This window comes from Juglans regia, chromosome 6 (assembly GCF_001411555.2).
Source record: "Juglans regia cultivar Chandler chromosome 6, Walnut 2.0, whole genome shotgun sequence".
Classification (NCBI taxonomy): domain Eukaryota; kingdom Viridiplantae; phylum Streptophyta; class Magnoliopsida; order Fagales; family Juglandaceae; genus Juglans; species Juglans regia.
Window position 1 is genome coordinate 17,616,642 of NC_049906.1, and position 72,089 is coordinate 17,688,730.

The following is a 72,089-nucleotide window of genomic DNA, read 5'->3' on the forward strand; positions in this document are numbered from 1 at the left end:
TACGAACTCATGCTTTAAGTGACGCGAATAAAGTGTTTTAAAACGTCCCTATGAACTGACGCTTTAAATGACGTGAAGGAAACATTTTAAGATGTCCCTCTAAACTCATGTTAAATTGTCTCTATGAACTGACGCTTTATGGATGCCATGAAAAATAATGTTAAGCTCATGCTTTTAAAATGACTTTTTTTCATGAATGCACTGTTAAATGAAAAGATGATATTCATAAACATGCCGATTGCATGTTACTAGAGAGAGAAAAGAGAAAAGAAAAAAAAAAAGAAAAAGAAAGTAAAAGGACAGGCACGTATGTCGCGATCCCGACCTTCACGGAGCCGGGTTGTGACAATGTTCAATACCCGAGAATGGTCTATAAAGTAAAGATGGAGAAAACAAACGGATCCACCAGAACATTGAAGACCTCACGACGCACCACTGTCTCTGGCCATAAACATCTTCGAGCCCAGAGGCCATACACAACGGCTTCGAAGACGAGGTCCTACCAGGTACGCTTGCATTGTCTCCCTGCTACTCATATTTTTAACACATGTCGTGGTTTGGGTATTTCCATTATGATTTTTAATTTTCTATGTTAGAATCTATGGGGCTGTTTGTGCACACAAAAATGCTATGGGATGTATTGTAGTGGTTTTGAGTAGCTTTCATTTGGTAATGAATTTTGAGTTTGAGTGACTATTACAATTGGAAAAACAGAGGAAAATGAAGAGTTTGATATTCTTTTTTCTGAGAAAAATTATTTTGGTTTTAGAAGAAGTGGTGGGGTCTCCTAAAATTATGTTTGAGGAAGCTTCCTTTTTCAGTCATGGAAACTGTGGCAAAATACAGAGAAAAAAAGAGAGATTTTTTATGGTTCTTTTTCTCCATAAGTAACAACACCATGTATTACCTAAAAAACCAATTTTGGAATCTATAAATACAAACCACATTCTATATTGTTTTATCATTTCGTTCATGTTCATCTTCTTTGACTGTCGTTGGATTTTCAGACTATGTAACCTGATGAAAATTTAGTTTGAACTTAAATTGTATACAATGCCAGTTCTAAACTTGTTTGTTGTTTTCCTACCGGTACCACCTACACTCGTGTCGTCTAACTAACTATCAATAGGTATGGCTGACATTATTTGTTTATAAATTCATTTTTGTTCATGTTTTCATGTACATAATTAATATTAGTTGCTGCAATTAATCACTAGCCTACTATATTTATCATTCATCTACATCCACCCATCCTTTCACATTGCTATGTATTATACTTTATTGATATGCGGTTTTAGCTATTTCACATGGATGATCCAGAGAATACACATGTTGATCGTGAGATATGGGCGAATGGGATGGATGATGTTTTCGTTGAGATGATGTATGGGGACTCCATTAGTGGTGCACTACGAGCAGGCAAGATCATAAGTAGGGACCACGCTTTGTACGCTTAACGCCTTTCTGCTCTGGGTACAAAGATGTTGGATGCGGACCAAGTCAATGGCAAAATACAAAGGTTGAAGAAGAGGCAGCAGTAGTTCACCGATCTCATGGGCTAAACAAATATGGGATGGGACCCTGACACCAAAACGGTAATAGCCAGTGACGAGTACTGGGCAAATACCATTAGGGTAAGCTAATATTATTTACATGAATTTAATATTATTTGTGTGTTGCAGTTCAATACATGTTTCCTTCAATTTATTTCACTGTCTTGGTAACCAATATCTAAGAAGCAACTTGATATATTTGAATTAGGTGAAATCAGACTGGAAGTATTTTCAGAACGCAGGGTGCCCAAAGTATGTGGAGTTTTGCACCATTTTTGGCACGTTTGTCGCCATTGGAACACTTCACCACTCTTCAGCCCAACTAGTGCCAACTAGTGATGAGGAGCGTTTGCTTGATGTAGAGATGCGAAGTCAGGGCCTAGCATTGGGCACGCAGTCAAGAGTGGAGGTTGATATTGATGACATAGATGTTTCCATGGGGATACCTTCTACAGGACCATACACACACTCGTCACGTTGGCGTCAAAATAAGGGGGAGCGAATAAGGAAGGTTGAGGAGGAGTTATTGGACTTCCTCGGTGTGATGAAGGAAACAAATTTAGCACGACAGAAGTGCTATGAGGAGAGAGGTTTGGCTTCCTTAGCAAAGCATAGCAAGGGCTCGACGCCGACCATGGACATCAATGACGGATGGGATCCATTTGCGCATTGTGTGGAATTGTTGCATTCAATGCAGCCGAAGTTGCCGTATGAGAATTTTTTTTGTGCATTCAACCAACTACGTGATCCCATAATCCAGCAGGGCTTTTTAGCCATGAATGATGAGCATAGTCATGCATGGGCCATGCAATGTTGATCTGGTGCAGTTGTTTTTACTGCTTTTATGTCATTTTCTTTATATCATTCTGTATTAAGACTTTTTACTGCTTCATGTCATTTTCTTTAATTACTTCTATGTGAACGTACTTGCATGTATGCTACTTGGTATTAGTATTGTTTGGAATATTTGTTTGATATGGAAATCTATGGATGGCACTAATTTGGAAATCTATGTTTATTGAATTTTTGGATCACTTTATTGGTAGCAGGTGGAGTAAAAAAACTTAAATTATGACAATATTTGTTATTATCTTAGGCTTTTATTTCATTCAAAAGTCAGTTCATCTGAGCATTTTTGCACCATATTGTTCACAGCACGATGGCATTTATTGGTTGATGAATATTATTTTATTTCTGGACGACACTAAGTTGATAGCAGCTTTTATTACTCAAGATAGTGTGAATCGTTGGCACTATCTTGACATTGGGTTTTATTGCTCAAGATTGATAGTAGGTTTTATTGCACCAAATTCACGTTGGGAAGGTTTTATTGCACCAGGCTACTTTAGTCAAAGATTAGTAGGTATATAGCTGCTATGCAGCATTTATTGTACTATATATACTAATTAATTGACCAAATCTTGTTTTTGTTAATAATTTCTAGTTTATTATACGTACAATATATATTATGTGTAGTTTTTATTTGATTGGTAATCACATACATGATGCATGGCTAATCAGGTTGAGGTACCGTATCATGCAATCAAGCCCCTCGATCACATGCACGCACCTGATCATTTCACATCTATTATAGTGAGTTGATATGCAGTATTATTGCTCGAGCTTGTTCATAGCACGTTGGATTTATTATGTGTAGTTTAAGATTAATTTATTTCATGAAGTTAGCTGATAGCAGGTTTTATTGCACCAGATTGACGTTGGGCTATAAAAGGCTTTTATTTCATGATTCAGTGAGTAGAGATGAAATTATTGCAGGGATGAGTAGTAGGTTGGTATTGAAGAGGCTTTTAATTCATATTCAGTGAGTAGAGATGAGAGGCTTTAATTTCATGATTCAGTAAGTAGAGATGAAATTATTGCAGGGGTGAGTACGTTGTATAGTTTATTAGGTATTAAGGAGGCTTTTAATTCATGATTCAGTATGAAATTATTGCATGGGGTGAGTACGTTGGGCATTTATTGGGTATTGAAGAGGCTTTTATTTCATGATTCAATGAGTAGAAATGAATCAGAAACAGATCAAGTACATTGGACATTTATTGGGTATTTATTTGATTGGTAAGTACGTTGGGTATTTATTGGTGGATGACTTTTACATCATTCACCCATCTGCCCTTTTATATTTTCCAGTATTGGTCGTTGGTTCAATATCACACAAAGCACTGCATAAATAATTGTTCACAGCTGGTTCAATGCACAGACAATAAAGAACCAACACCAATTTTTGGGAGTAAAGGCCTTAGACACGACTCTTTTTGTGTGAAGCCATCAGGTTTAAAATTTCTATGCTTATACTGTTTTAATTTTTAGAACAATAAACTAAAATTATATTCTCAACGCTTGCACATATCCACATCCATACTGTTTTATTTCTTGGGTATCTTCTAATTTAAACAATGGTTCTTGTAGTTTGATTGCACCTATCCACATCCATTGCAAAATTGAGACAAAATTTTATACTTGTTTCAACCGACAAATATTGCAGGCTTGGAGGACAGTTGCTTGAAGTTTGAACTATTATTTATATAGAGATAATGGATGATGAACCTGATTGGTCATCATTTGAAGGTGAAGAAGATGTAAGTAGTGACCATGAAGGGAGTTCTAGTGATGATGAGCATGAAGTGGTTGAGCTAGTTGTTGTTATTAGGATTATATTATGTCTAATATGATGGGAAAGTCGAATGCCACAACACAATATAGGCATTTAAGGAAATGAGTACATTATACAAATTTTGAATGGACATCCGGGTAATTGTAAGAACATGTTTTGGATGGAGGTTTCAACATTTCGCGCATTATGCTTGTTGTTACGTAACAATCACTTTTTGCGTGATTCTAGACGATCGGTGATCGTGGAGGAATATGTCGCGATGTTTTGCCTGATTATTAGCTACGCACAGGCCCAACGAATTGTGGTGACCGATTTCAACATTCGAGCTAAACAATTAATAAATATGTGAGAAAGGTGATGAAGGCCTTAAATGAGATTGGGAAACATATTATCAAGCCAAATTTCACATACGAGGTGTATCCATATATTGCAAAGAACAACCAAAATCTACCTTGGTTTGGGGTAAGGAACTCTCAGTTATTTACAACCAAGCCTTTATTTTTCAAACTTCTGGATTTGAAACCATAATTAAATATATCCATCATAATTTTTTTACCATGTGATTTTATTTCTGAGTTGACAACAATGCTTTGGAGCGATGGATGACACTATGATAGACGCAGTAGTACCAGCCTCAGTACGTGAGGCATATAGAAACTTGTATGGGCGAGTTGCCCAAAATGTTTTGTGTATATATGACTTATATAAGAAGTTCACATTTATATATAACGGATGGGAGGGAACAGCGCATAACGCTCATGTCTTTCTCCATGCAGCGAGTCAAGGAGTCGCCCAATTTCCATGGTCACCTGAAGGTATATTTCACATTTTATTTAATGGGTAATATGTTTGGTTTTTTTCTCATGTTTTTTTCCCTTTCAAGTCATTATTGTGCAACTGTAGGAATCTATGTTATCAGGTAAATATTATTTGGCCGATTCTGCTTTCCCGTGCACTAGGGAGATTTTGCCCCCGTATCCCTGAGATCGCTACCATAGAAGTGAGCGCCATAATCAACGTCAATTTAGAGGGTACAAAGACTATTTTAATTACCATCATTCCTCGCTTTTTAATATCATCGAACGCACTTTTGGGGTTCTTAAAGAATGGTTTAAAATTTTAAGAATAATGTCTCGTTATTCTGTTGGGCAGCAACGACTGATCGTGACAGTATGTTGTGTGCTACATAATTTCATTAGAATGGTCACTCCTGACGACTAGATATTTTGGTATTGGAGGAGGGTTCAACTCCCTGTTATTGATAACATGGTTCATGACGAGGCTGGGCTATTTGGTCTTTTTGAAATGACGACTAAAGCAGCAGAAGCTATGGTGGCAATAAGAGATGGGATTGCCATACCTATGTGGCAAAATAGGAGTGGTCATTGAACGTGTAATTAAAAGTAATTGTGTATGTATCATTTTGTGCACACTTTTTAATGGTGTATATGTTCTAATATAATTAATTAATAACCTTGAAAAGTAGTAGCATTCGTGCGTATTAGGAGTGTAAATTCAAATCGGTAAACCGGAAAACCGGTCCGGACCGGACCGGTTCTTAAAATGTGAAAACCGGCCAATTCCGGTCCGGTTCCAATTTAGAGATTTTTTGGACCGGACCGGTTGATAAAAAAATATAAAAAAAAAATATTTTTATATATAAGTTTTATATATAATGTATAATTATAAATTTATACATTAAATGTTAATTTATAATTTCATATATATATATATATATATTCATATATGAAATAATTTCATATTATAATTTATAAATTATTACATTAAATGTTAATACAATATATAAGTTTATAAATAATACTAATAGTCTAATATAGACTATAGACTATAGTTATACTTATAATTAATACTAAAAGTTTTTACTAAAAGTTTATAACTAATATTAATATTAAATAAATAATTTATAACTAATACTAATATATAACTTATAACTATACCAATAGTCTTAAAAAAACCGGAAAACCGGACCGGATCGGACCGGATCGAAAACCTGTAAAATCGAAAGTACCGGTTTAGGAGGGTAATCGGTGCGTAATCGATTTTGAAAAATACAAAACCGGTACATACCGGTTCGGTCTTAGATTTTGTCTAAAACCAGACCGGACCGGACCGGTTACACTCCTAGTGCGTATGCATTATTTTAAATGGATATTGCTAATTTACTCAATATATTACTGACTTGTGTGTAAGATGTTAATGTTATATTACTCAACATATTACCGTATTACTTTAAAATAGGAAGCTTATTTTATTAGTGACATTGTTTGGCACTATGCTACAAGCAATTTTGTTATATTAATTGCACGTCGTCTACCTTCTCCTTGTTAATGCATGTTTGACATGTTATCATATTTAACATATTTATCTTTTTTTCCTCTTCTCGATCTCGACTTGCCTTCTCCATTACTTACATCACCCATAAATTTGCTTTCTTCGTTGCTCGTCATGCACACCCATTGCTCAGATTCTTTGTTGGACTTGTGTATGTATGGTGTCTGACCTTATTCCAAACACATTTCATTACGAGTCTTTTACTTACATGCTGATATGAGGGTTTGAGGGATGTATCCTCCACACTGCTAATGTGATATGCAAGATGAGCTTGAAATTAAAGTCTTTTATAAAGTTATGTCATATCAATGATATGTACGATGTATAATTCATATCGAAGTATAATTTTTTTAGAGAAATGTTTAATCTACAAAGAAATCACATAAAAGCAAATTGATAAACTGATGTGGGTTGATATGATTGGTCCTACTATTACTTTTACTTTGAAGTAGATCTGATGTATCAGATAAACTCACATTAGTTTATGAATTGTTTTTATGTAACCTCTTTGTGGATGTAATACTTTTCTTATTTTTTCATTGCAACACTTCCTTAAGAGATAACAAGATACATAGGAGAGGGTGCAGACAATATAAGGTTTCTCAACAAACATTTATTACAATTGATACAATGATTAGAAAAATTAATAAAAAAATAATTTTGGAATCAATAAAACAAACTACATTCTATATTGTTATTGACTTTATTGTATTTAATTTACAAAAAATAAAATCGTGGAAATATGGAAAGAAGATGAATATGTGTGGAGTAATAGCTTGATTCTTCTTCACATTTGTTTATTTATTTGATGTGTTTTGAGAGGTAAAAGCATTTATGAAAGGAAGAAAGAATTTTCAGTTGATAGTTTGGTGGCACAGTTGCACATCTTTGTACGTAAGACCATAAGGTTCATGGGAAAAGCGAAAAGAAATTTCACAATCAACCTTTATGTCTTCTTATCAGGGTACTGAATTGGTCGTGGGTCCCACTCAAGTCATGTCAAGTATCCTAAAAAAATTCAAAGTAAAAAAATTTCATCTCATCTCTATAAACAAACACACATATTTTTAAAACAGTTCTGCTACAGGTACCCGAGGATGGGTACCTTTTGCGAAATCGGCTGACGTGGTTAAAGCCACGTCAGCCGATATTATTATTAAAAAAAAACAACGATTTCAGAAAAGGATAATTACTGAGTTTATTTTTTTAGTTTATTTTCTCAACTCTGCACGCTAGTCCAGGACTTCAGAAGTCCATCTCTGCTATCTAATCACGTTCTGCCATATTTGACTTACTTCAAAACTTCAAGATCAAACCTCTCCTCCTCTCAAGACCTGGGCTCTTTCCTCTCAAGTTCACACTCTTAGATCTGGACTCTCTCCTCTCAAGATCAAACCTTTCCTTCTCTCAAGATTTGGGCTCTCTCCCCTCAAGGGTATCATTATACGTGTGCCAAAGAAAGGGGTATGGGAATTGAAAAACTTTCAAATTCTTCAACTACCTTAGCTAGAGGGGACTACTCGTGGCATGGAACCTGGGTGTTTTCCCACTGTAAATTCTTCAGGGACAGAACTGGAAAACAGGGATCTCTCTGCCAATCTCTCTCTGTCCGTGCACAACAAGGGAAAATGGAAATGTTCATGGACTAAGTTCTATCAATTTTTGGTGAGTAAAAATAATAATATAAATTGTAAGAGTGGATTGTGAAGAGAAACCAAAGAAAAGCTCTTGAGACTGTTAGGTTGCATCTGTTATCTGTTCACGACCTCTCTTTGAGAAAAGCAAGCATCAACATCATGGATCCGTTGGATCGTCACCAAAATTTGACTCAAACCTGATTTTAAAATCAACCATGTCTGTTTCGTTCCAAAAAAAAGGAAGAAAAGTTTCTTGCGTGAAGCGGGTGAAAAAACGCCACAATCACCCAATCTTCTACATGGGTAGAAGAAGATGAGAAGAACCAAACCTGTGTTCAACTACACGTGGGTAGATGAAGAAGAAGAGAAGAAGACCCCTTCATGCTTTGTTCGTGAGTGGACCTGTCGTTTGGGTTAAACATAAAACGCGCCGTTTCAATTTTTCCACGTGGAGGGACGGGTACGCGGGGGGTTCCCACGCCGAGTGCAAGTAGACTTATTCTTTTTAAAAACAATCTCATTTGAACTCAACTCACATATCTCAATACTATTCACACATAACTAAAAAAATCTCAACTCATCTCATCTCATCTTAACTGTAGCTCAACTCAGAAAACAAACGAGGCCGTAATATTGGTCATAAATGCTTGTTGATCTTGAGGAAAGAATACTGGGCAACCAATGACTAGAATCAATATACGCAATAGGCGAGAAAGAGTAACAGGCATCCAATAGGCGACAAAAGGGTAATTAAATGAAACATACCTTTAGGGACCTAGGATAAGGCTCTTAAGGGGACCATCGTCCTCAACAAGGAACCTCAACCAACCTAGTTTACCTCGGCTAGGATTGATGCTGATAAGATAAGTCCTTATGAGACATCATGGCCAAAAGGACACTATAAATACAGAATCATACTCTCATTGAGAAGAATCACACCATGTAAGTTGTAGCACCCCTAGCCCCCATTCGTGGTTTGGCGAGGAACTATGGAGCCCAGGATGCATGCCGCATGAGTTATGTGCACTTATGCATGTAGCAGTCTTGTAACGCCCGTCCTTGTGGTGGGACTTTTTATAAAAAAGATTTTAGAAGGACGACGAGAATTACAGTTCGATTTAAAACTTTTTACTTCTATACCCAGGGTGCAAGACTCTACGTTATAAAATAAAATGTGCTTTGAGAATAAAAGATGTTTACAGCGGAAAACATCAATTTTAAAATAAAAGGGCCTCTCATGCAGTTGAAACTCTCATGCCTAGACCTTCGTACTCTTCCCCATGGGTCGTATCCGTCCTGACGCGTACTGCTCATTCAGTTCCTATGGGGGGATGGGCACACATAAAAACTAAAATGATTCAAATACTCAGTAAGCATTACTTCATACTGTTAAAATATAATAACATAGGTTTTCATTCATGCATTCATCATACCATACATACTATACATACATGCATGCGTGCATTCGTTTGAAAACATCACTGGATGGTATTTTTCTTTAAAAATGATTTTATTTTCGTAAAACGTATCTCCCGTCAGTGTCTTCACTTCTTCAAGAGTTCGATGCATTCACGCATTCTTTCTTATCACTTTCATTGGATACTACACACTGTTATGCCCCGTGTGTTGAGGTTAGCGGTCTTTTGGACCTAGACTCCTCCCATGACCATGGGTTAGGAATCCTTTTTCCGTCAAGGGGCAACACTAGGTGCCCTACCAGTACTACTTACTCGGCATTGCAATATGTCCAGTCCATTGGTACCCTTTTCATTCATTCATATGGCCGTTACATATTTTCATGTATTTGATTTTAGTCCTTTCTTTCAGTTCAGTCCTTTTAGTTCTTTCAGTCATTTTTATTTAGTAGTTCATTCATGGAGAAACATCATATGAAAGCATGGGCTTAAACATCATTTTTCATGGCATCCATAAAGCATTAGTTCGTAGGGACTTTTTAAAACAACATACTTTCTTCGCGTCGTTTAAAGCATCAGACATAAGCCTCAACATTTCTTCTCGTGGAAAATACATACAATAGATACTGCGTATAGTCATCCATTCACATGCATACAATTAATACTTTGGATGGGTAAAAAGGGACTGCCAAGTAGGGCCGTACATACGTATACCTTTGAACACTTATACTTAGCATGTTTTCATAAAACATCTTTCATGCTATTTCGTAAAGCATCGTAAGTGAAAAACATTTCATTTTCATTTCGTATCGTTTTGGAAAACTCTAGAAGAGTATGAACATAATACTTACTTAGACTCCATGCTACTTTCATATCATGCAGTCCATTCATGTGGGTGTCAGATCGCAACCTACATGCATACACATAACCTTAACGTCATGCTTTATCTAATGCATAAGCAACAAAACTTAGAATAGAATTACACTTCACTTAATACACTCTCCTTCTATCTTGTGCTCTTACGTGTTCTTTACTATGCTAAAACCTTCGGGATCCACTTACGGTCACTACATCTTTCAAACTCAAACTCTTACCTCAAGTGCCCATCCACTAAGGTGAAGGATTAAGACACTGAGACCTTCGTCTTACTCTTCTTACTAACCTCATCCCGATGCATGACTCAGACTGACTAAGTAACGCATCCCAATCCTAGACAATACACCCGTCACTACCTTCATGCATCTTAGCTTACACTAAATCCTCATTCCCATCCATACACGTCACACGGCTTTAAGCCAACTCTGAGGCTTAAGCACCGTGTAACCATGCTCAGGATAGATTACCCATTACACATGGTAAATCCGTCTGACACGTGTATAACTAGATTACACACGTACATTACCCATTTATCACCTAAGACCAACATATAACACGTTGATCACATGTTCGTAGGGACAAGCGCCATACTCCGATACCAACCTTCTCTTAACCCAGCTAACATGACTCTTCATGCTACCCATCCCTCATGACAGTTCATCCTAACACTTAACACGACAAGACTTTGTTCACAACTACGCTTTACGTCACATCATATAGCTCGAGACTACTCCCAAACTACACCGTGACCTTGTCATGTCACCTGACATCCTGCTACGTCATTCTTACACTAACTCACCCAACACAAGCATGACTTCTGGTTTAACCATGTCACTTCGTGACATTCCCCAGTCATGCTTCCGTTACGTACTCTTACACTTGTTCTGCCACTTCACATATGCTCTCAGCCATAAGTCAAACACAGTGACACCTGTCACCTCAGACTATAGGCCACGTCTTAACTACCTCGAGACACTGTTTCACAGTTCCCGATACTACTCATCACGCTCTACACCCATGAACTACACAACCATCATTATCTCTGCGACACGCCACACGGTGTATCGTTGCACCTCATGGAGTACACTCCCCGTGTACTCCCTTCACACACACTATGACCCATCACCACTACAGCATACACGCCATATGGTGCATCACTCCATCACATGGAGTACACTCCACGTGTACTCCCTTCACACACGCTACGCCACATCACCACTCCGGCATACACGCCATATGGTGCATCACTCCACCACATGGAATACACTCAATGTGTACTCCTATCACACACGCTACGCCACACAGAGTACACTCCACGTGTATTCTTCCCAATCCTCACTTCACAGCACAGTCCACAACACTACACAACACAGTTCCCAACTACGGCCAACACTTTAGCACATCACATCATCACACGACACAACGAACTCACAATACTAACAACACAGTCCACAACCTAACCAAGTAACTAACATAATTAACGAGGGATAAAGGGTTATACTATCGTCGAGGTTAACCCATGCGTTGATCGCTGACCGTCACGGTTGATGACGTTGAAAGGGTCGTATGTGGCGGCTAACCCACGTACAGTGGCTATTTGGGCCCTTAAAGATGGCTATAGGTGAGGATCTGGAAAGGGTTGGACATGGAGGGGCTTGGGAGGACCTTGGTGAGGTGGTGGTGGTGGTAAGGTGGTGCGGCGACTCTACAGCAGTAGATCTAAGCCGTGAGGTGGAAAGGAGTTGTGGGAGAGAGAGGGCTTGAGAGAGGTGGAGGGCTTAGAGGAGCTAGGGGAGGAGTCACGGTGGTCAGAGGAGGTGCTCGGTGGGGCCAGGACTGACACACAGTAGAGCTAGGGCAGTCGGTGGCAGTAGAACCTTGTGAAACCCATTTATGGTTGTGTACGTGTGTGTGATGGAGAGGGAGAGGGAGGTTCGTGGTGGCTGGGTCTATGAGCAGTGGTCGCTAGTGTGAGGTGGTGGAGGTGCAATGGCCTGGGTAGCCGCGTACGGTGGCGCTAGGAGCTGCACAAGGTGAAGCCATGCGTGAGAGGCTACGTGCGTGCGATGGAGAAGGTGGTTCGAGATAGAGGCTGGGTTCGGTGGTGGGAGCTCGCCTACATGAGTGGACGCCGATGGTGGTGGGGGTGAGGCCAGGTGGCACCTGGCTAGGCTGGGCTAGGGGAGAACCGGGTGAGAGGGGGGAAGCTTGCAATGTACGCGTCAGAGAGAGGGAGGAGAGAGAGAGAGAGAGAGGGAAAGGAAAAGTAAGAGAGAAAGAGAGAGGGCTTAGGTATTTAATCCAAACCCTTCATCTTGGGATTCTCAAAACGATCTAACGATAAGAGATTAAATACCGATTTAACTTAAAAACACTGAGAGGAATTAAGATAGAATATTATTTAAACTAATCTTTAGGTTATAAAATATTATTCCTTCATCATTAATAAAATGATGAAGTCTTATTTAATATATTTAAAAGAATAAAACCATCTAATTAATTAGAGTTTTCAACATAATTTAAATCTCATAATATTTTAAATAGTTGAAATCATTTTAATAAAATGATATTAAAATGATTTCCTACAATTATAATATTTTAATATTTTTGAAACTCTTCAAAAATATTATAATTGTCTTATTTAAAATCAAGTTTGGTTCAATAACATTGAAAATACCCCATATAAATATTTCCAGTGCATTTAAAACACTGGGAGTACTTTATAAATCACATAATATCTTTAGAAACACGCCATCGAGATTCAGCACACATAACGAGACTCGCAGTTGAATTTGTTTACGTCAGTAAGAATGAGCGGGGTGTTACAAGTCTTGTGTGCTCATATGTTAAGCACACATATATAAAAGATATAGCAAAAAGGGTAATGTATCAGTTGAAAACTAATATCAATAGTACTAGATGTTTATACATTACTCTCCCGTCACTAACACTATCCATAACGACCACATCACCATTTAAATAATACAAATCAAGGTTCATTCAGTGCCTAACTCAAATAATATTAAATTATAGATTGTTCTTCGCCCAAATACAATTAAACATCCTAAAAACAAGAAATTACAATCTTAATGGGGATAGGCCCCCGTGCTATTCCTCGAGGTGCACCGGTCATCCTTTCTTAAAGTAACTCTCTCGAGCTACATCTATATCAAAGTCTACAATTTCGATAGACGAAATCATAGTGGGTCTACCATGATGAGATTTCAATGAAATCTCAGTAAGTCAAAACCGAAAACAACATATTAATGTAAGGAATGGCGATGAATATGAATGCAACATTTTTGAGTAAACAAGGAGGCAAATCCCATTTAACGTAGGCATACTGAGGTACCAACCTCCGAGCAAAATAACATAACCATGATTCAATGTAAAAAGTCACCGAGCACCTAATGCCCAAATCAATATATGGTAAACATCACTAAGCACCCAATGCCCGAATCAATACATAGTATATACATCATTGAGACCCCAGTGCCCAAATCATCTCATAACATATCATTTCATTTCTCGAATCCTTGGTCCAAATCCTCAAGTGAAATCACTTCACCGGCAATAACCATTTTTACTCTCCATAACTGGTAGCACATACACCTGGCTCTCTTCGCCACACTGTGAGTAACAACTATGCATATGAATTTGTAACAAGGGACACCTAGTTTCGTGCCCAGTGCATTTGTGGCCAAGTGTCCTCTAGTCTCTGCTAAAAAAGAGACAACAACGTTGACCCGAGAGCTTTGCCGTCTCACCAAGTGACAACCTAGGAGATGCTACTCAATTCTTAAGCATTGTCGAGTAACCAGAGAAACTCCATCGAGATAATGCCAAAATTTCCCAATCTCAACTTGGGGTTCGTGATCCATTCACACACCCAGAACTTCTCTTGAAACCGATACAATAAGTACTTGAAAGTGCATCATCAAATAATCAGTAATTTGTAATAAGGAAACATGCACTTTGGAAACAAAACATGAGAGTATAAGACTAAGAAGTAGAAGATGAACACCCTGAACATGACCATAAACATTTATCCCTGAGTGTTGCACTGAGCAATGAACTATCACTGAGTGTTGCGCTGAAGTTATTAGCCTCCTTGTTGATGATGACTTCAAGCTTAGCTTGCTCCTTGAAGTTCAGGACAACTGTGAGAGAGAGTGTAACAACCCAATCCTAAGATTAGACCATAAAATAAGTTTTATTTCATATAGCTATAAATATTATTATTAGCATTATTATTATTTTAGCAGATTTTATGTTATTAATAAATTGTTAATTTTAATAGAATTATTATCGTATTATTATTATTATTACTATTTAAGATTTTATTGTTATTAGGATAACTCTCATACTTTTAACTTCCACGTTTTTCCCTTCTCTTCGTTCTGCACGTCTCTCATGCACGGTTATCCTCGTGTTATTCTCATCTAGGGTTTTTCCAATCAAACTCTATAATACACGTTTTCCCTCATGCATGAAGAAGACCCAAGCAGCCGCAGCTTCCTCCTCTGTGAAAACTCTCTCACTTCGCAGAACCATGAGTCACTGCAAACCGCTGCCACCTTGGAGAGCCAAACAGAAGCCAATAGCCACATAGTTGCCACCCTGCACCAAGAACAACTGTCGCCCAGCCATTTAAAACCACCACTGGAAAACACTTTGTTTTGCTTCACCAAAAATAGAGAAATCCTACAATCTGTCTTGCCGCAAGCCACCATCAACCACGTTCCTCCGCGGCGACTCCAAGCTGCCTAGAACGCGCTTACACCACCACCGGCCACCATAGAGGACATTGGACCACCCTCAGCCACCAAAGCATGCCGCAGCAGCCACGAACGCGAAGCTGAAGTCTCTACTTCTCTTGCACCCGTAGACAAGCACCACGCAGCTTCCCTCCCGGCAACCAACAGCCATCTAGATGGACCACCTCCCACACCACCATAGAAAACGTCGGTCAACCTAACCCTGTCGCACCCACACCCATTCCGGTAAGCCACGACCATCGTCAGCCTCTTCTTTCGGTTGTTTCAACAGTTTTCGGTTTGACATTTCCTCTCTCTAAACTCTCTCTCTCTTTCTCTCACTCGGTGCCACACCACCATAGGAACCCCCAATCGCGTCGCCGGCCACTCCCAGCCACCCAGAGCCGTCGTCGAGTCAGCCTCTCTCTCTCTCGGTGAGCTCCTCCATCGCAGACCCTCCCTCTCTCAAACTCTGTTTTGCCTTGTTTTGGTTTAGCCGTGTTTTGGGTTCTAGAAAGAACCCTTAGTTGCTGATGGGCCGTGGGCCTTAGGCCCGTATGAGGGTGGGATGGGCTTATTTCTTTTGTTTGGGCTCGTGTAGTATTGTTTTTATGGGCTAGAATTTGCAACTATTTCAGATTTTAATAATCTTTAATGGACTTGTTTTTAATTTGAGTTCATCTTATTTCATTTCAATAATTGTTTTAGTGATTTTTATTGAGTTTAATATTACTAGTTGAGTTTATTTTATTAAATAAATATATTAGTCATGAGCTCATTTTTATAAAAAAGTAGTTAAAGAATTTGAAAGGGTATTTTAAATTAGATTTAATCTTATTTTAACAACGGTTTTAATAATTTTATTGGGCTTAATATTTTTAAAGGTTAGTTTTTAATTAAATAAATATATTAGTTAAATGTTCATTTTATAAGAAAGTATATTAAAGTATACTTTTAAGTCTAATATTTTAGTTAATATTTCCTTAGTCAATTTAGTAGGATTTTAATAAAATTACTATGTTAAGAATTTAATGGAATTTATTAGGTTTCTTATAAGATTTAATAATTATGTTAAGAAATGAAACTTAGTTTAAGAATTTAAGTTTTATGAATTATTTTAAAATAGCCCAAGTATTCTTCTAAAATTATAAATTAGTATTTTAAGTAATTTAAATACTATGATTTATTGATTATAGTGCTTAACAAAATATTTGTTTGACTATCTTTTAGATTCTGAATTTAGTTAAGTAAGATATTAGTACGTGTTAGTTTCCAAACAAATTTAGTGATAGTTATTATTGTATATAGGTCTCAAGTTACGAAGTGTTATTCAAGAAGAAGCGCAACGAGGTAAGTAATTTGATCATAAATTAGGATCATCACAGTTAGCTTATATGTATGTATTATACAAGCCAGTTCATTAACAACCATTATTTATGAACCGCTCATGTCATGTGCAAGCATGTCATCCAGCATAGCATACGATCATGTCATTCCGCATCATGTTTAAATTCAGAAATTATGATTATGTATGTAATATGTCATGCATCTCATGTGTATAAGACACATAAGTCATCTTAAATTCAAGTGTAAGATAAGTTCAGATCAGTTAATAAGATGGTCATTCAGATGCATGGTACCAATGCAGTTCAGTTTTAGGGTGGTGTGCAAGCCACGAACTCAGTCATGGTCCACCATAATATGCTAGAATACTATCAGCAGTTCCCCTTGCTGCAGCGGGATGTGGGGCCGATGCACAACCTTGCACACAGGATTAAGTGTGTTGGTCAGTCAGATAAGTCAGATAAATCAGTCAGTTAGTTCAGATAAATCAGTCATACATAGCATAAGCATTAGCATGAACAATCATGACTTTTAAGCTCAGCATAAAAGTTCTTATGAAAATCTTATGTTTATTACGTTTACGCTGTGATAGATTTCTTACTGAGTCATCGACTCATTTTAGTTTATTTTCATATTTTTTTAACCACCCAGGTGAAGATGATGATTACGAGCATGCAGGCCAGGAGTAGCATGAGCATTTTATTTTTAGTTCAAACTTTCTAGAATAAAACTACTTTTATGAAAAATTTTAGTCAGATCATTCCTTTAATGTTTTCAGAAAACATTTTTATTAGACAGTTTTTCTACAAAATAAATCCTATTTTCAGTTATTAAATATGAGATTTCTTGCCAGGGTTTATTTTATGAAAAACACGTGACACACCTAACCTACGGGAAGGGGGGGTTTTACACAGAGAGAGAGAGTATCTAAATAGTTGGAGATTTAGGACATGAGATGAAGATTGCTAGCAAAAATATCTCTTATACATGCAATTCTATCTATCACGGGTTTGACAACTCTTGTCTCTAATTGGTTGAGGGAAAATCATGAATCTCGATCGTCCATACGTATGGTGGAGAAGGATGGCAAAGGCTGAGTTGATTGATGGAACGAGTCTTGCACATCCCTGAAGCTTGCCTTGGAAATAGAAGATCAGCATGCCGCCTATGAAATTCGTCCACATGGCATTAAGCTCGATTGTGTGGTCAAACGCAGTCTTCGAATCTGTATTCCTCTTTTTCCATGCATGATCTATTTAAGACATCATCGTTGGAGTACAGGCCTTGATAAGTCACTTGCTACCATTTGAGCATTCATGTGCTATCTTTAGGTGTTCCAGTTCCCGTATTGTGTTATCGAATATTTGTCTCGAAAATACTTTCATGTTCACGTGTTGATCACCTAGTGTCTTTGTTTCCTCCTAGATTTGCTCGCCTTACGTATTGTCAACACGCCCTTTACTGGCCCGATGTAGAATGCATATCTCTTTGGTCCTCTTGTTCATTACTTGCCCAAAGTGACACTTGACTTGCTCACTTGTGTTCCTCACCCCGGGCCTTTGCTCACAATGATGTCTTGCGCTCCCTATGTTTTGGTTTGCATATCTCGGTCGCTCACCTAGCACCCCACATGCTTCTCGCTTAGGCATCACCATTTTGTCTTTTTCCCAGTTGCATTTGCCTACTTGTGGGGAGTTCCTTCCTTTGAATAGGCGAGGTCTTCACATAAGGCACCTTAGTCCTTATAAACACGATTTCACTTGATTAAGAGAACATAACTTTTCTTTGGCTTAACTATTGGAAGTATCACCACTGGGTTTCTTGAGGCTATATATTTGATTGCAAGTCGATTGGAAAGCACTGTAGGCACCATTGTAAATTATATTAATGTGCAAGTTTTTCAAGCGATTTTACTCAGTTCCTTCTATTTGCAATCTAATGTAGTGGATAAAGGATTCACATTAGTGATGTGTCATAATTTGATTTATAAGATTCAAATTTATGAATTTCTCTTATAAATTAAATCATGCTATATCAACAATATCAAATATACGTCCTCCATGTGAACTTGAAAATAAATTTTTTTTATCAAGGTGCTTTTGAGAACATAAGTATTCTCAATTATTTCATTGCTAAACATCACTCAAATATAAAATATTTTTCAATTTCAAATCTTCAACTTAATCTTTACAATTTTCCAAACTTCTAAATAAAATATAAAAAATAATATAATATTTTTAAATTTTAATACTATTAAAAATTTATATTAAAATAATTTTATAATACTTTTATTCAATTTTTTATTTCTCATTTTTTAAAATTTAACAAAATACGATAACTTAAATTACTCAATTATTATTATTCATATTTTAAATATTCATTTTTTACTCTACGTTTCACCGTTTTGGTAAATACTTTTAACTTAAATTATTTTATTATTATTATTCATATTTTAAATATTAATTTTTTACTTTACTTTTCGCCGTTTCGATCGAGGCATTGCCATTTTTTATTTTTTTATTTTTAACACAAAACAGAAACCGTTTGTTTCCCCTGTAAACGGCCCCCAATTCGGTCTCACCCCCAACCCTTACTCTCTCGAATCTTTGGGTTCTCAGTGTCCAGCTAAGGTCCATCTCCCCAACTCGTCTCCCTCGAGTCGTGGACACGAACACAACTCAGGAGCTCTCTCGTTCTACCCCTCAAATCTATCGGGTATTCAACTCTCCCCAAGACAGCTCCAAGGTTCGAAATCACTGCCTTGGGTTATTGGCTGTAGTGATTTCGATGTCAATGAGTATAAGAAACAAATGAATATATTATTGCGTTGAACTCAATTCTCGGTTTATATGTGTAGTAGAATTTCAATCTACTGTTCTTCGTTATCGCGGTGTGTTCGCTCAGTCAATGTCACAAACAGCTTGTATTCTAATTTTGTAACTTAATGGATATCTTCCAATCCACCTACATCTATCTTTCCTCCATTAGAAGTTCAAAATAATCTGCCCACGGAGGGAGAAGTCCGTTCGATATAGTCTGTCACTCAGTTTCCCTTGTTTATAGGATCTAGTCGATTTTTCCTCCAAGTTTCGTTCTGTTTTCTACAATCAATAACAACTTCACTTGGTAGTAATGCGGCACATGATCAGGTTAAGATCTTCTAACCTCTCCGTATTCTCAATTCTTCGTCGAACCCATGTCAATTCTACTTGTTCTGATATTCTTGCTAAGCCTATCACTGCTGCCCTTCTTAACTTCAGCCCATCTACCCGTTACAGTTTTTCAGCTATGGAGCCTCGGTTACAATTTTTCTCGTCTTCTTCTATTTGTCCAAGTTCAAACTATTCAACCTCCATAGAAACACAAGACGATGCTAATAGTGACGATGATGATGGTGACCGCGGTGGTGAAGAATATGAAGAGGATGAAACAGAATTCAAACCATTGCCTCTGGGAGACGAGGGTCTTGTCCGAGACACAACGACTATTGTGGATATATTGCGTGAACTTGGTAGCAGTCCGTCTGAATCAAAAAACAAACTTGAGCATTGCGGGATTACAGCCTCATCAGAATTGGTGGTGGCAGTGCTCTCACAAGTCCGCAATGATTGGGAAGCAGCATTCACGTTCTTTCTGTGGGCTGGAAAGCAGCCTGGTTATGCTCATTCTGTGCGCGAATACCATTCCATGATCTCTATTCTTGGGAAAATGAGAAAGTTTGGTACTGCATGGGCCTTGATTGATGAAATGAGAGGCGGTACCAATGGTCCATCTCTTGTCACACCTCAGACTCTCTTGATCATGATTAGGAGATATTGTGCTGTTCATGATGTGGGGAGGGCTATAAATACTTTCTATGCCTACAAACGGTTTAAGTTTGAAGTTAGGATTGACGAATTCCAAGGCTTTCTCTCTGCCCTTTGCCGGTACAAGAATGTGCAAGAGGCTGAGCACTTGCTTTTCACGAATAAGAATATATTCCCGTTTGATACCAAGAGCTTTAACATCATCCTCAATGGGTGGTGTAATGTGATTGTTAGTCCCCGGGAGGGAGAGAGAATTTGGAGGGAGATGAGCAAGAGAGGTATCCAACATGATGTTGTCTCATATGGATGTCTCATATCATGCTATTCAAAAGCATGTAATCTGAAGAAGGTGCTCCAGCTCTTCAACCAGATTAAGGAAATGAAAATTGTAATGGATAGGAAAGTCTACAATGCTGTCATTCATGCTCTTGCAAAAGGTAGGCTTGTGAAAGAAGCTATCAATCTCCTGAAAACAATGGAAGAGAAGGGCGTTGCTCCAAATGTTGTCACTTATAACTCACTGATCAAGCCTCTCTGTCGGGCCCAGAAAATAGAAGAAGCTAAACAATTCTTTGATGAGATGTTGCAGCGGGGTTTCTCCCCTACAATACGGACTTACCATGCCTTCTTCCGTTGTTTAAGGACAGGAGAAGAAGTGTTTGTGCTCTTGGAAAAGATGAAAAACATGGGCTGCCAGCCAAATTCAGATACCTACATGATGTTGATTAGGAAATTTTGTCGATGGCGCCAGGTTGATAATGCCTTCAAGTTGTGGAACACAATGAGTAAAAATGGAGTCCACCCTGATCGGAGCTCATATATTGTGCTGGTACATGGGCTATTTTTGAATGGAAAGCTGGAGGAGGCACACAAATATTATTTAGAGATGAAGGAGAAACAGTTTGAGCCAGAACCAAAGACAGATGAGATGATTCGGGCTTGGATGTCTGGTAAACATGTACCTGAGTGTCAGAAGAATGATTTAGAAGGCAATCAATTAAATTGTAGGGAGTCTGTCAAGAACACTGGATTTATATCAAAGAGATTTGATCAAGCAAGAAATTTTTGCCGCCAACCGGAAACTAGAAGAGTTGTGAGAGAGCGCGGCTTTTCTTTTTGGGAGCAATAGGTTCTCATGTAAGTCTCAACAGTTTGAGGTTTTTCTGTAAACATGACTGGGTGGTTAGCAACCTCCAATGTCAAGTTTTCCATTGACCTCATTCAGGTGCGGAGAATCTTCTATCATCATCATTATAAGGTGCATTCTAACTATTTTCTTTTGTTACGACGACTTATAGCCATGAACTGTTTTTTTTAAGATGATGATATCCCATAAATTTTTATTAATGAGCCCTTGTTCCGGAGGAATACCGTGGTAACTTACTGAGGCATGTTGACGTTTACAAAAGGCACCAAAATGCAAGAAAAAGAAAACCTATATTAGCCTGTGAGAGAAGACTATACAATCTAAACACTTAAAATCAACTCATGTGCAACGTTAAACTGGTAATCCTATTTTGTCGAGCCTCAAAATATCTCTCAGCACTTTTGGTAAGGCCATGAGCTCCAATAGACCTTTTGAGGAGCATTGTGCTCCTTGTTTTGCTAACCAGTCCGCAGTTTGGCTTGTCTAGCTATGAGTTTATTTCATTGATAAAGACCGGGATTATGTCAAAAGAATAATTCCACATGAAAACTTGTTATAGGAGCTTGCTTAATATCTCCTGAGCTAGTACGAAGAGATATGGAGAGAGGGAATCTCCCTGTCTAATGCTAATACAAATATATGGAGGGACCAAATGGAGCAGATGCAGGCATGAAAAGCATAGCAACATCTGCGATAGACATGATCAATTAATTCAAGTGGAAGAGAGAAGTTAAGATAAAATCCTTGGCATTTGATATAGTTTTCATCAGGCCTTACTCCTAAGGAGTTAGAACTGTATCATTCAACTTTAATTGAAAGTTTCATATCTGCTGCAGAATTTATCCAATGTCCCATTGATTGGTTGAACCTCATGGATATATATAGGCTGCTGGTACTTCTAACAACTACTAACTACAAATATGTGACCTTCACTATTAAGTCTTGCCAATTGATCGTGACTCTTGTTTATTTTATCTTATTTTGTAACTTTGATTTTACCACCCCTCCGTCAACTAGCTCCCAAGCAATCACAGATGTTCAAAACACTGCCTCCAGATCAGATTACTGTTCTCAGCCCTGAAACATCACCAGAAACTCCCAAATCTGCAATATTTTTAAGCCTTTCCCACCACAAACCCCTAGCTATATCAAAGCCCTAGAAAACCGTGCAGCAAGATAAAAAGTCCTCCAACTGACCTCTTGTTTTTCCATAATTCAAAACCCAACAAGATCCAGAATTTTCTAAGCCAAATAATCTTCTACCAATTAAATTGAGTACCAACAGATTCTATCCTTTAGAGGTCCATTGCTGTTGTATATCACTTTTCCCTCGGCTTGTCCTCGCTAGGTCACCGTGTTTAAGTACAATTCAAGTTTCTCAGTGCTTAATTGGTGGTCATCTACATTTATTTACTTTTTGTGTAATACTTATGAAAATAGAAAAGTCATTACAGAAGTGCTGCTTTTCCTCGTTAATAAAGTTCTTCTTTATTGATAAAATAAGTGCTGCTTTTCATTTTGCAGTAAATTTTTCTTGTAGCAATAAAGATGTTTTCAAAAATCTTGTGTCATCGATGCTGATTGTAACTTCCATGGATTCTAGAGGGTCTTTGGCCTGCTTTGAGCTTTAATTGTTTTCAAGGGCTTTGTAGGAACTTTAATTAATTGGAAATTTCCCTGTTAAGAAAACAATCTAGTTGACTTATAATAATAATAATAAAAAGATAACAATCTAGTTGAGTACTGAGTTTTTAGAGTTCTATAGCTTTTTTGCTGGTGAGCTTGTGCCATTAGCTCCTGGAAAAGAAATGCTGATGGTCCTAGTGCTTCTATCGCTGCAATTTGCTTTGGGTATGTTGTGCTCACTAGTTGCCTATTCACGACTTTCATGCTTAGCAATATTTGAGGCTGGAATTTAGTTCAGGGTATTAAAATCCAGAAAATGCTTTACAAATTTTACTAAGACCCCCAATTTTCTCTCCGTACAACCAAAATCAGAAGATGGTAAACAACCACTTTTCTCTCTTATGAGGTTGGGTGGTCTATGACTGCGGGTTTACGACTGAGTCTTAAGGTGGTGGTGTGATTAGGATGGGGTTCTCTAAAGATTTAGTGATAGAATCAAAAGTTTTTTCACTTGAGAAAGATTAAGGTTTCTTGCTATCACAGAGAGAAGCTAGAAGGTGATGACTAAGTTGACACTTGGGTTCTCTATAGTGCAATGGTTGACTAAGGCATTGGAAGACTGTCTGAAGGGAGAAAAGAAGGATTTTTACACCACGGTCAGGGAAGGCAACCGCAGCTTCATAGTGCAGCGGTGCACCAATGTTTGAGGCCGTTACATGGCGTTTTGGTGGTGGCAGGCGAATCTTTATCTCATACCTGAAGAAAAGGAGGGCAATAGATGGAGAAGGATGTGGAAGGCCTTGTGGGAGTTTATTTATGAAGGGAGAAGCACCTATAGAAGATCATCGGCGATGGTGATTCAGTCACAAACACGCTTCTACAGGGAGGTGCTGATGCTAGAGCAACCCCGTGAAACCAGAAAAGGGACGACAACATGGAAGCTCAGAGAGGTGCCGCTGCAAGAAAGGAAAGGGCAACGGACATGGTGCTAGTAGACTTCCTAGTGCTGCATAGTGGCAGAGTGGCGATGGCAGGCCTGCTATCGGCATGGCAGGGGGAACGTACTTGATACGTTGATGGATGTGAAGGCAAAGTTGGCAGGCCTTTAGTGTAAAGTAGATTGGCTGATACGGTGCGAAGAGGATAAAGGAGAATTGGGGGTGGGCCTGGAAAGACGTCGGCTTACTGCGGGCCTGGGTGAGGAGGAAGCTGTAAAAACATCAAGAGGAAGCGGGCAGCGTAAAAAGGGCTTGGACTCGGAAGTCGTTGGACCCAGCAAGTCTAAATCAGCAAGTGTGCTAGGACAGAGCAGCTTGTGTGGGCCTAGCAAGGTGGGTCAATCGTTTGGGCCTCAGCCCATGGGGCATAATGTGGGAAAGGAGAAACTTGGGGCCCAACCTGTGTGGAGAATCCGGAAGGGGGATGATCCACGGCTCCTTACCAGCGGGAGCCTCACACCTAGCTGAGGAACCCTCGACGGAGGCCCAGAGGGTATCGGCGATGGAGGAGCCGACGACAGTAGTTCTCGAAATAGAGCTGGACTTTTCTCTACCTTCGTGTGTTGGGACTTTGGCATATTGTGGCTAGATGCCGCCGATGAACAACAAGGAAGCTCTATCCCTTCCGACGGAGGCTCTACAGTAGCCTGAGGAGCATATTGAGACACAGGCAGCAAGGAAATTGTACGATGATGCATTTCGCCTCTCTAGAAGTGACGAGGGAGATTTTAATGGGCCACCACAATTGCTTATTCCGATGCAAGGCTATTTTGAGTGGGAGTGTAGAACCCTCTTCGCGGAGGAGTCGATGGGGATGCCGTTGGACTCGTAGTGAGTTACTAGAGAGGGGGAGCCCTTACCCCTGAACTACATGTTACCAAACGAGTCTAGTGTGTCTGATTGGGTTCTACTAAAGGTGAAGAAAATTCAACATTGTGTGGGGATGGAGTGTGAGGGCTTTGAGGAACAGTTTATGGCTTTACATACTGTCGTAGAGGTGGGTCACATTCAGCTTAAGAAATTTGGATTTAAGAAATAGAGGGAACTAAAGAGACTTACGTGGTCGTTGAATTATGAGGGCAGCTCAAGCTAAGATAAATCCAAAGGGAAGGGGATAGTATCTTCTATATGAAGCCCAAAATTGTGTCTTGGAATGTCCGCGGGCTTAACGAGGTCAATAAGCGTTTTTGTATAAGAAATTTGCTTCGTGAGTAGAAGGTGGACATATTATGCTTATAAGAAACCAAGTTGAAATCTATTCCAAGAAGAATTGTGAGAAGTATTTGGAGCTGTCCATTTGTGGATTGGGTGTATCTTGCATCGAATGGGGCTTCAGGAGGAGTTTTAGTAATGTGGGATAGAAGGGTGGTGGAGAAAATGGAGGACTTCATAGGGGAGTATACAATGGCATGTTCCTTTAAGAGTGGAAGATAATTTCTTGTGGGCTTTTGTAGGTATATATGGGCCAAACTTAGACAGTACTAGAATATTATTATGGGAAGAATTAGTTGGAGTATATAGCTAGTGGGACCTTCCTTGGTGCTTAGGTGGTGATTTTAATGTTATAAGGTCCCAAAGCGAACGTTTTGGAGACAGTAGGCTGCAACCAACAATGACAGAATTTTTAAAGTCTATTTTCGACTTGAATCTGGTGGACCTTCCTCTCATGGGTGGTACTTTAACGTGGTCTAATACTCAGACTCGGTCTCGATTATAGACAGATTCTTAGTCTCACTGGAATGGGAAATGCATTATCCGGATTCAAAAGAGGTTGCCTCGCATTTGTTCGGACATCTTTCTGGATTGTGGTGGTATCCAAGGAGGGCGTCGGTATTTTAAGTTAAAAATATGTGGCTGAAAAATGAAGGCTTTGTGAATAGGGTAAGGCAATGGTGGTCCTCATACTAGTTTCATGGCACCCCCAGTTTCATTCTTGCTGCTAAATTAAAATCTTTAAAGCACGATTTAAAGCTTTGGAATACTCAATCCTTTGGAGACATAGGGGAACGTAAGAAAACCATGTTGGAGGAGTTACAGGAGTTATAGAGGATACACAAGGATAGGGTTCTTTCATTAGATGAGATATCTTGGAAGACGGAGTTGGTTTCAGAATTAGAGAGGGTAATTTCTTTAGAGGAGATCTCTTGGCACCAAAAATTAAGGGCATTGTGGTTGAAAGAAGGGGACTAAAGTACGTAGTTCTTTCATAGAGTAGCTAACTCTAATAGGAGAACTAATACCATTGAGATGCTAAATATCAATGGTGAGGATTGTATGGAGGCTCCCGTGATTTGGGAACATGTTTCTGATTTTTTTGAACACTTGCTTACAGAGCAAGAGAGGTGGAGGCCCAAGCTCAAAGGACTAGCTTTTGAGTCTATCGAGCCGCAAAATGCCTCTTGGTTGGAGAGGCCTTTTGAGGAGACGAAGGTTTATGGTGTGGTAAGAAGAATGGTCAAAGACAAAGCACCCGGTTCGGACGGCTATTCTATGAGATTCTTCCAAACATGTTGGGAGGTAGTGGAGGAGAATCTAATGAAGGTGTTCCAAGAGCTGTTTTCAGTTGGAAAATTTGAGAAAAGTCTAAATGTCACTTTTATTGCATTGATTCTTAAGAAGATTAGGGTATCAGAGGTAAAGGATTTCAGTCATGCATTCATCACTCCATACATACTATACATACATGAGGCATGTATTCGTTTTGAAAACATCACTAGGTGGGATTTTTCTTTAAAAAAGAGTTTTCTTTTAGTAAAACATCTCCTGTCAGTACTTTCATTTCTTATAAAGTTCGATGCATTCATACATTCTTTCTTATCACTTTCCTTTGGTCGGTACACACTGTTACACCCCATGTGTTGGGATTAGCGGTCTTCATTTGGATCTAGATTCCGCCCGTGGCTACAGGTTGATAATCCCTTTCAGTCAAGGGGCAGTACTAGGTGCACTACCAATACTACTTATCCGGCATTGCAATCTGCCCAGTCCTTTGGTACCATCATTCATTCAGTCATGGTTGTTACGTATTTTCATGCATTCAAACTTTCAGTTCCTTTCAGTCTTTTCCTTTCATTTAGTCATTTCCTTTTCAGTCATTTTCATTTAACAGTTCATTCATGGAAAAACGTCATTTAAAAGCATGGGTTTAAACATCATCTTTCACAACATCCATAGGGCAACAGTTCATAGGGACATTTTAAAACGCATCAGTTCATAGGGACATTTTAAAACAATTTCTTCGTATCATTTAATACATCGCTTAAAGCACAAGGCATCACCCTTACATCTCATTCCATGAAAATACATACAATAGATACTACGTATAGTCATCAATTCACATGCATACAATTAATATTTTGGTTGCATAAAAATGGCTGCCAAGAAGGGCCATACATACATATACCTTTGAACACTTAGCATGCTTTCCATAAAACATAATTTCATTTCGTTTCGTAAAGCATCGTAAAGGAAAATCATTTCATTTTCATTTCATACCTACATCCATACACATAACCTTAGCGTTATTCTCTATCTGGTGCATAAGCAACTAAACTAGAAGTAGAATTACACCACTTGAAACACTCTCCTTCTATCCCGTGCTTTTACGTATCCCTTACTATGTTAAAACCTTTGGGGACCCCTTACGGTCAATACCTCTTCCAACTCAACTTTCTATTTCAAGTGCCTTTCCACTAAAGTGAACCTATGATTCACCTTAGGATTAAGACACTAAGACCTTCATCTTATTCTTCCTACTGACCACATTCTAACCCATGAAATCACTCATCCCAATCCTAGACAATACACCCGTCACTACCTTCACTCATCTTAGCTCACATTAAATCCTCATTCTCATCCATACACGCCACACAGCTCTAAGCCAAATCTGAGGCTTAAGTACCGTGTAACCATGCTTAGGACAGATTACCCATTACATATGGTGGATCCGTCCGGCACATGTGTCTAATCAGATTACACACATATCTTACCCCTTTATCACCTATGACCAACATATAATCCGTTGATCACCTGCTTGTATAAACAAGCCCATACTTTGATGCCAACCTTCTCTTAACCCGGCTAGCATGACTCTTCATGCTACCCGTCCCTCTTGACAGTTCATCCCAATACTTGACACGACAAAACTCCATACATAACTACACCTTACGTCACATCATAGCTCGAGACTACTCCCAAGCTATATCGTGACCTTGTTAGTCACCTGACATCTCGCTATGTCATTTCTACACTAACTCTTAACTCATCATGAGTACAGTCCCTCACATACTCCTGTCACATCGTGACATCTCGTCACGTTCCCGCTATGTCATTCTTACACTAACTGCTCACCCATCACAAGCACGACTTCTTGCTTAACCATGTCACTTTTTGACATTCCCCCGTCATGCTTCCGTTGCGCCACTCTTGCACTTGTTCTATCACTTCACACATACTCCTAGCCATAAGTCAACTACACGGTGACACTTGTCACTTTAGACTACAGGCCACAACATAACTACTTTGAGACACTGTGGAACAATTCCTGACACTACTTATCATGCTCTACGCTCATCAACTACGCAACTATCCTTATCTTTGAGACATGCCACGGTGTATCGCTTCACCTCATGGAGTACACTCCACGTGTACTCCCTTCACACACGCTATGCCACATCACTACTATGGCATACACGCCATATGGTGCATCACTCCATCACATGGAGTACACTCCACATGTACTCCCTTCACACTATGCTACGCCACATAAAGTACACTTCACGTGTACTCTTCCCAATCCACACGATGCCACATTATCACTACATCACAGACTTCCAATCACACTTCACAGTATAGTCCACAACAGTACACAACACAGTTCCCAACTAAGCCCAACACTTCACGTACATAGCACATCACATCACCACATTACACTACGAACTCCACAAATACTAATAGCACAGTCCACAACCTAACCAACCAATTAACATATAACATAAATAACAAGGGGGAGAGGGTTATACCATCGTTGGGATAACCCGTGCGTTGCTCGCTGTCCGGCATGGCCAGTGGCGTCGGAAGCCACTAGCTTGGGCAGTAGCAATCACTACTGTGACCTTACAAACGGACTATCTCGGGGATCGGATCTAGGATTCTAGTGGATAGATCTAGGCTATGTGAGGGTGGCCGACATGGTGGGGAGTCTGTGGGTGGCGGCTAAGTCTGTGTACAATGGCTGTCCCCACCATGTATGGTGGCTGTCCACCACGTAAAGTGGCAGTTTGAGCTTAGGCTAGGCTAGAGGAGGTCAAAGGAGGCTGAGGGTGGTCTCATGGTGGCTGGGGTGGCAGAGCATGGTGAAGCTATGGGTTTCCAAGGGGAATTCGTGTGTATCAAATAAGGGAAATGGAGGGGGAGCCCGGGGAGGAGTCGTGGTGGTCAGGGGAGGTGTTCGATGGGGCTAGAACCGGTGCACGATGGCGCTAGGGCCGTCGGTAGTGGTGAAGCCATGTGAAACCCATTTATGGGTAGTGTGTGTGCATGCGACGGAGAGGGAGAGGGAGGCTGGGCTTGGAAGCGTCACCGGTAAGAGGAGAGGCCGTTGGTGGAGGTGCGGTGGCCTGGGTGCCTGCGTGCGACGGCACTAAGGGGAGAGAAATGGGTGAAATCCATTTTGGTTGGGTTACTGCAAGAGGAGAGAGAGAGCTGGGCTTGGGGGGGAGCTCAGTGGTGGCTGGCTTGGTTGCCTGCGTGAGGGGGAGTCGCCAGTGGTGGCTGTAAGGCTGGTCGCCGGGCTGAATTGAAGGAACGGATCGGGTGAGAGGGAGAGGGGACATGCGGCATAAGTTGAAGGGAGAGGAGAGAGAGAGGGAAAGGGAAAGTGAGGGAGAAAGGCTAGGGGCTTGGGTATTTAATCCAGGTCCTTCGTTTTGGAGTCTTCAAAACAATCAAACGGTGGGCTTTAAATACTAATTTGAAAATGCGTAAACATTAACTTAATTAAAAGCACTAAGATGAATTAAGATAGAATATTATTTAAACTAAACTTTAGTTTATAAAATAATATTCATTCATCATTAATAAAATTATTAAATCTTATTTAATATCTTTAAGAGAATAAAACCATCTAATTAATTAGAGTTTTCAACATAATTTAAATCTTATAATATTTAAAAAAACTAAAATCACATTGATAAAATGATTTTCTACAATTATAATATTTTTGAAGCTCTTCAAAAATATTATACTTGTCTTATTTAAAATCAAGTTTGGTCCAATAATACTAGAAATACCTCATATAAATCTAGGGCATTTAAAATATTCGAGGGCTTTAAAACACTATGTACTTTAAGAATCAACTGTTATATTTAAAAACACACCTTTGAGGTTCGGTCGCAGTCACTAGAAAGAAGTGCCGGACTGTTCCATCCTCTCCTCCTTATAATAAGTTTCGTTCTCGGAATTTGCTTATGTCAAAAAGGAGCGGTGTGTTACAGTACCTATTATGTATTATGTGGTGCCTGTGTCAGGAGCAAAATGACCGGCATTTGAAAACAATGAGTGTTTATTAGCGAAACTTAGATCTTTCTTTTTTAGAACTCTATTCCTATGGGCCATAGCGGTAGACTTTAATGGCCTTGATTTTCATGACTTTCTTGTTTTTATTGCTATGACCTAGATAGATCTTATCTCTTGTATACCATCTTGTGTACTTGGATTATGCCTATCATCATTAATACAATCGTATACTCATAAAAAAAATCCAGAATATTACAAAAATGTTTTTGAAGCATAAAAACATTGCATGAATTTAGGAAAATCAACAAGGACAACAATAAAACAAATTTATAAATGTGTTCCAACGTTCCTGTGTGTGTTTGTGACGACCAATTAAACAATGTCAGCATAACTCCGAAGCTGAGCAAGAGTTGACGCTGGAGCTCGACTGAAAAAACGGTATTGTTGCCCATGCTAGAGGACCCATTGTGACATGCAGCTGTGGTAGCCATTACCTTGGTCAAGCACCCATTACCTTGGTCAAGCATTTTGCGGTTGAGATTATGAGCACCTTATTTAAATGGCTTAATCTGAATAGTAAGGTGTGGGAATCTAATTTGAGCTTTAGGTGGGAATTAGAGTGGGGTTTTTGGTATGATTGCAAGGTTATGAAATCACCTAGAATATTTGCTGAGGGCTCTTGTATGAGCGTCTTTTGGGTAGATATGTTTATTTATTAACAAGGATAGTTTTGGTATTTTTACAACTAATCAATTGTTTTTTAGTTCAGTCATGTAATTTGGAAGCATGTGCAATGTGTTAATTTTGATCCAAATGATGCCTCATCGTAACGGGCAGAGGATATGATTGGAACAATTTTATGTTTGGATGGCAGTAGTATGGTAGATTTGTTTTTAGGTGGGGTGTCGGGGGGGTTCTCTAATTTTCCCTCCTTGAACTGTCTCGAGAAATGTTATCAACTGGCCTCCACCATGAATATCATATGTAATCCATCTTCAAGGCTAAATTATTTGTACTGCCTGACCAGACAACTCTTTAGACTTTTACAATTTTCATAATTGCCTACAGCAATAGTATGTTGGTCGATTGAAATATCTTATAGTTTGTCATGGCTAGATGTTTAAACTTGGGTCATTCGTGCCTATATAGAGAGGTTTAATGGCATTTCTTAGGGTTGTCATCTCAATGATTCTAGAATGTTTCATATAGAAGAGTGAAAATATTGTTGTACATGACCCCAGTGCCGAGTTTTGGGTTAGTTGTTTGGAAAAAAATGTCCAAATCCTAGATCATGCTTGTGTGCGTTCAAGTCTTAATCCAATCCCAATTTTCGCACTATTAACTTGACTCAATTGTTACTCTTCTGTTATTGTTTTCAAACTACATTTTTGAAGCATTGATAATGTTTGCAATCTTATACCAGGTGCTTGACCAGAGAGGCTTCCTAGATGGTTTCCCAACAATTCAAAATACAGAAATCAGCAGCAACAAGGCAAACTAATCTCATAAAAAATTCAAGATCAGCAACAGCAAACTGTCCATTTTCTATCCACCATCAGCAAGAGCTTCATAGTTTTACATTAATTTTGAAAGGGAGAAGATAAAATGAAGAGACAAAAAGGAACACTGCTCCCTGCATCCATGCCAAAGTCTGTTGGCTTCACTTGCAGCAATCCCAGTGTCATTCATGTGATCTGCTGCACCTTGCCTCTCTCTTGTAAGGATGATTTTCAACTTCCGTAGGATATTATTTGATGTATATGATGTCTTTCTTATAGAAATTGTGTGATTAGAAAAGGGTAAGGGTGGATTTCATGGTTGGGATATCAGGATCGGGAGTTCATAGCATTTTACTTTTATGATATCCTTTTCTAAGTGCTCGTTCGCTCACTCGTGTGTTTTACATACTTTTGATTAGGAGCTCTATATTCTTGCTCGTTTAGGAACTTCTTTCCCCTTCATTATCATTTCATCATCTAGATTATTTGGTTGAGATAAAATGCTTGATGTTCTTCCGGAGAAGCGGAAGTTAAGAAATTATCTCAAGAACTCATTTGGGAGGAATTGTTCTTTCTGCTTTCCAGAACTCAGCCACGGCTAAATAGATCTCGACAATTATATGTGAAATTCCTTATAATGCAGTTCGGGGCCTACTGTTTGTTCCACAACCAGGTACGATATTGAAGTGTTGAGGAGTGTAATCGTCCTGTTTTCCATTTTAAGGCTTCATTCCTTATGCCATTGTGCCACCATTACAGAAGCTTGAATTTTGTGTCGATAGGAGGTAAGAACACAATCGGTTTCATGACAAAGACAACTCCATCGGAAATGTTTCAAGTTTTGGTCAATCATTTGGAGGGAAGGGAGCACGCATGCCATTAATGTCCAAGAATCTGTCACTCAAAGGAATGAGTCCCATCTCTTATGGACGGCTGGGCTCCGTTTGGATAGTGAGATGAAATGAGATATTGGTTTTAGATAAAAACTAAAAGTTGAATAAAATATTATTTTTAATATTATTACTATTTTGGAATTTGAAAAAGTAGAGTTGTTTATTATATTTTGTGTGGGAATTTGAAAAAGTTGTAATGATAAAATGAGATAAGTTTTCAATCTAAACCGGAGTTAAGTTTTATTTTTTATTAAGTTTTATTTTTTATTCTGATAATTTCTTGACTGATTTTTTCTTCTTTTAGTTTGCCATATGATATTTACAATTTCATGATAATATATTGAAACGCAGTAGCACGTATGCCTCATAGTGGTTGTGGTGACTTGTATTTTTAAAACTTTTATTTCTGCACGGAGTGAACGTCTCTGAACGTTAGAACTCAAACTCAATCTTCCTTTTATTGAGAATATATGATTAATGATAAACCAATTAAATGCAAAATGATTATGAAAAACGTATATATATATTTATTTCAATGTATAATACCCTCTTTATCACCACTTTAGAAAAGAAGTTGATGATTATGAGATAAAGAATGTAATGTATGGTATAATCTAATATAAAAATATAAAAGCAGAGTTACAGTTACGTGCCAATGCAATCGAGCTATTTCATTAAAAATAGAGTAATGCTAGATACAAATCTCAAATAGATAAGTCTCATACAAGCCTTTTATAAAACAATGGGTACAATGGGTCCCATTAATAAAAAAAAAAATTTTTTTTACACTTTTTTAAGGTGGGATTTACTTTTTTACAAAGGCCTGTATGAGGCTTGTCTATTTGGGACTTGTACAAATCATTTCTCTTAAAAATAATTTTGTTACTTTAAAAAATTAATTTTATTTATATATATATATATTATTTAAAATAACATTATAAAATAATTGTAAAGGATTTATAATTTATTATTTTTCTTCACGTTTTCAAGTTCAAGCGTCCAAACTTTTTTTCTCGCGCATTCTATCCCTTCGAATCTCATCACTCCGTTATGACCAACGGTCTGACATGTTAATGAGACGTGAAATTAAAATTTCTCAAATTTGTTTTTTCTCAAATATCATTTAAAAACAAAACTAAAAGTGTAATCGGTCAGCTCCAATGTTACAGACTGACAACCCATAAAGATTGAACCGGAACGGACCATTATCTATCGGTCTAGTCAGTTCAATCAGTCCAATTCGGTCTATATGAGTTAGGAAATTTTTTTTTTCTTCTTTTCATTTTTTGGTAGAATATAAAAAATTAATTAAATTAGTAAAATCAAAATTAAATTAGTTCTTTAATGTGGATTATGTAACTAACTCATTTAAAAAAAAATAGTTATAATTATATTTATGATGTTAATAGTTACTAACTTAGTACTTTACTATAGTATGTATCTACATATAATAACATATATTATCATATGATTTATCGTATAATATATTAATTAATTGATAGCATATATTATTTTCCATTTTATATGATCAATGGTGATAGATTAGATAAAATTATATAATTAACTTATACAACTACTATATAAATAATATATTATATATTTAAAAAATATTTAAATTTTTTTTATGTAAATGATTCAATCAATTTCAGTTCAGTCCGGTAAGAAAAACCACACTCTGGGATTGGATCGAAAATCGAATTTTGGAGACACTATGGACCGAGACCGAGTAGGGGTGAATTTAGTCCTGACCTTCACCCTTATACAAAACACTTTTAATTTCAAATCTTCAATTTTTTTATCTAGTCATTACAATTTTAACAAACTTCAAAATAAAATATAAAAATCAATACTATTTTTTCAATCTTCAAAACAAAAATAATACTAAAAATTATATTCGAAATGTTTTTTTAACTTTATAATGTTTTTTATAAAGTTATTTGTCTAATATTTTATTCAACTTTTTGTCTTTACTTTTCCAAAATCTAATAAAATATCTTAACTATTATTCATAGAATTCTTGAGATTAGGGGAGGGTAGCAGAGCCCTGCCCCCTGCCCCACCCTACCTTGACCTTGGCTAGGCAGGGGCAGTGGCCCCGTCCGCTGGATGCAGGGGCCTAGTAAGCTGCCCAGCATTTGGCCCTGAGCGAGTGCAGGGGGTGGTATAGGCCAAACCCCCCTTCTTGGCTCTCCCATCTCTGACTCTCTGAGTTCTCTCATTTCTCTCTCGCACCCAGACCACTCTATCTCATTCTCGCCATCGCCCTCGCTGAATTCGTGTGTCTCTCTCCTACCCATTATAACTATCCTGAGGACCCTAAAAGGCTAAATTAATTTTGAGTTTTACACTGGATGTTTTGGATTGGGCTATGGAGGATGAGATTCATGAATGGATTTAGAGAATGAGGTTGTAATTTGTGTGCAGTGGAGAGATTTGTGTGAGTTTGTGATGTAAAAATATAGGGTTTCAATCCAAAATTCAAAACTCCAATCTATTTTGGGGTTTCAACAAAATAGTTTGGGGTTCCAAAGCTAATACCCCCAAAACTATTTTGATGTTCATGACTATACTATTTTAATTGTTGTGCGACTTTTGCATCATCAGACTTTTGTGAGTCAACGAGTATGGATAGTGAGCCAAATCCAACCACTAGCGTTAGTGATAGCTTTCTTGACCCTATCGACCCTTTACCACTACCCATACCCCTACCACTACACCCATGGGCCCACCAAGTAAGAAAACAATTTCAATTGTGTCATCTCACTTGACTAAAATAGAGAGTGGTGACCCCAATAGCTCCAAGCTAAGTGTAACCATTGTGGTAAAGTGTATGGATGTCACTACAGTAGACATGGTACACGGAATTGAAGGTCCACATAGAAGAATAACGCTAAAAGAGTCCAATTAGACATTCTTTATAGGAAAATAGTCAATCTAGACAAGAAATTGGACTTAAAAAAATGACAGATGGGAGTAGTGGGAGGGGGGGAACGTTGAAGAGGTTTATGAAGTATGATCTAGAGGAGTGTAGGAGATATCTAGCGCATATGGTCATAGTAGATGAGCTACTCTTTTGGTTTGTGGAGGGTAAAGGGTTCAAGCATACTCTAAGTACTTGGAACCTGGGTTTGACATTCATTCTCGCTACACAATAGTGAAGGATATTATGAAACTATATGGTGTACATAGAGAATTGTTGAAAAGCCAAATGTGGGGTCAAAGAGTTTGTCTCATGACTGATACATGGACATATGTCCAAAATTTTAATTATATGTCTTTGCGACAAATTTTGTAGATTGTGATTTGGCGATTAAAAAAAAAAAATCTTTTCAAATTACCAATCACAAGGGTGAAACCATTGGGAAGGCCTTGGAGGTTTCCATACATAAGTGGAGGTTGGAGCGGGGAGTAACAGTAACGGTTGATAATGCATCTTCTAACAATACTGTTCTGGGGTATCTTAATACTAATCTCAAAGAGAAAAATAAGACAATTATGGGTCATGAGTATTTACATGTGAGATATGCTACACATATTTTAAATCTTATTGTAACTGACAATTTGAAAGATGTGCATAATTCAGCGGCAAGGGTTAGAACTGCGGTGAGATTTGTGAGATCCTCACCGACTAGACTTAATAAATTCAAGATTATTGTAAGGGTTGTGGGTATTGAATGCAAGAAATGATTGTGTATTGATGTTCCTACAAGATGGAACTCAACTTTCTTGATGTTGGAGACGGCCTAGGAGTTTAAAAAGACCTTTAAATTATTGGGTGAGGAGGACATACAATATGTCAACCATTTTAATAATGAGGAGGGATTGGGTAAGCCTAATGATGATGATTGGGTTGCTTTTCAACGAGGTCACAACCACCATTTTTGGTTCTTTATATGTTACATCCAATGAATTTTTTCAGCAAGCATATCAGGTTAAAGAAGAATTGGATGAAATATGCGGAAGTTACCAAACTAGATTGTGGGAAATGACAATGAGCATGCAGACTAAGTATGGCAAGTATTGGGGAGATTTGAGTAGGCTAAACATTTTCCTATATGTGGCTATTGTTATTGACCCCCTAGTACAAAATTAATGCATGGTGTATGGATTGAGATTGGTGAACTGAAAGGCATGGGGTCGATCGTATTGCGGTAATGGTAAGGGTAAAGATTATTTGATGAGTTTGCCGCATTCAGGGGTAGTAATATGTGAGCACCTACACCTACCGCGTCACCACCTCCCGAAGTCGAGATGAGGAAAAAACGTAGGTTAGGTTGGGGCAGGGCAAGTTGTCGAGCTTCGTCTCCCAACAGACACACAATCGGAGTTGGATAGGTACTTGGTAGCGGAGATGCACCCATTTACATAGGGTTTTTGTATATTATCTTGGTGGAAGGTCAATGTCATCAAGTATCCTAACCATCGTGGCCTCAAAGTCGGCTTTCAGCACCGAGGGGTGCATATTGGATCCGTTTCGGAGTTTATTATATTCTACCGTTGTGGAGGCATTGATTTATAAATTAGATTAATGGGAAGCAAATTTATATTCCAAATGTGGTAGACTTTGTGGAGACTGACGAGGAGGCGGTTAGTGATTAGCCTGGATCCGGTAATCCCTCTTACCTTTGATATTGCTTTTGCTTATAATATGTTGTGTTATTACTCATGTTCATTTGATTGGTCTTAATTTCAAATTTAATTATTGTAGGGACAACTTCAATAAACAAAAATTCTATATACATCCGCCCTGCGTCCCAGTTGCGGCATTGCATCTGACGTGGCAAAAACTAAAAAAGGCGTTGTTTCTAATGCACTGCATCCCTCCTTTCAGAAGGTTCCCTCGTCTCCCCATTTTGACCCACCTTCTCTCTCTCTCTCTCTCTCTCTCTCTCTCTCTATATATATATATATATATATTCCATCTTCTTCTTCTACCTTCAGTCATGATTACCCTCGAGAAAGCTGCAGATATAACCCAAAGCAATCTATCTTCGTCTTCGAGAAAGCCGCAACGACATCCACGAACACACGACACTTCATCGCTGTGTCTCACGAAAACAACCACAAACACCGCCGAACCCACGATGGGTCACTTCTCGTCGTTGTATCCACGAAGCCACAGAACCATACCCATAAATCGAAGAAGACCCTTTTTTCGATGTGTGTTTGGTTGCTGATTTTCCTATTCTTTAGATGTGTGTTTGGTTGCTGATTTTCGTGGGTCTTGGATGTTGATTTTCATAAATTTTGGTTGATGTTTTCGTAGATTTCGTGGGTTGGGTTGGGAACGGCCAAAGCCTTGTTTATTTATGCTCAGGATATTTGTTTAGAGACGAGCTTATGCCACAGTTTAGAAAAAGGAAGAATCATATCGGAGTTTTTTGAAAAAGTTTACATCTCATAAGTGGACTCTTTTCAAGTTTCGCCACCCTAATTCTTCGATTTACGATCATTATCAGCAAAGTTCAAAGAGGAATAAGTGCAAATTAAGAGGAAAAGATTGCTATTGCTCATTTCAAATTTAAACAAAATTCATTAGGTTACAAATGAATGAGTTGTGCCCCAATGCAGACAGGTGTAAAACTAGACAAGTTTTGCTAGTAGATGATTAGAGAATTCAAGTTTTAAAGATTAGGGGTGGCAGCCATGGTTGAATAACTCTTTTAGTTTTTATAGTTTTTTTGAACAACTATTGTTTGAATGTCATGGTTGCATTCCATCTTTTGTTTTTATTTAATTTTTCTTCTTTATTTTGAAAAAGCGAAGGAACCTATAATTTTATAAAGAGCCCTCACTTATCATGGTTGGACTCCATCTTGTTGTTTACATTAGAGTTTCTAAGAAGAATTAAGGACAATCAGATTCTGCAAAGCACTAACATGGAAATGTTTTTTACCTTTTATATCTTTTGTTAAACACCTACTTTTCCTTTAGAAAACTTGGCAGCTTTTAGGCTCTGTTTTATAGTCTTTTGGAGAGTGATTCTCTCTTTCTCCATAGATTGATGCAGTCTACCATGGTCTTCACAATACTTGGTGATAGTAACCTAGGAGATTGACTTCTTGGTACTGTTGTACACAAGAGCAAGAATTGATCGGAGTAAATTGATTCAGAATTATGAGTTAGCAGACTAATGCTTGCAAACAAACTACTATGGTGCTAGAAGAATGGTTGAGACACTCATTTATGTCCTTCAATTGTCTAGTTCTCCAAGAATTGTTAACATTTCATCGTCCATGGGGAAGTTAGAGGTATGAAAGTAGCACATTCTACCTTTAGAAACACATTATTAGCACCTTCTAAAGAAACTTGACTGAGTTTTACATTGCCTAGGAAGACTTGAAATTCAAGTAAGTTGGACCTATAGCAGATGACTCAAATTGAATTTTAGATCAATGTAAAATAGGTGAAACACATACTATGGTTAATTCATCTCATTATCTGATCATGTTGAATCTACCAGTCAACGATTATTTATTAACTTGAATTCACATCGGGAAAATGTTGAAAAGTAACTAGCCTTTTGGAATATTTGGCTTTTGTACATTATGTTTTTTTTTTAATCTTATATCAGTTTATTTTTTAAAAAAAAATCTTTGATTGTCTGTTTTAGAGCATTCAAAATAAATGGGCTGAAGGAATTTTACGTGATACTGAAAACCTAACTGAAGACAAAATGGATGAGGTGTTGAAGGAGTTTCTAAAAGATTTTAAAGAAGGTTCTCTGGCATCCAAAGGGTGGCTAACTTTTCTATCTGCCTATATGATTGAGCTGAATTATTGCATATTTTATACATTTAGAACCAATATATTTTATTTATTTAATTACATTATTATTGGTTTTAGATGAAAAAAATGGTTAAGATGAATAAATCCGAGTTGTGATTTAAATTGGTTAATAGCATGATTTATGCTTAATTTTATAACTTGTGATTTAATTGGACAATTTTCATTCACATGCACAACATATTTTTTATATTCTATTATTCTTATTTTATTTTATTTTTAATTTTTATTATTTTATTTCAAATTTCAAATTCAAAGGACTTTCAAGTGGGCAAGACGTTGGAACAACTTAAGAACTTTCAACGAGTGTAGTACTCTTCAAATAAGGATAATGATGGGATTTGAGAGTAATTCGGATCAGAGTCTAAAATGTGTTAGAAGATAAAATGGACATACTTTAGTATTTTAATCCTAACTTTCCACTCAAATATTAGATTGATATGATTCTTGATACGTTGGAAAGCTATCTTAAAGGGCTATAAAGTTGTCTTTAATACGTTTTTCCAAATTCGAACTCCTGAAGTGAGTACGTGATTGCCAAGTTGAGTCCTAATATTTAAGAGATTTTATGTGCGGAAATATGAAGACATTAGAGTTTCTTTCCTACCCTATTTAAGCATATCATTAGCACGAAATTGGAGACTTTTTGCATAGCAGCGCCGCACATTTTAAGAACTCTTCTAGGGTCAAATTGCAGCTCCAACTGCCTCCTCCATTGCCTACCACCTCCATCTCCATTTATTTGGCTTGGTCTTTTCATTCCCTACTTTTTATTTAACTTCAGTTTAAAGTTTATGAAATATTTTTGAGATATTTGACTTAGACTTTTGAGCATTTTATTTGCTGTTTATTTACTTTGTGTTATTTATTTTTCTCGTTTCTTTAAGCTTTCATTTAACAGTGATTACAATCGCTATAAATTAATTTTGAGAATTTGTGATTTGAATACAAGGATGAACCCTAGAATCTTGATTTTGAGGCTTTTCAATTTTCAGTTCGTATTTTGTCAATTACTTTCTAATCTAGTTTAATTCTTAGATTAGTTTTATTAATCTCTCAACATATTAGATCGATTAAAGCTTAATTAGGACTGAAATAATTTCTGTTTTATTGTTTAATTTTCAGATTAATTAAGATTGTTTAGTTTAGTTGATTTTCTTTATTCTTAATTTCAATTTGTTAGTTTTTTTTACATTTCATTTTGACACTCAAAAATCTAAAAATATGAATCTAGTCCATGACTAGTGCCCTTTTCATTCTTGTTGCACTCTTACATTCATTGCACCTACCATCATTTTTATTTTCTGTTTGTGAATATTTTCACCATTTTAAACAAGTTTGATTTTAAGTAACTTTTCCTGAGGAGACGATCTAGGAATTTATTCCTAATTATTAAACGACATCCTCCTACACTTAGGATAGCCTTTGTGCTACTCATTTTTTAGTGAGTCACTATACAGTCTCAAAAGCAGACATGAATGCCTACAAAAGAATCCTTGCAAAAAAAAATATCCAAGGTTTTGCATCAATTGTGTCTGCCCTGGCTTTGTCAAGACAGAGGGTGTAGCTGTTTGTGGACATAAATGTTGGCAGCTTGTGTAAATAAATATTGTAGATTGTGTAGCTGTTTGTGTCTAGTTGTGTATACTGTGTTGTGGATTATGTCCAGATGTATGTGTGATTCAAGGTTTTGTGTCCAAATCAGGAACTAGGAGTACATTTTGTAAAGTTTACCATACAAAACTTGTATATGAAATCAATCATGCTTCAATATCAATTCAACTAATTTGTTTTTGTGCATGCATGAGTTTAGGAAAAAATCTATATAGCTTGTGCAGATTTTTGTTTAGTTTTCATCTTGAAAATAAGTAAATAATGACTTCACAATACTTAGGATCATCATCTTGAAAGTGCTTTGAAAGTTCCATAAAGCCCCATATAGTTGCAAAACCCATTACTCTACTACAATAAAACCAGATTATACATACAGTATACAAAAAACCAGATACATGAAAACCCATTACTCTACTACTTGCTTTCAAATATACATACATTATACAAAAAACCAGATTCATGAAAACCAGATAAAGGCGCAAAACACCATCATCCTAATCACAACCTCTTATATATGTAATCAGAATGAAGCAAAAAATCCATTGATCATTAAAAGAGTTGCAGAAGAATTAGCTCCTCTTATTTTACCAAACAAAAATTCAAATATGTTAGTTCCTTTTTCTTGGACTGGCATCCAATAACTCCATTAGACTTCTCATTCCTGATCTTAAATAGAAATGATCAAAATCTCATCACAGACGTATACAGCTCTTAAGAGGTTCACCGATGCACATATCTTGAGGGTTAGAATAGCCCACACACATGAGCAGAGCTGCCATTAAATTAAGGCTGGTTACGAACAAAACAATAGTTCTCTAGCTCAAAATCAAGTGAGATGCTAAAACAGAAGAATGCTGACTCGGTGCTCTTTGGAGGCAAGAGGATTGGAGAGCAACGCAACTCTGAGAAAATTTACTGGTTTGCTGGATAACTAGTGTTGGAGCATCAGAGGAGTTGCATAATAGCTCCCACAGTAGCTTTCAAGCAAGCTGCACCAAAACCCATCTATGAATATACTTATAAAAAAATTGCCTATCAATATCTATTACAAAAATCTGCATTTACTGATAAAAAAATAATAGCAGGCCTGAAATTCATGAAAAAGTGTACGGATGAGTTAATAATGATAAAATATGCCGATGAGAAGTCTGTAGTTTTGGATCCAAGTTCCATTTTCATCTTCCTAACTTAATATCTAGACACTCAAGCAATTAATATCTAGACAGTAAAGCAAGCATATCCAAACCTTTATGACAAACTTTATGATGCATCCAACCCAAAGTGCAATGGTTGTGATCCATCCAACCCAAATTATAACTGTAAAAAAAAAAAAAAAAAAAACCCAATTATTAAGAAATATAACCAATTTAAAATCCAAGTAAAAAATCTTTGCATTATGTATGTTGATAAAGTTATCAAGAAATATGAATTTGATCATCTAAATCTCGCAAGTACTTTTAGATCAATATATAATTGCAAACTTGTAAAAGAAGAAACAAAATTGATCCCCAACAACAAATTAATAAATCTATTACGTACAGTTCAACTAATGACATTTGTTTTCTTCCTATATATCACAAATATAATGCATGATCTTGTCATGAAGAACAATGGCGCCACCAAAATATGTTCACCTGAAGACTAATTAATGAACATGAGTTTGTAGCTTATAAAGAACATAAAAACAGCTTGCAGGTTCCCTGTCATGTTTCGAAGTCTTTTAAGCTTTAGTTGTCAAGAAGTTCATTTTTTTTTTAAGTATCAATGCAAAAGGAAAAGCCATTAATTCATGATGTCTTGTAAACTTTATGAGTTTGTCTTGCTGCAGTAATATATATAGTTCCCTAGCTACTGTAATATTTCTGTTTAGGAATTATGTCAAGTACTATTTTCCAGTACATCATGAATTCAGCCCCGCCCCTCTAGGGTACATTATATAATATGAGAACCAAACATAACATACTCCTTATCATGTGCATCTTCTACTTATTTTCAAGTACCAGATTCAACATTGATATTCTAAATGTTTATTTCATTTTATAGCGTCCCAACCCCCAAAACCACTACACATAAATTAGCAAATGATTTCAATTTTTTTCAGCTTCTTTTAATGGTGTGTTCTGGGTCCCTTTTCTTTCTCTGGAAAGCAAGCTCTCAACAAATTTCTTCAGCTCATTTTTAAAAAACGAGTTCATAAGAAATCTACAATCTCCATTAATGCTATAAAAGTAACAATATGATAACTTGTTATTACCCAGTGCTTCAAATGATTTTCACTGAGATGATGGCTTGAACCAGATCCAATGAACTCTGCAGTGCTTTCCTCAAAGTACCCAACAACCTGTTCAATACGAAAGCCAGTCATGGACAAAAATTTTAAAACGAAATTTGATCAATCTCTGAAGAATTTTTTGCTGAATAAATTCACCAAGAATGTTCAGAGGAGGATTGGGTCTCAACCGAATCACTGTGGTTTCGTTCTCTAGTTTTGCTATATAGTAGGATGCCTCAAGCAGCCTTTTTTTGTAGGATAAATGAACTATGGAAACCAAAGATGCACGACGGCGAAGCTGAATCCAACACATGACGGCGACCTCTCTAGTTTTGCTCTCTGGTTTCGATCTATAGCATCCAACCCAAAGCAGCTTTTTGGATTCGATTTCCCTCCAACGCACGACGACACTACAAGATGCATCCAACGCCAATGGCGTTGCAAGACGCATCCAATGCACGACAGTTTCCTCTTTCAGTTTCGATCTCCCTTTCTAGTTTTTCTCTACAACATCCAACCCAAAGTAGCTCTTTTGATTCGATTTCCCACCAACAAACGATGGCGAAGAGAGATGCATCCAACGCACGGCAGGACCTCTTTCAGTTTCTCCCTCTCTGGTTTCGAACTAACGCAAAGCAGCACTCATTTTTTCGTTCATCTCCCTCTCTGGAAATAGTTTTTGGTTTTCCCTCCTTTCTTTCGTGCTTTTTTGTTTTTTTAATACTACCTGATGACATGGTAGTCAACCATGTCAGCCAGTTCCGCGGCGGGTGCTCAATCCAGTTGTATCTAGAATTATTGCTTCGACAAATGCCCTACGTCTACATTAGCTGCAATGTGATTTCATAGTTCGATCTATCAATATCATTAGTTTGTATAATGGTTCCGAAATTATGTATATAATATTTGTAATTCTAATTGGTTTTCTTGTATTTTTTCAGCTTTTATTAGTCTCGCTATCACATGCCCAATTCCAATGATCTCATCTTGGTTTATAATTTTAATGTTTGTATTTATGATTTTTTTTTCTTATTTTTTTTCAGGTTTTATAGTCTCACACCCTCGCTTGCCCAACCCTAATCCCAAATTTCCAATGATCTAATCTGCAATCCTTGTTAGTCTCACTCAGTTTGTTCTTATAGTTTTATATTTTTAACTTTTTTTACATGTGTATATATTGTTTGTAATTATAATTTGTTTTCCTATTAATTTTTTAAGTTTTATAATCTCATAATCTCACTTGCCCACCTCTCCCAAATTCCAATCTCAAGACTCAAAGTCATCATACTAACTACAATTTGTAATATTGTAATATTATTCATTTAAATTATTTGACAATTTGTAATAGCTTTAGATTAATTTAAATTTCTTTTTGTTTTGACAAATTTTTTTTTTAAATCTAGGCCCAAAATAGTCTAGAAACTGGTTTGAGGCCACTTTTGGGCCCAAAAATAGGTTCTAGGCCAAATGGACCATGGGCCTATTTGGGCCGGATGGACTAGGGGTCCAGATCAACCCTCGGCACCCGAACGGGGGGACCCACCCCAGGGGTGAGAGGCTTGGTCCTTAGGGGCAAACCCCAACCCTTGCCAATGCAGGGCAGGGTGCGGGAAGAGGGCGCCCTTGCCTTGAGGGGTGCGGGTAGCACCCCTACTTAAGATACACACCCGCACCCCTACTTAAGATACACCAAGTCTCCAAACAAGACCAATCTTATGTTTTGTTCAACCATACATCATATTAACTCTCTACACGATCAACTCCTATTATAGAAAAAGCAGAAGCACAAAGAGTTGCATAAAATGTGTGTTCATCTCACAGGTTTCTCATGCCCTAAAGGCGCAGTGTTGTTTTAAGACATGCTTCCCACACTTCCCAAACTATTGCTTACATGTAATCAATGAAAAGCTACACCAAAACCTCACTGCTTATGCCTCTTCCTTCTTGCCCAAATCACACAGACATAATGCCCCCTAACCCACATGCCTTCAAACATGTATGAAATCTGGAGCTTTAGCGGATGCCCTGTTGAACCAATCAAAGGCGAACCTTCAACATGAGGTCTTGATGGTTTGGGTGCCATCAGGGTCGTGAATGATGGTAGCAATTATGGGTCGTGAGGTCTAATCCGTGTGGTCAGATTCTTGGGCCTATTTGAATACTTGGAATATCTCAGTATATTTGTGAATAGTAGTAAAATAGTTTGAAATAAGATATTTTATTGGGTTTTGGAAAATGAGAGATAAAATTTGAAATTGAAAAAGTATTATTATTTTTGTATTTTGTTTGAGAGTTAAAGAAAATTGTAATGATTAGACAATAATTAGATGAAAAAGTTGAAGAGTTGAAATTGAAAAATGTTTTGTGTTTAAGTGATATTTGAAAAGAAAATATCTGAAAATACTTAAGAACAATTGTGTTGTCAAACAGGCCTAGACTATATAACTTTGTTTTTGACCAAAAATGTCCCCCAAAAATAAATATTTTCAAAACCTTTTGACCTTAATTTGTTGTAGGGTGCCACAAATAATTTATTTTTTAACAAGTTTTCTATAACCCTTTATTTGTTTTTAGTATGTTTCCCAAAAAGATTTCCACGTGTCATTAATAAAATCTTAAATTTTCATGATGATTTTTTTTTTTCGCATCTCAATAGCCAAGAAGATTTCTTGGTCTCTTTTTAGAACTTTTTTAATCTTTTTCTTTAGTGCCTATGCAAGTAGATACATTTTAAAGAAAAAAACATTTGGTAATTTTACAATGTCATTTTCTCAATTTGTTTCACACTTTTAATTTCAAGTCTTCCTTTAGCTCATTTTGGTTGGTTTTGTTACTTCATCTAAGCCACCGTTACATTAACTGTTAAGAACGTGGGAACACCAAGAGAAGCATAGGGGATCAGTGTGTCGGGAACACCTATGATGCCAAAGTTAGTGTTTATGACGGAAAAGTATGAAATCAATAGGGTCACAAAAGTTACCTCGAATCAACAGTCATTACCAGTTATATAGGCGCTTACTTCATTGATAAGAATCGTATAACTGCATGATCTTCTCCAATAATTTTGGATGTGCTGAATATCAAGCCTTGAAAAGGTAATAACTATTGAAGGAAATATCACTATGGATGAGTATATCAGATGCCTATCCTTTTTAGGAAGGTTCTAGATTCCCTCGACAGTTACATCATTAATTCACAATTATTAGGGTTCAGACTTATTGGTAATATCTTCTTGTGGTTATACAACGCGACTTCTTATTTTTCATTCGCTAGGCTTGTGGATTATGTTTGTGGGCCTCTGTAAGATGGATTGGGCCCTCTGATGGGGAGACATATATCCCTCCAGTTACTCCACAAATTCTTACCGTACGCGTGTGGTGCAAAATTTTTTCTTTTGCCCTGCATCGTTTCAGTTACCCACATTTGCTTTGTCTTTTCCCCATTAGTGTTCTCCAACGATACCCATTCCAGTGCCTGGGGTAAAGTGTGTCGACTCTGCTTCTCCCATCTCTTTGTGGAGCTTGGTGTCGTCTAATCGTTGCTACCTCCCTATTTAAATTCCAATCCTCGATTCTTATTAGCTTTTTCACATTGTTGGCTACTGCTTTTGCCTTCTCTTTGGAAAAGCCTAATCTTTCTTCTCTTAGGCTACGTTTAGATGTTGAGCTGAGCTGAGATGAATTGAGTTCTTTATGAATAGTAGTGAGTTGAGATGGTGAAGTGAGTTTTGTGGGGCTGGCCTAAGATGCGTTTATATGTGTTTGGATGTTAAGATGAGTTTAGATGTATTCATGGGAAGCTGAAAAAGGTTGTGGGTCTCGCGTATATAGAAGTCTTGAGTTGAAAAATGTTGCAGGTCCCATGTGTAAAGTGGTATTGAGTTGAGTGATGTTTACTGATTTGAGAGTTGTGTATTTGGATGTTGGGCTAGGCTTAAATATGAACTCAACTCAAATGAGATCAGTTGCTTCCATGTTCCAAACGTAGCCTTACTTTCTCTATTGTCATCGATGGTGCCGAAGAACACTTCTCATTTTTCATCCTGGGGTTTGCATTCAACAAGTCTTGAGGGATCTCCTAGGAAACTTGGCATTTTAATCCAAAGTAGTCCTCCATATTTCGAGAGGAACACTAATCTGCAACAACTACTCAGACGGACCTAGACGCTATGAGGAATTCTTATAGAGTTCTTGATCCTGTTGTCTTGGAAGTGTCCGGAGCTCACTGCGAGGCTGTTGACTCGGAGGGATAAGCTAAGAAGGTCTCATTGTATCCCACCATGTTCTTGAACAGACCGCGGCTTCCTTTTTTCTACCCCGTTTGGGATGTTCTGGATTATCTGGCCTTGGCTCCTTTGCTGCTTCATCCTAATGCTTGGAGGATTATTTTATTGTGTTGCATTGTAAGATGCTTGGTCTTGGGAACCGACGACAAGGATTACCCTGACTTGACTGTCAGTGAGTTCTTTAACACCCATGGGATACGGTGTCACGATGGCAATATGTGTAGCTTCCGTTCCTATACCAATTACTGAGTAGCCCACCTGGAACCTCGCTTTTCTCATGTCAAGGACTTGTTTAAAAGCTTCTTTTTATGTCTGGTCATGGTAGCGAATTCCCTACTGGCGAGGCTCGATAGAAGTTTCCCGTTCGAGCCGTGTGAGGAGTTGTTCCCGACGACAAGGAGTTTTCCTTGAGTTTTTTTTTTTTTTTTTAATGATTGGGAGCAAGCTCGCTTAAAGAATGTTTATTCCTGTGTCGAACGACACCATAAAGAAGTTTGGACCAATACCCTTTTGGTCTGACATTATTGATGCCCTCTTAGTGATGTCAGACCAAAAACGGCCTTCTGGCACTTTGTTGGAGGGGGAAGGGAAGAAACATTCGTGATTCGATGGAAGTTCATGGTTGTTCGGGGCCTGAGTGGGAGGCTTCTATCCCATTTGGTGGCACTAGCCATTTTCAGCAGGCTCAGCCATCTTCAAGGGCTGGCAAATCGACTCGGCGTGAATCACCCAGCCTTGATGGCATTATGAAACAAGCGGAAGTTGACTTGGCAATGGCATTGGGTTTCAAATGTCCTTTGCCTACTCTTCGTTCCGCTATCGCCGTCCTTGGCTTTACACTATATTCCTCTGAGCGGTCGGGGACTGATCAAGGTTTTCAGTTGGGACGAGGTGGAAATTGAGATGGCCTTCTATTCGACCTTCCTCTAACCTATTCTGAGTGGTTTCCATGAACCTGGTCCTTGCATGCCCTTTAAAGATGTAGAGGAGGTACCTGCACCTCTGAGACTTACGAAGATGACTTCTGGGAAGAATTCTTACTCGGTTGGAGACATTTCCTAGGGTGGTGTTGATGGTCGTATCCACACCCTTCGTTCTATTCCCTCCATCGTTTTTGGTGGTGAAACTCTGATCCATCCCTTTGTGATTGTATTGATTATTTTTGAACAATGTTGATATTGATGTTGAAAAATGATGATATGGATGTGATTTTTTTCGCTTTAGTGGTTTTACTTAGCGTTACTTTTCTTGATTTCTATGTCTGTGTGAGCCTTGCTTTGTTTATTTACTCAAATTTCATTGAGTGCGAGTACCCCGAATGGTTTGGGCCTTCAAGGCTTAAGCCCATTTGGTTTGCTTAGTGGATGATACGAGCTCTCCCCTTTAGTCGCCAAGAAAGCCTTTGGTCGATGGTGATTGAATTAGTCAAGAGATTTTCTCCAACAGTTTTGTCGACTGAGCAATTCAACGAGGACTTTAGAGAGGTGTTCCTTCCTTTGGCTGCCATGTGGGTTTTGAGACACTTGACTTTTGTGTGCTAGTTGGCCAGGAGATGCACCCTTAGGAGAGGTGTCCCCTCCTGTGTTTGTCATGTGAGTGTAGGAACACTCGGCTTTAAAGTTAGGTGGGAGATGGAACTGATTGCACTATTTAGCTTGAAGGGATGAGACACTTAGGAAATGTGTTCCCTACTTTTATCTTTGTGTGAGTGTAAGAACACTTGGCTTTAAAGTTATGCTAGAGATGGGATCAATCGCACTAGTTGGCAAGGGGGGATGGGACACTTGGGAGAGGTGCTCCCTCATTTGATCGTCGTGCAAGTGTAGGGATACTCGGCTTTAAAGTGAGGCAAGAAATGGGCTTGACCATGCTAGTTGGCGAGGAGGGATGGCACAATTGGGAGAGGTGTTCCTTCCTTTTGGGTAGTTACTCTGGCTTCCTTAGGACCAAGTCCTCTAACAACCTGAGTCTCACTCTCCTGTTGAAATAAAGTTATATTTTCCTCTTGTTGACCTCCGTTAATCTCCGCCTCCTCTCTCATCTCTTCCACCAAGTCCGGATTCTCACATAATGTCTCTTCGTTCAGTTTCTCACTGATGTGCTAGACTCTATGGCTTGGCACTTGATCTATGTCTTTTTGTCAGGGTTTTTGTGGTAGTTTGATATGCTCATAAGGGCCTCAGGAGTTCTTCTATCCATGACCCTTGTTGTCCACTAGCATCTTCTTTAGAATCCCTACAAGAGTTTTATTGGTTGCCTCAACTTGTCTGTTGGCTTGGGAGTGTCTGAGTAGGAATATATGGCCCATATTCTAAGCTTGGCACACCAATTGCGGTAGCAGTCGGAGTTGAACTATCATCCATTATTTGCAATGATGGTTTGTGGTATACTGAACCTGCATATAATAGTCTTCCACATGAACTTGGTGATGTTGGTGGTGGTTACCATTGCTACGGGTTATGCTTCTGCCCACTTTGTGAAGTAGTCTACTGCGACTACGATGAATTTCACACCCCCTTTCTCCGAAGGCATGGGACCAAAGATGTCCACCCCCATTATGCTAAGGGCTACGAGGTCGTAATCAATGTCAGTTCCACGAGAGAAATGTGGAATTGGTGCGTCATATACCTGGCACTTTATGCATTTCTTGACAAATTTCTTTGCAATTTTTAGGACATGGGGCCAATAGAATCCTGCCCTCATGACTTTTCCTGTGAGGGCTCTTCGTCTAAGTGATTTCCACACACCGCTTCATGGATCTCTGCCATCATGTATTAGGCTTCTTTTGGTGAAATGTGCCTTAGCATGGGAGAGGAAAAATCTTGTTTATATATGGTCCCATTCAATATGGTATCAGGCCACCTTATTCCTCACCTAGTGGTCTGGAACTTGTTTATTTCATGGGCCCATTCAAGTACTTCTGACTATACTTTCGAGACCTCGAGTCCAACCACTGGAGTATCCAGTGTCTTGGTATTTAACAATCACGGACCATGGCAGCGCTACATCATTGATCCCCAATGTGGCTCATGCTAAACTGTCTACTTTCCAAATGTTCCTCTTGGAGAATTTTATCAATGTTGAAATACTAGAAATGAATGCACTCTTCTAATACTCGTTATAGGTAGATTTTGAGTTTGCCGCCCTTCGCCAGGTATTCTCCTTTGACTTGATTGACTACTACTTGGAAATCCACTCTTACTTTTACTTTTGCTGCTCTCAACGACTTTACTATGGCAAGTCTTGCTAGTAAGACTCTGTATTCTACTTCATTATTGGTTGTCTTGAACTCAAGTCTTATCGCATAGTAAGTTTCTTCGCCAGGATCCGTTATCTCATGTACCCCTAGCCCCCCCCCCCCCCCCCCCCCCCCACCCCCACCTAATTGCCATGAGGCGCTATCGACGTAGATTTGTCAGGGATTCTTGGCAAGTTGGGCTGGTACGTCTTCATGGGTGTGGGTGAGTTTTGTCAGGAAGTTAGTCAAGGCCTGTCCTTTGATGGCTGTCCGAGGGAGGCAATCGATATCGAACTCACTAAGTTTGATCGACCAGTTCAACCAGTGGTCGAACGCTTCTGGCCTTTGCAGTACTTTCTTATGGGTGCTTCTATTAGGACCTTTATTAAGTGGGCCCAGAAGTAAGGCCTCAGCCAATGTGCGGCTACTACTAGGACAAATGCCATCAACTCAATTAGCCGGTACCTAATTTCGGCTCCTCTCAGGGCTCAATTGATGTAGTAGACCGACTTTTGTACGTTGTTCTCTTCTAGCATAAGGGCGGTTGATATAACTTCCAATGTAACTGATAGGCATACGAACAAGACTTTTCCTTGTATCGTTTACCTTAGAAGGGGTTTTGATAGGTATTGTTTTAGCTGGATGAATGCCTCTTCACATGTGTCATTCCAGTCGTGGACTTTCCGCAGCACTCGAAAGAAAGGCAGGCATCTGTCCATCGACTTGGATATGAATCTATTGAGTGTAGTTATTCTTCTTGTTAGCTTCTGAATCTTGTGTAGGTTCTTTGGAAATTTCATATCGATGATGGCTTGGATCTTTTCCGAGTTAGGCTCGATCCCCCTCTCTAAAACCATGAAGGTTAGGAACTTTTCTAATTCCACCCCAAAGGGACACTTCACGGGTTGAGCTTCATCTTGTATCTTCACAGGACCCCAAGGCTTCTCAAATTTGTTGTATGCCGCTCCAGCTCTTTGAAGGAAAAAATTATCTAGTGGCTAATATGGCTATTCCCAATTTATATTATATAGGCTTCATAACATTCAACAAATAAATTTATTTTTGTTCTCTTAATTTTTATCTCCACTTGTGTATTGTGATGGATTTGTGGAACATTGTTAGGTTTTTAAATTAATTTGATCAACTTTGAATGAGTTCATTAATGATTTTTTACATAAGCCTTATGAATAAATCTTTGGTAATACATGCAAAGGGAGACCACATGAATCTACGTGCTCTTGTATTTACATCGGTTGACATCCCAAAAAAATTCCCAGTTTCGCCCCTACCTTTGCTCCAAAGTTTTGTTAAATAACGGAGGAGATGAGAGATTATTTATGAAATACACAACAATAAAATTAAAATTACAATAAAATTAAAATTAAAACGAAACTAGTTTTGACCGAGACACGAAAATTTTACTTTCTTTAAGAAAGTTCAAACCCTTTACGGTAGATAAAGTTTCAAATGAACTTGTGTAACAAACATCATCTTGACTTATCTCCTCCAAAATACAACAATCTAACTTATTATCGTACAGCTCAAATAAACCATACACAAGTGGTTTGTAATGAAGCCCAAGTAGTTGGGCCATGCTGAAGGAAGAAATTGAAGTCTGAAATAAAGGGCCAAGGGGCCATATGCGAAACAGAGCATTTTGGAGCAGTCTCTGAAGACAGAAAACATGGGATTTTAGCTTTTGTTCTAAAAGGTCATTTTGTTATTTTCATGAGATTAGTTTACAATTTTATCCTTTGTATTCAGTTTTAGAATTCCAGGTGTAAGCATCTAAGTGGGGGAGTTTGTTACTTCTCTATAAGGGAATATAGTGGGCGAGAAGGGTGAGGTTTTCATTATGTTACTGAATATTGTCTGAAGCTTTCTCATAACTATGGAGGTTGGGTATACCTCGAATATACATGTTATCAATACATCCTTCATTTAAACACTTCCCCTATTCAATCATTCTCCATATACTATAACAGTCCATTAAAATCAGTACATTACAAGTAGTACATTACAATTGGTATCAGCAGCACCAATCCTCTCTACTTACACAAATGGCTGGCAATACTCGATCCAAACATCAAGAAGTCTTGCAGATGTAGGAGGCTCAGGAAGAACGTATGCTACAGTAGGATGAGAGAATGCATACATTGCATGCTGACATTGCTCAACTCACGGGAATGGTGAGAACTTTGGTGATCAACCAAACAGCATAGATGGTCCACCGTGATCCCAATGGGCAGCATGACAGGGATTTCTAGGAGTTCAAGCATGAAGGCCATTGAGGTGTGAAGTTGGATTTTCCCTACTGCGATGGCACTAATCCAGTAGGTTGGATTTTCAAAGCCTCCCATTATTTTGACTATCACCAAAAACCGCACAGAAACGGTTAATGGCATCATATTACATGGAGGGGGATGCCCTAATATGGTATCAAGATGTAGCTGAAACGGGTCAATTTAATAACTGGGATACATTTTCTAAAGCTTTGTTACTTCAATTTGGACCTACAGCATACGACGACCCCATGAAAGCCCTCACATGACTCAAACAAGTATCCACAGTAGCCCATTATAAAGCCCAATTTGAGTGTCTCTCTAATTGATTGAGGGGACTTCTTGAAGCACACAAGCTAAGTTGTTTTCTTAGTGGGTTAAAGGATGAAATCCGCCTTCCCGTGAGGATGTTCAATCCCTTGACTCTTAACATAGCGTTTGGCCTCTCTAAGATCCAAGAGGAGTACCTGACTAGTTCCAAAAAATCTTTGAAAGGTTGGTTGGGCAAATAGCCACCCTTATCCAGCTCGGGTTCTGGGGTTGAGTCTCATTTTACCCAATTTCAGGGGCCTGGACAGAAGTTTTATAAGGCTTGAAGGCAAATCTCTTCATCTCAGATGGATGAGAAGAGAAAGAGGGGACTCTATTACCATTGTGAAGAAAAATGGAACCCTAATCACATGTGCAAATCTCCTAAAGAGTATGTGCTCCAAGGCTGTGAAGAGGAGCTGGATGACAAGGGAGAGGAACTTTATTTCGATTCTCAAGAGGTGGAGGATAGTGACCCAGTGGCAAAAAAGCTGGAAATCTCACTCAATGCCGTCACAAGCACTCCTAACCCCAATACCATGCGAATCCGTAGCTCCATTGGTGGGGAAATGGTGTTGGTCTTGGTGGACACAAGGAGCGCACACAATTTCCTGGATCCTTCCATAGCAAAAAAGGCATAGTTACATGTGGGCCATACTCAAAGGCTAAAGGTTCAAGTGGCTAATGGTGACATGGTCACAAGTCCAGGAGCATGCTCAGAGACAGCCCTCAAATTACATGGTAATCAGTTTCTAGTTCCATTTTATTTGTTGGCCTTGGGTGGGTGTGATGCAGTGTCGGGGATAAGGTGGCAGGAAAATCTGGGAACTATCACTTGGGAGTTTTCCAAGTTACTCATGCAATTCCAATGGCAAGACAGATTGGTGGATTTAAAAGGCCTTCAGCTTGGGAGGCCTTCATTTGAGGAAGGCAGGAGGGGGTTTGTTAAACAGTATGAATGGGCCAAAAGGGGTCTTTATCCAACTCTGTGTAATGAACTCACACCTAAACACCAACCATAGCCCAAACACTACCCTAAATAGCAACCTTAACCTGTTATTACAACAATTTGGGAAGGTTTTTGAGGAACCAGTGGGATTTCCACCCAAAAGAACCCATGATCATAAAATCACCCTCAAAGAGGGAACCCAACCTATTTCCACAAGACCATATAGATACTCATACTACCAGAAAACTGAAATAGAACGAATCGTCACTGAATTACTCAATTCAGGGATGATTAGACCTAGTTCAAGCCCTCTTTCCTCACCTGTTTTACTAGTCTGAAAGGCTGATGGCAGTTGTCACCTTTGTGTAGACTCTATGGCCTTAAATCAAGAGATGGTGAAGGATAAGTTCTATATTCCCATCATTGATGAGCTGTTGGATGAGCTCTTTGGCACAGTAGTATTTTCTAAAATGGATTTGAGGTCCAGATACCATCAAATCGGGGTGGTCCCCGAGGATATTCACAAAACTGCCTTCGGTACTCACAAGGGTCATTATGAATTTTTGGTGATGGCTTTTGGGCTCACCAATGTACCCTCCACCTTTCAAGGCCTTATGAATGAACTTTTTAAGCCCTTTCTAAGAAGGCTTGTTCTGTTTTTTTTTTTTCTTTTCTAATTTTTTTTTTTTTATGACATCCTGGTATATAGCTGAAACATGGACGATCATGTGGGGCATTCGAAGCAAGTGTTAGAAGTCTTAATTCACAACTAGCTCTATGCTAAACTATCCAAGTGCAATTTTGGGGTTAATGAAGTGGAGTATTTGGGACACATTGTGTCTAGTGAGGGTGTTAAGGCTGATCCAAACATGGTGGCCTCCATGGTAGAGTGGCCCAGTCCTACCAATATAAAGGCCTTGAGGGGCTTTTTGGGGTTGATAGATTACTATCGAAAGTTCATCAGAAACAATGGCCTTATAGTTGCCCCCTTAACTGCCCTTTTGAAAAAAATGCTTTCACTTGGAATGTTGCAGCCCAATAGGCTTTTCAGCCGCTGAAAGGGGTTGTTTCTAAACCCCCTATTTTAAGACTTCCAGATTTTACGAAACCATTTATCATAGAATGTGATGCTAGTGGGTATGACATAGGGTTAGTGCTCATGCAAGCTAAGCAGCCCATTTCATATTTCAATAAGGCCCTAAAAGGCAAGGCTTTGGCCTTATACACATATGATAGGGAATTCTTAGCCCTAGTGACTGTTGTACAAAGATGGAGGTCTTACTTATTGGGCCAATCATTCACTGTTAAAACTAACCAGCAGGCTCTCTCAAGTACATGTTAGAGCAGAAGGTGGGCACTACAGCTCAACAGAAATGGATAACAAAGCCAATGGGGTATGATTTCAGAATTGAGTTCAAGAAGAGTAGAGAAAATAAAGTGGCAGATGCCCTTTCTATAAAGCATGAAAAACTTGAGGAAGAAGAAGGACTATTAGCAGTCATTTCATTCCCAACAGCTAACTGGATAGAAGAACTAAGGCAAAGTTATTCTTCTGCTCCGGAATTACTAGAATTGGTGAGTAAGTTCAAAAACCACCAGGAGGTTCCTAAAGGGTATTCTCTGCAGTAGGGGCTGCTTCTTAAGAAGGGGAGGTTTGTGATAGCCCCTAATTCTGCATTCAAGGAGAAAGTCTTACAGTCATTCATAACAGCCCACAAGCAGGCCGCTCAGGGTTTCTTAAAACCTAATAAAGAGCTAAAAGAGATTTTTTTTTTTTTTTTTGGTTTGGCATGAAAAAGGACATCAAGAACTTGGTAAGGTGTTGTTATGTTTGCCAAGCTAACAAACATGAGACCCTTTACCCAGCAGGTTTTTTACAGCCTCTACCCATACCTGAGCAAGCATGAGAAGAAATTTCTATGGACTTTGTGGAGGGCCTTCCATCAGCAAAAGGAGCCAATGTCATTTTGGTAGTCATTGACAAACTCACAAAATATGGCCATTTCATGAGTCTGTCACACCCTTACACAGCCAATGGTGTAGCTCAGATTTTCCTAAGGGAGGTATTCAAGATCCATGGTTTTCCAAACGTCGTTGTCTCAGATCGTGATCCTACATTCCTAAGCTCATTTTGGAAAACCCTATTTTCACTACAAGGAACCTCTTTGAACTACATCTTAACTTACCATTCCCTGAGTGATGGTCAAACCGAGGCCTTGAACAAGGTTGTGGAAGGGTATCTCTGTAACACCCTGCTTCTTCTTTCTGACATAGGCAAATTTGACTGCGAGCCTCGTCATTCGTGCCAAATCTCTATGGCATGTTCCTAAAGATATTATGTGATTTTTAAAGTACGCCCAGTATTTTAAATGCACTAGAAATATTTATATGGAGTATTTCCAGTGTTATTGAACTAAGCTTGATTTTAAATAAGACAATTATAATATTTTTGAAGAGCTCTAAAAATATTATAATTGTAGGAAATCATTTTAATATCATTTAATAAAATCATTTCAGCTATTTAAAATATTATGAGATTTAAATTATGTTGAAACCTCTAATTAATTAAATGGTTTTATTCTTTTAAAAATATTAAATAAGACTTCATTATTTTATTAATGATGAAGGAATATTATTTTACAAACTAAAGTTTAGTCTAAATAATATTCTACCTTAATTCTTCTCAATGCTTTTAATTAAGTTAATGTTTACGCATTTTAAATCAGTGTTTTAATTCCCCACCATTAGATCGTTTTGAGAATCCCAAGATGAAGAGCCTGCATTAAATACCCAAGCGCCCTCTCTTTCTCCCTCACTTTTCCCTCCCTCTCCCCCAACGTACGCAGCACGCCCCCTCTCCCTCACCCGATTCTCTTCTCCTCCAGCCCAGCGTTGCTGCACTCCGCCCGGCCTCACCGCCACCACCACTGGCGTCCTCTCACGCTGGCGAGCTCCGACCACCGAACCTAGCCTCCACCTCATAGCCACTCTCTCCCACTCACACACGCAGCCTCTCACGCACGGCTTCACCGTGCGCAGCTCCTGGCGCCGCCGTACGCGGCTACCCAGGTCACCGAGCACCACCATGAGCCCTCTGAGCCTTCCCCTTCCTCCTCCCTTAGTCCCAGTCGTCGTAGCTCCTCCCTAGGCCATGCTCGAAACCCACAGGTTTCTTCCCTTCCACCGTCATACATCGCTACCCACGGCGTCCAGCCACCGTCTCGAGCCTCCTCTGGCCGCCATAAGCCTACCCCAACCACCCATAACCCTGATCTACCCCTCACGCACGCCATTTCTCTCACAGACTCTTTCTCACGCACGACTTAGATTTGCCACCGTAGAGCTGCTGCACCACCATACCGATGCCACCACCACCTCGCCAAGGCCCCCCCAAGGCCTTCCATGCTCAGTCCCTTCCAGACCCACACCTCTAACCACCTCTAGTGGCCACGACAACCACTGTACGTGGCTAACCACCACTGTACACGCCATGTTCTGCCCCGTCATCGACTGTGACAATCAACGAACAACACATGGGTTATCCCGACGATGATATAACCCTCTCTCCCTTGTTATTTATGTTATATGTTAGTTGGTTGGTTGGTTAGGTGGTGGACTATGCTATTAGTAATTGTGGAGTTTGCTGTGTAGTGTGGTGATGTGATGTGTTGTGTATGTGAAGTGTTGGGTATAGTTGGGAAGTGTTGGGCATAGTGTTATGAACTGTGCTGTGAAGTGTGGATTCTGAAGAGTGCACGCAGAGTGTACTCTGTGTGGCGTAGCATGTGTGAAGGGAGTACACGTGGAGTGTACTTCATAAGGTGAAGCGATACACCGTATGGCGTGTCGTGAAGATAATGTTGGTTGCGTGGTTGATGGGCGTAGAGCGTAATGAGTAGTGTCGAGAACTATGGAACAGTGTCCCGAAGTAGTTATGATGTTGCCTGTAGTCTGAGGTGACAAGTGTCACCGTAATTGACTTATGGCTAAAAGTATGTGTGAAATGACAAAACAAGTGTAAGAATGCGCAGCAGAAGCATGACTGGGGAATGTCACGAAGTGACATGGTTACTGGCAGTCATTCTTATGATGGGTGAGGAGTTAGTGCAGGAATGGCGTAGTAGGAATGTGACGAGATGTCACGATGTGGCAGGAGTACGTGGGGGACCGTACTCACGATGAGTTAGGAGTTGGTGTAGAAAGGACGTAGAAGAATGTCAGGTGACGTGACACGGTCACGGTGTAGCTTGGGAGTAGTCTCGAGCTATATGACGTGACGTAAGGCGTAGTTGTGAATGGAGTCTTGTCGTGTTAAGTGTTGGGATGAACTATCGAAAAGGACAGGTAGCATGAAAAGTCATGCTAGCCAGGTTAAAAGAATGTTGGTATCGGAGTATGACGCTTGTCCCTATGAGCATGTGATCAACGTGTTATATGTTGGTCTTAGGTGATAAAGGGGTAAGGTATATGTGTAATCTGGTGAGACATATGTGCCAGACAAATTCACCATATGTAATGGGTAATCTATCCTAAGCATGGTTACACGATGCTTAAGCCTCGGAGTTGGCTTGGAGCCATGTGGTGTGTATGGATGGGAATGAGGATTGAGTGTGAGCTAAGGTGTATAGAGGTAGTGACGGGTGTATTTTCTAGAATTGGGATGCGTGACTCCGTCGGTCGAAATCATAAGTTGGAATGTGGTCAATAGAAAGAGTAAGATGAAGGTCTTAGTGTCTTAATCCTAAGGTGAATCATGGGTTCACTTTAGTGGATGGGTACTCGAGGTAAGACCTTGAGTTTGGATGATGTAGTGACCGTAAGTGAATCCCGAAGGTTTTAGCATAGTAAAGGGCACGTAAGAGCACGAGATAGAATGAGATTGTTCCAAGTGAATTGTAGTTTATATCTTCTAAGTTAGTTGTTTATGCATTAGATAAAGAATGACGTTAAGGTTATGTGTATGCATATAGGTTGCCATCTAACATGCACATGAACAGATTGCATGATATAAGTATAGCATGGAGTCTATGTAAGTATTATTATGTTCATACTTTTCTAGAGTTTTCCAAAATGATACAAAATGAAAATGAAATGATTTTCCCTTACGATACCTTACGAAACAGCACGAAAGATGTTTTATAAAAATATGCTAAGTATAAGTGTTCAAAGGTATACGTATGTACGGCCCTCCTTGGTAGCCCATTTTTATGCACCCAAAGTATTATTTTGTATACATGTGGATGGATGACAATACGTAATATCTATTGTATGTATTTTCCACGAAAAGAGATGTTGAGGCTTATGCCTCGTGCTATACTTTGAACGACGGGAAAAAAGTGTTTTAAAAGGTACCTATGAATTGATGTTTTAATGATGCCATGCACTGATGCTTTAAATGATGCCATGAAAGATGATGTTTAAGCCATGCTGTTAAATGACGTTTCTCCATGAATTAACTGAAAAGATAGAGCTGAAATGAACTGAAAATGAAGGGACTGAAAGGAATGAAATGAAATGACTGAACATTTAATGTATGAAAATATGTAACGGTCACATGAATGAATGAAAAGGGTACCAAAGGAATGGGTAGATTGCAATGCTGGGTAAGTAGTACTGGTAATGCACCCAGTACTAACCCCTAATTGAAAAGGGATTCCCAACTTGTGGCTACGGGTCCAAAGGAAGACTGCTAACCCCAACACATGGGGCGTAATAGTGTGTACCAGCAAATGAAAGTAACAAGAAAGAATGTATGAATACATGAATGCATCGAATTCTTTAAGAAATGAAGGCATTGACGGGAGATATGTTTCACGAAAAGAAATCTCTTTTTAAAGAAAAATCTCGTCCAGTGATGTTTTCAAATAAACACATGTATACATGTACGTATAGTATGTATGGAATGATAAATGTATGATTGAAAACCTATGTTATTATATTTTAATTGTATGAAGTAATGTTTACTGAGTATTCGACTCATTTTATTTGTTATGTGTGCCCCTCCCCCCAAGGAACTGAATGAGCTGTACGTATCAAGACGGACACGGCCCAAGGGGAAGAGCACGGAAGTCTAGGCATGAGAGTTTTAACTACATGAGAGGCCTTTTTATTTTATTGTAAGATTAAAGTTTTCCGCTGTAAGCCTTTTTTATTCTCAAAGCACATTTTATTTTATAACGTAGAGTCTTGCACCCTGGGTATGAAAGCAAAAAGTTTTAAAACGAACGGTAATTCCCGTCGTCCTTTCTAAAATTATTTTATAAAAATTTCCACTACAAGAACGAGCATTACAATCTTAGATGCTATGTGGGGGCTAAACCAAAACAGTGGGTTCAATGGCTTTCTCTAGCAGAGTGGTGGTACAATACCTCCTACCACACCTCTGCCAAGATATCGCCTTTTGTGGCGTTGTATGGGTATCAACCCCCAAAGTTAACTACATATGTGCCTGGTACAACTTCTAACGAGACAGTGGACAAGATAATTCAATCTAGAGAACAAACCAAGCAGATCTTAAAAGAAAATCTAACATTTGCTCAACAAGGGATCAAGAAATACGCTGACCAACACAAAACAGAGAGGGAATTTGATGTAGGGCAGTGGGTGTACCGTAGGTTACATCCTTACCGTCAGAGGACAATGGCTGCACGACACAATCTCAAGTTATCGCCTAGGCTTTATGGACCCTTCAAGGTGGCACAGCGTGTGGGAACCGTGGCTTACCGATTGGAGCTGTTGCTGGAGTCAAAGATCCACCCTGTCTTCCACGTGTCTTGCCTCAAACAAAAATTGGGATCGCAGGTACAACCCCTTTGTCACTTCCGCCTATCAACGATGCCAAAGAAGTGCAGCCCGAACCAAAAGTGGTGCTAAATCGCCGCATCATCCGCCATGGTCATCGAGCTTGTAGAAAGGTGATAGTCAAATGGATTGAGGCTTCTGTCAAGAACAATACGTGGGAAAGTCCGAAGGCACTTCAAGAATCTTACCCACACCTTGTGGGCAAGGTTCTTTAAGTGGGCGGGTTTGTAAGGAAGCCCAAGTAGTTGGGCCATGCAGAAGGAAGAAATTGAAGTCTGAAATAAAGGGTCAAGGGCCCATACGTGAAATGGAGCAGTTTATGAAGGCAGAAAACGTGGGGGAGTTTGTTACTTGTCTGTATGGGAATATAGCGGGCGAGAGGGGGTGAGGTTTTCATTATGTTATTACTGAATATTATCTTAAGCCTTCTCATAGCTAAGGAGGTTGGGTATACCTCGAATATACCTATTATCAATACGTCATTCCTTTAAAGACTTCCATGTTCAATCATTCTTCATATACTATAACAGTCCCTTAAAATCAGTACATTACAAGCAGTATATTACATGGTTGAACCAAAGGTATACTAAAAAAAAATACATCTTTCTTATCTAGAAAATTTTCCCGAGTATCTGTACACTTTTTTTTCCTTCCATATAAAACTTCTCTCTTGGACGTAAAAGAATGGACAAAAGTACAAGGCTTCAGCTTTTTCCAGCCAAGTCTTTTTCATGAGAAATGATATTCCTGGCAAGGAATATAATCGAGAAAAATGACGATTCCCATTTTATTTTATTTATTTTATATTTATGTAATTGTTAAGAAGGGTCATTAAATGAGTTTGCAATTTGTTTTAAAAAATAAATGTTTAAGAGATTTAAAAAATATTTAAAATTAAAAATAAAAAAAATGCATTGTACTTAGCGATATAAATCCTGAAGAACCACTCTCGATGGATCTAACAAGACCCTTTTTCCAGATACTAAAAACATGGAGTTTTTTTTTTTTTTTGTAGGTGCATATCAATGCACTTCTCGTGCAGCCTTTTTTAAATTCTAAAGATTAGAATTTTTTTCAATTATGACTCTTGGATTCGGTGGATAAAGAAAACGGGAGAAGATTCAAACATGTAGACTTTGTTGAAAAATAAAAAAAAAGAAAGAAAATATTAACGCAGTTAGCGATAAGGTTTAGATGCTAAAAATATTTTAAATAATTTTAATTTATTTGTAAATAATAGTGAATTAAAATATTTGTGTAACGCCTTAATGGAAGGCCCAAACCACATAGCCTATACTCCAAAAGGACTAGTCAATGATACAATTGGAACCCCATTGGAACCTTATAAAGTGCAAGAACTTCTCCTTCCCAAGCAATGTGGGATCTCATACACCACCTACCCTTATCCATATCATATGGGGTATCACAATCTACCCCCCTTAAATTCCCGACGTCCTCGTCGGGCCTGTCTATTGTAGGTGGCATGGCTCAAGTCCCACATTTCTGGTTGGGATAGTCTCTGATACCATTTGTAACGTCCCAATAGAAGGCCCAAACCACATGGCCTATACTCCAAAAGGACTAGTCAATGATACAATTAGAACTCCATTGAAACCTTATAAAGAGCAAGAACTTCTCCTTCCCAAGCAATGTGGGATCCCATACACCACCTACTCTTATCCATATCATATGGGGTATCACAGTTTGAGTAGATTTTTTGAATCTGTATTTGGATATATAAAATAAGTTGAGATATGTTTAACTTTTTTAATAATATTAGGTACAAATTTTAAATAGACAAATCTCATCCAAGTTTTTTTTGTAAAAAAGCTGGTGCCACTAATAAAAAATAATTTTTTTTATACTTTTCAATGTGGATTTCACTTTTTTACAAAGGTTTAAGTGGGACTTATCTATTTTGAGTTTGTATAAATCATTTTTCTAACTTTTTATGGGAAGTTGGAAAAGTAATGGATCCCATCAATGATTGATTTGTTGTTGTATTGATGGAATAATAACTTTATTTATATGTTTTACAAATAAAATTCATTTCAATGAACAGTGTTGAGTTATGATGAAAAAAGTAAGTTACTTCATATGGGAGGGCTTTTTATGGGTAAAACTACATATAGTCTTGGAGTATATAACCTCCGCATACTCCATTTGAGAAAAAGTAGAGACCACTATTAAAAAACATTCATGTAAATTTCAAATTTACCTATTTTTTTCAAATGGAGTATGTGGGGATTGCATGCTCCCAGACTAAAAATATAATTTCTCATTTTTTAATATAGAATAAAAATATGAAACAACCTAAAAAGCACTAAAAAACCAATAGTTAATTCACTGTAACTCCCAATCTTAATTGTGTTTGGTTAGTGAGGTAATCTGAGATCACCTTAGACTACCTCACTACTATTCATTACTATTCACAAACTATTCATTATTTTTTTATTTCCATTCATTACTTTTTAACTATTGTTCACAGATCATCTGAAATCACTTCAACATCCAAACATAGTTGTGAGGGAGTTCCCCCCTGTCCAGCGAGCCAGAGCACGAGGGCCTGGCCCACAAAGAGATCTTGAGGCTCCCAGTCACCCCCAGGGTAGAGATGGGCCTTGGGACAACCCAGCGATGGACGAACCAAGGTAAAGGATGCAATGGGTCCAGCCTGAGAGGTGGGTTCGGTCCCGGAGGCCCAGTGGAAAATGGCAAAGCTATGAACACAAAGTGTGAGAGCTTCGAGCAAGAGGGCCTGGTGAATTCAATGGTCGACAAACCTTGCACGCAGTGTCAGAAATGGCCACTACCCATCCAGATGAGTGGTGGTAGGAAGGACGAGGATGGGCACGTCAGGATAGGGGCACGCTGCATTTAATGTCTAGTGAAGTTAACACGCCACGACAAGAATGGGTGCAGGCCAGTCTGAACAGCCACATTCAGGTATGGCCCACCTGTAGCCTGGTAGAAAGCGAGAGGTTAGCAGTACAATCTGAGTACGAAATAGCATGACCATAACAACAAGGTAGAAGATCTCCCGCCACCAGGGCCACGTCTAGTACACCAATACTCTACTACTGACAAGAACCTGGGACCACACCACCATGTATATATACCCTCATAGGGGGAGGGAGGGCACTTACACACAAACATTTGGATTCATCTCCAACACAAACAAAGAATCTGACTTAGGCATTGGAGGTCTCATATACCACCCAGGCCCCATCGTTGTAGGACATTACAGGTGCAGCTCGATCATGGCATGTAGTTGCCCGTGATACAAAACACGACATCAATAGTGGCGCCGTCTGAGGGATCTTTCTTATAAAAGCGTGTACTTCTTATGTCGACAATGACACATTCCCAGATCACACAGAGAGAAGAAGACCAGTCCAAATCCATGGAAGCGAGACTCACTGAAATGGGATACATGATAAAGAAGCTGATGGCAGAAGTAAGTGGTCTTTGGCAAGAGAATGAGGCATCGTGACTCGCTCCAGAAATCAACGCAGCAGAGGAAGAAAGACGCCGGGTGCACCATGAGCTGTGGGAGCTTGGGGACAAATACGCAGAGGTCAAGGCCGCCCCTCTCCGGCCTAAATTCAAGGTCCCTCAAATGGAAACATATGACAAGTCAAAGGACCCCCTAGAACACTTAGAGATATTCAAGGCCCATATGATCCTTCACGAGTTTCCAGGCGAGATTACTTACCGAGCCTTCCCACTAACACCGAAGGTAGTGGCGAGGGCGTGGTTCAGATCCCTACCACAAGGATCCATCGATAGCTTCAGCGAGTTGGCGTGCCTATTTCTAACACAGTTCATGGTGAGCCAAAAAAACAGACGATCGGCCGCCTATCTACCTCTTCTGATTTAACCAGAAGCGCATGATTACGGATGACCAAGATGAGAAGATCACCTAGGCGGTCTTGTTGGGGGGAATCTGGTTGCTGAACCCATTCATGGCCGAATTAGCAAGAAACCCCCCCAGCTCTAAGGGAGTTCATGGACCGTGCTAACAGCTTTAGTAATGCCAAAGACACCCTCCAGGTCTTGATGGCTCCACGAAAGACTTAGCTAGAGCTGGTGGACAAGAAGGCTACCGGGTTGGGTAGCGGGACTAACCGCAAAAAAAAAAAAAAAGAGCCCGCAGGAGGCCAAAAGGGGAAGTAAGGCACTAGCTCGAGCGCATGGTGGAACTTGAGCACATACAAGTATGACCATGGAAGGTGAGTGCGGAATGCGAACAAAGAATACCTGCGCAAAGAGTGGCCTCAGCTTTTGGGCCTCTCGCTCGATTGCCTCGGCTCGAGCTCTCTCGAATTCGAGACTAGTCATTTCAGGATCGTCAGTTCTAGCATAAAAGGATGGCCCGGCACCCCTTAGTTGCCAGGAGGGTCCAGAAGAGCCCTAGACGGGTGCCTGGGAAGGGTCCGAACCACCAGTGCTAGCAACCTCCGACTGCTCACTCCCAATGCCGGCATCCACCTGTTCCACCACTGGCTCCGTAAGGACGTATGTCCCCAAATTTGGCAAAGGGGTTCCTCGGCTATCACAAGGACCTCGGTTTGGATGTAAGTCCCCTTGGTTCCAGTGGGGGAGACCGCTCTTAAAGCAGCAAAATCTTCCACTCTGGCTACTATGGCTCTGCCTCCTCCGAGACCAAGTAGGAACCAATCTCTAGCTTTGAAGATTGACTAAGTGAAGGTAAAGGGATGGAGATGTAGTCATCACTCAGGTCCATGACAAGAGGAGGGCCCAAGTCAGTACCCTCTTGGCTGGACGGCCCAAGACCAACAAAAGGAATCAGAATATCAAAGATCGCGAGCTAAGGTTTGGGTCACACCAAGGGAAACGATTCCTCGAAGGCTGGAAATGGCTCCACCTCCATGGGGGGCCCGCAGGATGTGGGGTTGAGGAAGGCCTTGAAGAAGGCCTTTCGAAGACCATCGTCACCCTCCTCCATAACAACTACAGACCTCGAAGTCGGTGGGGCCATTGTCACTGCAACATAGAGAGATGACGTCTCTTGTGCAGGAACCCTGTGGGTTGGGGGAGGAACGGAACGCCCCGCGCTGCGACTGGAAGAGGCACTAGACGCTTAAGGGCCTCAATGTGGGAGCTCTCCCTTCGCTCCTCGGGATAGTATGGGAATGGGAGGCCCTGGCCTCACTCCAAGGAGCTCCACTTGCTACCTCGCGAGTGACCCGAGGCCTCTTCTCCTTCCCACTAGCCGTATGAGGGTTGGAGTGGTGCTTCCAGCCCCAAGATAAAGGGGAATCCCTTAGAAAGTCTCGCCCCAATACATATGAACGATTGGGCGTGGTCAGGAACCTCGTGATGTTGGCATCAGTTCACACCACGTTGGTCTTAGTGTCGAGGGGGTCAGCCACCACCCAAGCTTGTACGGTTGCCAGCCTAGCCTCCTCCTGTCGGGTCAAAGTGATGGAAAGGCTCTTGCTGATGGGGACGTACGACCAAATGGCCTGAACGAGGAATTCTTGGTGAAATTCCTCCCCCTCAGGGTACTAACATCCCGACCTGGAACCAAAAAAGAAATGCCAAGGCCACTCCTTGATGTGGGAGTGGTGTTTCTCCAAGTTGGCGATGTGCTTCTCGCAGGAGCGTGCTTGGAAATTACACAGGTTGCAGCACCCTGTACACGAATAGAAACTCTCGAGCTGTCAAGTCAGGGTACTTCGACCTAGAGCTGAGTATCCTACGAAAGATCACGCAGCTGGCAACCAAGACATGCCATGCATTCGGATGAAACTGTGTCAGAGCTAGCCCTAAGAATTTGAGGACATCCTAGATAGGGTGGTAGAAGGGGAGGCGCAGCCTGTTCGTGAACATCAGGGGGTAAAGAGTGACCCTAGAAGCCATCCCGTTCGAATCCACGCGTCAAGGAATTTCCATAATCTTCAATTTTGGTATGTCGTAGGTTGTCCTCAACGCACGAAGATCGGCGGCCAAAACTGACGATTCCTAGCCCCGCCAGACGAAGTACAGGGGTCGTGCGCCGGAGATTGAGAAGCTACTTTAGAGGCCATCTGTGATAGGCAGAGGAAGGAAAGGGAAGAAGCAAGTACACAGAGAACCAATGATGTGAGGAAAAAGGTGAGGAAGAAGAAGATGAGAGGAGAACGAGGTTTAAATGGGAGAGGACGGGCGTTGGTTGGCATACCCTAGGCACTAAAAGGACCAGCCATCAAAAACCGAAGGGGCGTGGAGAATCTTGAGATTCCTGCCGGGTGGTATTATGGGAACCCAACCGACACAAAGCCACGAGTGCACTAAAATGGGCGCCATATGTGTGAAAGACACAGACCATCCCGCGGGTGAGTGCACGGACAGACCACCACCTGCCCAGTACCAACAAGAATGAAGGGGTGGCAAAATCCCGAGATTCCTTCAAACCATTATGGGGGCAACCAACCATCGTGGGGTGTCAGGCATGCACAAGGAGAAACCGACCAAATGAAGGCAATGGAAACTCTTTGAATTCTCACCACACGTGTGGTGGGAAATCAAGGGGTACTGTGTAGGGATTGCCCCAGAGAACCAAAGCATGGGGGCTTGGTCCACGAAGGGATCTCAAGGCTCTCGGTCACCCCCATGATCAGACATGGCCCACCTGTCACCTAGCAGAAAGCTGAAGGTTAGCAGTACAATCCGAGTACTTAACCAACAAGACAAAAGATCGCCTCCGCCAAGGCCATGTCCAGTACACTAAGACACTTACACACATAGACGTTCAGGTTCTTGTCCACCACGAACTAAGAATCTGACTTAGGCATAAGAGGTATCCCATACCACCTAAACCCCATTTTTGTTGGACATTGCAGGTGCGGTGTGCAGTTGCCTGGTATATGAAACACGACATAAACAATAGCCTTCAATGATTTTAAGACATTAAAAAATACCTTACAAAAAACTATTTATTGAAAAAAGAATAACTCTAATAAAAATTGGTGTAGATCTAATCTGGAGTCAGCTAAAACTAGGATTTTAATCGATCCAGTCCGGTCCAGGGGGTCATGGATCAAAAATTTTGGTCCATCATTTTTGTCGGACCAGACTGTTAGCTATTGGTCTGGTCGGTCCATTTGGTCCTTGAACATTTTTTTCCTTTGTTTTTGACAGAAAAATTAATACAAATAATTAATTAAATTAGTAAATTAAAATTAAGTGATCCCTTTAACATTTTATATATAGTTAATGAATATTAAATAATTTCATTATATGTATGGTCAATTTTGATTCCTTGAATGAAAATTACATAATTAACTTATACAACTGCTATATAAAATAATATATTATATATATAATATTTAAAAATATATATATATTCAGATGGTCTCGGTCTCAGTCTAGTAAAAAAAATCACACTTAAGACCGACCAATAAGACTATCGGTCTAGTCCAATTTAGATCGAGCCATTTATTTTGGTAGGTTTTTTTTATAGTCTTACAGCCCTGACTAAAACTAAAAGGATGTGTCAACGGCTTGGGAGTGGCTTTTGCGCGGTTATGGCCTCATTTGCATAAGCAAATTCGAGGTTTTTTTTATTTCTTTTAATTTTAATTTTTATATATAACAAAATTCGAGGTATTTAAGTGTGTACAAGTTATGCACTTTTTGTTTAGTTCACACTGGAACACATTCCACCACGCAAAAGATACATCAATGATGGGTCAAGTTTTCACGATCGCGGCTTGATTTTATAAGCACAATTTGGTTATTTAGATGTCTAGAGATAATACAAAAAATTTTAAATTGTAATTGTCTATCTGCAGGTCTAACCATCTTTTATCTTAGTAAGTTTTCTTAGTAACCCCATCTATCTTTCTTTTATGTTGTACAATTGTTTTTATTTAAACAAAGGTTATGTGTAAATCAGTGAAATTCTCGTTTGGGTGAGGTTTGTGTCAGGAGTATTATCTCCAGGGCCAGACCAGGAGAAGGGCGCGGGTCCAAGCCCTGGTCTGGCCCAGACACGACGTCTGGGTCGGCCAAGCATACTCCAAAGGCCCAACTAAAGAAGATAGGTAGATAGAGAACCATGGCAAACATGTGGCAGGGAAGACAGTTTGACATCCCACTAGCCAGCAGATAGGGACATTCACCGACTCTAAATATCAACGCCCAGACATGACCAGAGAGTAAGAATGTCTGAGTGAGGTCACGCCGTATTAATGAGATAGAAGAAACTTAGGGAAGAAGGCATACCGCATTCAATACTACCCGGGGCTCAGCACACACGATGTGAGGCCCCATATAAAAGGCAAGTGCCCTAAGTACCTGGCAGAGACCATACCGCATTAATAAAATGGAGAAGCTGTGAGGAGAAGGCACACAGTAGACAAGTTGACTTTTCACACCCCCAAACTTATGATTTTGATAATATTGCTATAATTACTTTATTTGTAGACCTTCTACCTCTCTTGCCTTTCATTCTCTTGTGAGTTTGTGACTTTGTGTAAACTTAGTTCTCTTAAAATGTAAGGATATCAATGTTTAGGCTCAAATAGGATATGGAATATGAGGGTTACAAGAAATAAAAATATAAGGCCAAAATATATTTCAATAAAGGTCAAATGGGCGACTAGAGATAAAGATAATAAACAGGTAACCTTGAAAGGCTCAATCGGTCCAAAGAATGCATTAATCATTTCCCAAGTAATATTTTATCTAGGATTTCACGTCGAGTGTAATCAACCAAGTTCTAGAGTAAGTTGAGACCATATAAATTCACAAAATTCACATAAAATTTCTCTAGATACTCAAAACAATTAATGATCATAAGAAGCATTCATTGAACATAGAAAATATCAAATTAAGTAAGATCAAGTAATTAATTAACAACTAGATTTAAGCAATGACAATTTTTTCTAAAAATTATAATCAATTTCAATCATATTCTTATCATAGGTTTTTTTTTTAATTCATCAAACCATATTGTTTTTATCATCGTTATTATTATTATTATTATTATTATTATTATTATTATTATTATTATTATTAATTTCTTTTTTGAATAAAATAATATCATTTCCCCCCAAACTTAAATATCACATTGTCATCAATCGAAAAAAGAAAGAAAAATTAAAGCAAAGAATGAGAGAAGGTAAGAGATGACCCCTTGATTTTTTCTTTTTTTTTTCGGTCTTCCAATTGCATATTTTCCTTAGCTGTGTACTCCTTGGAGATCTCCCCGGCCTCTTCGTTCCTTAAATTTGATGGAAGCAGTTTGAGTTTAAGCCAGAATGGTTCCTTACGTGGTAGCTTTGGGAATTCAGCTCCATAAGTCTCGTCGGCCATGAACACGTCTCGGTCACTTATTTGAAAACAATAATGTACCTCGAAAGGGAATGCCATAGATTTAAATACGTTATAAGTGACCTGCTCCTCACCTACCCTCAAAATGAGTTTCCATTTCTGGACATCAATTAAAGTTATCCCCGTCGCAAGGAAAGGTCAGCCCAGTATCAAATGGGTCTTCTCGTCCTCCTCCATATTGAGTACAATGAAGTCGGGAAGATGAACTTATCAACTTTCACCAGTACGTCCTCAATGAGTCCTCTCGGGTATTTAATGGATCTTTTTGCCAACTATAGAGAGATGGTGGTCAGCTTTGCTTCTCCAAGACCTAGTTCCTTAGGCGGCAGCTTCTTTTGTACAGTTGCCCTGCTCTCCTTAGTTGCCAATTGTAGAGAGATGGTGGTCAGCTTTGTTTCTCCAAGACCTAGTTCCTTAGGCAATAGCTTCTTTTGTACAATTGTACTACTCTCCTCGGTCACCAACTGTAGAGAGATCGTGGTGGGCTTTGCTTCTCCAAGACCTAGTTCTTTAGACGGCAGCTTCTTTTGTACAATTGCACTACTCATCTCGGTCGCCAACTGCAGAGAGAACTGATTATTAATCTTATTTTTTCTTAATCTCTACATAAAACGAATTGGTGGATCATAAATTGAAGGAGAATAAGTTTCAGAAATAAACTCCCTGGATTTCTTGGGTTTTCCAACCCCTTTTATTCTCTTTAGTCTTCTCAGCTTGCTTGTCGGTCCATCCCAATCGGTTTCTTTCACCTCGTCCTAGGTTTCCTTTTTCTCGGACTCCACATTTTCAACAGCTTCTACATCTCACTCCGTATTTACCAACTAGTCATATGTCCGCCCACTTCTCAATGTTATGGATTTGACATATTCTTTCGGATTGGTCACAGTGTTGCTATGTAAAGTTCCTGGTGTCCTCTCGATAAGCAAGTTTGAGAGCTAACCGATTTGTGCCTCAAGATTTCGGATTGAAGCATAGTGGCTTTGATTCACCATATCAGTCTTTTGCATCGCCATATCAGTCTTTTGCATGTACTACATAAACATATCCTTAAGTGTCGGCTTCTTCTCTTGTAGTGGAAACTGTTGAGGTGATTTAGCCGGCACTTGGTTATTGCTCCATGAAAAATTAGGGAGATTTCTCCATTCGGGATTGAACGT

At 39.2% G+C, this 72,089-nt stretch overlaps 2 protein-coding genes across 6 annotated transcripts; both read left to right on the forward strand.

Annotated features, from left to right (window-relative positions):
- The first annotated feature begins 366 nt into the window (after positions 1 to 366).
- Positions 367 to 2,445, forward strand: LOC109019630. The gene is made up of 3 exons (XM_019001971.2): positions 367 to 506; positions 1,321 to 1,634; positions 1,762 to 2,445. The coding sequence occupies exons 2-3, from the start codon at positions 1,569 to 1,571 to the stop codon at positions 2,368 to 2,370; spliced, it is 675 nt and encodes a 224-aa protein (XP_018857516.1). The 5' UTR covers positions 367 to 506; positions 1,321 to 1,568; the 3' UTR covers positions 2,371 to 2,445.
- Positions 2,446 to 19,111: 16,666 nt separating this feature from the next.
- On the forward strand, positions 19,112 to 33,112 carry LOC108979989 (pentatricopeptide repeat-containing protein At5g15010, mitochondrial). 5 transcript variants are annotated; one of them, XM_035691135.1, is made up of 5 exons: positions 19,528 to 19,718; positions 19,848 to 21,600; positions 32,086 to 32,379; positions 32,747 to 32,834; positions 32,921 to 33,112. In XM_035691135.1, exons 1-2 carry the CDS (start codon positions 19,702 to 19,704, stop codon positions 21,502 to 21,504), a joined length of 1,674 nt encoding a protein of 557 aa, XP_035547028.1. In that variant the 5' UTR covers positions 19,528 to 19,701; the 3' UTR covers positions 21,505 to 21,600; positions 32,086 to 32,379; positions 32,747 to 32,834; positions 32,921 to 33,112. The 5 variants fall into 5 exon arrangements, with proteins under 5 accessions (XP_035547026.1, XP_035547024.1, XP_035547025.1 ...); XM_035691133.1 differs by having other exon boundaries at positions 19,112 to 21,633; XM_035691131.1 differs by having other exon boundaries at positions 19,112 to 21,600.
- The last annotated feature ends 38,977 nt before the right edge of the window (positions 33,113 to 72,089 follow it).

Bases quoted from the DNA above. Each gene is read 5' to 3' on its own strand.
- LOC109019630 (XM_019001971.2), top strand. From the start codon at position 1,569: ATGGGATGGGACCCTGACACCAAAACGGTAATAGCCAGTGACGAGTAC. The intron at 1,635-1,761 runs GTAAGCTAATAT...TATTTGAATTAG, and splicing joins ACTGGGCAAATACCATTAGG to GTGAAATCAGACTGGAAGTA.
- LOC108979989 (XM_035691133.1), top strand. From the start codon at position 19,702: ATGCGGCACATGATCAGGTTAAGATCTTCTAACCTCTCCGTATTCTCA.